The sequence below is a fragment of the Staurois parvus genome, unplaced genomic scaffold (assembly GCF_062004578.1).
Source record: "Staurois parvus isolate SC_StPar_1 unplaced genomic scaffold, SC_StPar_1.0 ptg001411l, whole genome shotgun sequence".
Lineage (NCBI taxonomy): Eukaryota > Metazoa > Chordata > Amphibia > Anura > Ranidae > Staurois > Staurois parvus.
Genome location: NW_028319207.1, coordinates 391 through 72,479, shown reverse-complemented (window position 1 = coordinate 72,479; position 72,089 = coordinate 391). Strand labels below are relative to the sequence as shown.

General features: G+C 49.1%; 1 pseudogene; it reads right to left on the bottom strand.

The window, feature by feature from the left end:
- Window positions 1–43,629: 43,629 nt before the first annotated feature.
- Window positions 43,630–66,462, bottom strand: LOC149436160 (olfactory receptor 2AP1-like; annotated as a pseudogene).
- Window positions 66,463–72,089: the final 5,627 nt, after the last annotated feature.

The window sequence follows — 72,089 nt, the reverse complement described above, 5'->3', positions numbered from 1 at the left end:
AGAATTGTTACTGAGTGCCAGAGAATTGTTACTTAGGGCCACAGAAACTTTAGTTAGGGCCACAGAATTGTTACTCAGGGACAGACACAGAATTGTTACTGAGGGCCACAGAACTGTTACTTAGGGCCACAGAATTGTTACTCGCACAGACACAGAATTGTTACTCGCACAGACACAGAATTGTTACTCAGGGCCACAGAACTGTTACTTAGGGCCACAGAATTGTTACTCGCACAGACACAGAATTGTTACTCAGGGACAGACAGAATTGTTACTGAGTGCCAGAGAATTGTTACTTAGGGCCACAGAAACGTTATTAGGGCCACAGAATTGTTACTCAGGGACAGACAGAATTGTTACTGAGTGCCAGAGAATTGTTACTTAGGGCCACAGAAACTTTAGTTAGGGCCACAGAATTGTTACTCAGGGACAGACACAGAATTTTTACTGAGGGCCACAGAACTGTTACTTAGGGCCACAGAATTGTTACTCGCACAGACACAGAATTGTTACTCGCACAGACACAGAATTGTTACTCGCACAGACACAGAATTGTTACTCAGGGACACAGAACTGTTACTGAGGGCCACAGAACTGTTACTTAGGGCCACAGAATTGTTACTCGCACAGACACAGAATTGTTACTCAGGGACAGACACAGAATTGTTACTGAGGGCTACAGAACTGTTACTTAGGGCCACAGAATTGTTACTCACACAGACACAGAATTGTTACTCGCACAGACACAGAATTGTTACTGAGGGCCACAGAACTGTTACTTAGGGCCACAGAATTGTTACTCGCACAGACACAGAATTGTTACACAGGGACACAGAACTGTTACTGAGGGCCACAGAACCGTTACTTAGGGCCACAGAATTGTTACTCGCACAGACACAGAATTGTTACTCGCACAGACACAGAATTGTTACTGAGGGCCACAGAACTGTTACTTGGGGACACAGAAACATTAATCAGGGACACAGAATTGTTACTGAGGGCCACAGAACTGTTACTTAGGGCCACAGAATTGTTACTCGCACAGACACAGAATTGTTACTCAGGGACACAGAATTGTTACTCAGGGACACATAATCGTTTAATTAAAGAGTATGTCAGACAACATGCAGAGGAGTGGCAGAGGAGGCAATGTTTTAGGAGCGAGCAGACGTGGCAGCAGAGGAAGGGGTCGAGGCAGCACTATTCGCAGCCAGAGGCCAGTGCTCCCGGTGTCATCCAGCGGTCGTGTCTCCACCGACAACCCTGCCGTCATCGATTGGTTGGCTCGGTCGTATTCCTCTTCCCAGGTCACCTCTGACACCTACAGCCAACGGTCGGTGGGTACGTCAGACACAACCGTTAGTTGGCATGGCCCGGGACCAAGCCCACTGAAATCACGTGTCCTCTACCTGCCCCTGTCCTTTGGTGTTCCCTCACCAAGCGAAGTATCGCATGCTGTGGGCTCAGCCCCACTGTACAGTGAGGAAGAGCTAACAGAGGGCGGTCAGGAACGGGGGGAGACATCCGCCTTTTCAGCAGCCAGGCGAAGAAGTAGTGGCGAGGAGAGTGGCCCGGTAGCCGGTCTAGAGACAGGTCTGTCTAATGACCCAGACGCAGCCGAGGGGGCTAGTAGTGAGGCGGAGACCCTACTTGATGATGAGGAGGTTGATCGCACTTGGCAGCCTCGTCGTCATCAGGCAATTTCTTCCGCATCATCAGGAGAAGAGGGTGGCAGCTTGGCAGTGAGCGAAACAGTCGGTGGGTTGCCCAGGAGACAGCAGCAGGGTCGCAGCAGTGTCAGTGGAAGCAGTGTCAGTGGAGCCAAACATCCACGGAGTAGAGCACCAGCTCCACTGCAGCCTACCACCACGGCCAGTAGTGGTGCCGGTGTGCACGGAGGAAGCAGCAGTCAGCCAGTGAGGAGTATCGGGGGCAAAGTTTCCTACTCGGCGGTGTGGCAATTTTTCGTCAAGCCGCCCGAGGAAGTAAACGTAGCCGTATGTCGACTATGTGGCCAGAAAGTCAAGCGTGGCCAGGGGGCCCATGTTGGGACTACAGCGTTGCGGCAGCATATGCAGCGTCGCCATTTGGTGGCCTGGGAAAACCGTGATAAAGATACGGCGGTTCTGCCCGCCCCAGCCCCCGCTCCATCACCCGCTCCGTTACTTGCTCCGTCACCCGACGTCAATCGCCCTCCATCAGCCAATCAAGGCTCCAACACCTCTGCTGAGGGGAGTTGTCGCTCGTTGGCATCTTCCGCTCGTTCAGATGCTCCTTCTCCTGCTACTCCTCTTCACGGATTCCGTCAGCAGTCTTTCTTGGAATCCGTTTCCAAGAGACAACAGTTTGCGAGCACGCACCCGACGGTGCAAAAGCTGAACGTCCTCCTGTCCAAGTTGCTGGTGCTGCAGTCCCTCCCTTTCCAAGTGGTGGACTCAGCACCTTTCAGAGAAATGATGGCTTGTGCCGCGCCGCGGTGGAGAGTGCCAAGCCGTCATTTCTTCGCCAAAAAGGCAGTGCCAGCCCTGCATTCACATGTAGAAGACATGGTGGGCCAGTCTTTGAGCATGTCGGTCTCTGCCAAAGTGCACGGCAGCGCCGACGTGTGGAGCTGTAACTACGGTCAGGGACAGTACATGTCATTTACGGCCCACTGGGTGAACGTGGTGCCGTCACAGCCGCACCAGCAACTTGGACAGGTCACGCCGCTTTTGCCTCCACGTTTGCACGTCCTTGGTCCGGCAAAGATGTCCGCCTCTACCACCTCTTCTTCCGCCGTGTCCTCAGCCGCCACCCCCGTGCCAAGTCCCATTACCCGACCGGCATATCACATGTGCAGGGCGCAACGGTGTCACGCTGTTCTGCACCTGGTATGCCTTGGCGAACGTAGTCACACAGGGGAGGAACTTCTCAGTGTAATGAACAGAGAAATCGACAGATGGCTGTCTCCGCGCAAACTGAAAATCGGAACCATGTTGACCGACAACGGAAAGAACATGGTGTCTGCTCTGCGTCAAGGAAGGTTGTGCCATGCGCCATGCATGGCTCACGTGTTCAATCTGGTTGTCAAGCGGTTCCTAAAATCCACCATCCCACTGCAAGACATCCTTAAAATGTCACGTAAACTTTGCATGCATTTCAGCCATTCCTACACCGCAAAGCACACCCTCCTTGAGCTGCAGCGGCAGAACGGAATTCCACATCATCGCCTGATCTGCGACGTTGCAACAAGGTGGAATTCAACCCTACACATGTTAGACCGCCTTTACGAGCAGCGAAAGGCCATCACCGATTTCCTGATGTTAAAAGCGGATAAAGGTACTCCCCTGTGTAACTTCGATGTCAGCCATTGGCAGCTCATGCGTGACACCTGCCGCTTGCTCAGGCCCTTTGAGGAGGCCACGCTATTCGTGAGTCGGCAGGACTATGGGATGAACGACGTCATTCCTCTGTTGCACGTCCTTGAACAAATGCTGTTAACAATGGCTGGTCAGGGTGCGGTAGACGTGGCGCACAGATCTCAACGCCACATGACCCCTGTGGCAGCAGGACAGGAAGAAGAGGAGGAGGTAGAGGAGGACATTTGTGCTCAGGAATTATTGAGTGAAATGGGTGGTTTTTCCACTCAGCGGACAGGAGTGGAGGAGCAGGAGCATCTGGTAGAGGAGGAGGAGGAGGAGACAGAGGACCCAGACGCACCGTGGCAGTATGCTGTGGAGATGGAGGCAGGGAGTCCCTCGCATTCCTTGGCACAAATGGCCCATAGCATGCTCGGTTGCTTGCGTAGCGACAGCCGAATAATAACCATCAGACAGAGGGATGACTTTTGGCTGTCCACCTTGTTGGACCCTCGCTACCGTTCCAAAATGGTGGCCTTTTTCACACCTGCTGAGAGGGAGGCCAAAATAACGTACTATAAAAACCACCTATGTAGTCAGTTGGTCTCTGCCTTTGTGCGCCAACGTCCATCCTCAGACACTGTGGGCCCTCTGCGCTCGCGTTCCGCTGCCATGGCAGCAGGGGAGGGGTGGGGTGGTAGGAGCAGTGGCAGCCTCCTCAGTCTGCAGTCGATGATGAGTAGCTTTCTTCACCAGCGCAGTGAGGAAACTACTAACCAGCCGCAGCAGCAGCAGCAGCAGCAGCAGCATCAGGTGGACCTGGAGCAGGACCTCAAACAACAGGCTTGGGCCTACTTGGACAGCACCCTGCCAACCGAGGTAGACAATCCCCTTGACTACTGGGCAACGAAACTTGACCTTTGGCCCCAACTAGCTGAATTTGCCCTTGAAAGGCTGTCATGCCCGGCCAGTAGCGTGGCATCGGAGCGCGTGTTTAGTGCGGCAGGAGGTATTGTAACTCCGCGGAGGACACGACTGTCCACCCAAAGTGTGGAGAGACTCACGTTTGTGAAAATGAATCAGGCGTGGATTAGTCTGGATTTCAAACCACCAGTTCCTGACACAACTGACTAAATCCGCCATGAATCATGCCTCAAACATGTGCCACTTTGAGGTCTCCTCACACACTGCTGGTGTGTTGAATTTTTTGACATAGGGTGCTGGCAGATTATGGGCCTCCTATAGCTGCTGCCAGGCCCCTAATCTGCCATGGGCCCCTATATACCACCTCCTCATGCTGCTGCCAGGTCCAGAGTCTCTCATGGGTCCCTGTACGGCCTCCCATTGCTGCTGTCTCCATCGCCACACTCTGCCATGTGCCACTTTCAGGTCTCCTCACACTGCTGGTGTGTAGAATTTTTTGACATAGGGTGCTGGCAGATTACGGGCCTCCTATAGCTGCTGCCAGGCCCCTAATCTGCCATAGGCCCCTATATACCGCCTCCTCATGCTGCTGCCAGGTCCAGAGTCTCTCATGGGTCCCTGTACGGCCTCCCATTGCTGCTGTCTCCATCGCCACACTCTGCCATGTGCCACATTCAGGTCTCTTCACACTGCTTGTGTTTTCAATTTTTTGACATAGGGTGCTGGCAGATTACGGGCCTCCCATAGCTGCTGCCAGGCCCCTAATCTGCCATGGGCCCCTATATACCGCCTCCTCATGCTGCTGCCAGGTCCAGAGTCTCTCATGGGTCCCTGTACGGCCTCCCATTGCTGCTGTCTCCATCGCCACACTCTGCCATGTGCCACTTTCAGGTCTCCTCACACTGCTGGTGTGTAGAATTTTTTGACATAGGGTGCTGGCAGATTACGGGCCTCCTATAGCTGCTGCCAGGCCCCTAATCTGCCATAGGCCCCTATATACCGCCTCCTCATGCTGCTGCCAGGTCCAGAGTCTCTCATGGGTCCCTGTACGGCCTCCCATTGCTGCTGTCTCCATCGCCACACTCTGCCATGTGCCACATTCAGGTCTCTTCACACTGCTTGTGTTTTCAATTTTTTGACATAGGGTGCTGGCAGATTACGGGCCTCCCATAGCTGCTGCCAGGCCCCTAATCTGCCATGGGCCCCTATATACCGCCTCCTCATGCTGCTGCCAGGTCCAGAGTCTCTCATGGGTCCCTGTACGGCCTCCCATTGCTGCTGTCTCCATCGCCACACTCTGCCATGTGCCACATTCAGGTCTCTTCACACTGCTTGTGTTTTCAATTTTTTGACATAGGGTGCTGGCAGATTACGGGCCTCCCATAGCTGCTGCCAGGCCCCTAATCTGCCATGGGCCCCTATATACCGCCTCCTCATGCTGCTGCCAAGTCCAGAGTCTCTCATGGGTCCCTATACGGCCTCCCATTGCTGCTGTCTCCATCGCCACACTCTGCCATGTGCCACTTTCAGGTCTCCTCACACACTGCTGGTGTGTTGAATTTTTTGACATAGGGTGCTGCCAGATTACGGGCCCCCTATAGCTGCTGCCAGGCCCCTAATCTGCCATGGGCCCCTATATACCGCCTCCTCATGCTGCTGCCAGGTCCAGAGTCTCTCATGGGTCCCTGTACGGCCTCCCATTGCTGCTGTCTCCATCGCCACACTCTGCCATGTGCCACTTTCAGGTCTCCTCACACTGCTGGTGTGTTGAATTTTTTGACATAGGGTGCTGGCAGATTACGGGCCTCCCATAGCTGCTGCCAGGCCCCTAATCTGCCATGGGCCCCTATATACCGCCTCCTCATGCTGCTGCCAGGTCCAGAGTCTCTCATGGGTCCCTGTATGGCCTCCCATTGCTGCTGTCTCCATCGCCACACTCTGCCATGTGCCACATTCAGGTCTCTTCACACTGCTTGTGTTTTCAATTTTTTGACATAGGGTGCTGGCAGATTACGGGCCTCCCATAGCTGCTGCCAGGCCCCTAATCTGCCATGGGCCCCTATATACCGCCTCCTCATGCTGCTGCCAGGTCCAGAGTCTCTCATGGGTCCCTGTACGGCCTCCCATTGCTGCTGTCTCCATCGCCACACTCTGCCATGTGCCACTTTCAGGTCTCCTCACACTGCTGGTGTGTAGAATTTTTTGACATAGGGTGCTGGCAGATTACGGGCCTCCTATAGCTGCTGCCAGGCCCCTAATCTGCCATAGGCCCCTATATACCGCCTCCTCATGCTGCTGCCAGGTCCAGAGTCTCTCATGGGTCCCTGTACGGCCTCCCATTGCTGCTGTCTCCATCGCCACACTCTGCCATGTGCCACTTTCAGGTCTCCTCACACTGCTGGTGTGTTGAATTTTTTGACATAGGGTGCTGGCAGATTACGGGCCTCCCATAGCTGCTGTCAGGCCCCTAATCTGCCATAGGCCCCATATACCGCCTCCTCATGCTGCTGCCAGGTCCAGAGTCTCTCATGGGTCCCTGTACGGCCTCCCATTGCTGCTGTCTCCATCGCCACACTCTGCCATGTGCCACTTTCAGGTCTCCTCACACTGCTGGTGTGTAGAATTTTTTGACATAGGGTGCTGGCAGATTACGGGCCTCCTATAGCTGCTGCCAGGCCCCTAATCTGCCATAGGCCCCTATATACCGCCTCCTCATGCTGCTGCCAGGTCCAGAGTCTCTCATGGGTCCCTGTACGGCCTCCCATTGCTGCTGTCTCCATCGCCACACTCTGCCATTTGCCACATTCAGGTCTCTTCACACTGCTTGTGTTTTCAATTTTTTGACATAGGGTGCTGGCAGATTACGGGCCTCCCATAGCTGCTGCCAGGCCCCTAATCTGCCATGGGCCCCTATATACCGCCTCCTCATGCTGCTGCCAGGTCCAGAGTCTCTCATGGGTCCCTGTACGGCCTCCCATTGCTGCTGTCTCCATCGCCACACTCTGCCATGTGCCACATTCAGGTCTCTTCACACTGCTTGTGTTTTCAATTTTTTGACATAGGGTGCTGGCAGATTACGGGCCTCCCATAGCTGCAGCCAGGCCCCTAATCTGCCATGGGCCCCTATATACCGCCTCCTCATGCTGCTGCCAAGTCCAGAGTCTCTCATGGGTCCCTATACGGCCTCCCATTGCTGCTGTCTCCATCGCCACACTCTGCCATGTGCCACTTTCAGGTCTCCTCACACACTGCTGGTGTGTTGAATTTTTTGACATAGGGTGCTGCCAGATTACGGGCCCCCTATAGCTGCTGCCAGGCCCCTAATCTGCCATGGGCCCCTATATACCGCCTCCTCATGCTGCTGCCAGGTCCAGAGTCTCTCATGGGTCCCTGTACGGCCTCCCATTGCTGCTGTCTCCATCGCCACACTCTGCCATGTGCCACTTTCAGGTCTCCTCACACTGCTGGTGTGTTACATTTTTTGTCATAGGGTGCTGGCAGATTACGGGCCTCACATAGCTGCAGCCAGGCCCCTAATCTGCCATGGGCCCCTATATACCGCCTCCTCATGCTGCTGCCAGGTCCAGAGTCTCTCATGGGTCCCTATACGGCCTCCCATTGCTGCTGTCTCCATCGCCACACTCTGCCATGTGCCACATTCAGGTCTCTTCACACTGCTTGTGTTTTCAATTTTTTGACATAGGGTGCTGGCAGATTACGGGCCTCCCATAGCTGCTGCCAGGCCCCTAATCTGCCATGGGCCCCTATATACCGCCTCCTCATGCTGCTGCCAGGTCCAGAGTCTCTCATGGGTCCCTGTACGGCCTCCCATTGCTGCTGTCTCCATCGCCACACTCTGCCATGTGCCACTTTCAGGTCTCCTCACACTGCTGGTGTGTAGAATTTTTTGACATAGGGTGCTGGCAGATTACGGGCCTCCTATAGCTGCTGCCAGGCCCCTAATCTGCCATAGGCCCCTATATACCGCCTCCTCATGCTGCTGCCAGGTCCAGAGTCTCTCATGGGTCCCTGTACGGCCTCCCATTGCTGCTGTCTCTATCGCCACACTCTGCCATGTGCCACATTCAGGTCTCTTCACACTGCTTGTGTTTTCAATTTTTTGACATAGGGTGCTGGCAGATTACGGGCCTCCCATAGCTGCTGCCAGGCCCCTAATCTGCCATGGGCCCCTATATACCGCCTCCTCATGCTGCTGCCAGGTCCAGAGTCTCTCATGGGTCCCTGTACGGCCTCCCATTGCTGCTGTCTCCATCGCCACACTCTGCCATGTGCCACATTCAGGTCTCTTCACACTGCTTGTGTTTTCAATTTTTTGACATAGGGTGCTGGCAGATTACGGGCCTCCCATAGCTGCTGCCAGGCCCCTAATCTGCCATGGGCCCCTATATACCGCCTCCTCATGCTGCTGCCAGGTCCAGAGTCTCTCATGGGTCCCTGTACGGCCTCCCATTGCTGCTGTCTCCATCGCCACACTCTGCCATGTGCCACTTTCAGGTCTCCTCACACTGCTGGTGTGTAGAATTTTTTGACATAGGGTGCTGGCAGATTACGGGCCTCCTATAGCTGCTGCCAGGCCCCTAATCTGCCATAGGCCCCTATATACCGCCTCCTCATGCTGCTGCCAGGTCCAGAGTCTCTCATGGGTCCCTGTACGGCCTCCCATTGCTGCTGTCTCCATCGCCACACTCTGCCATGTGCCACTTTCAGGTCTCCTCACACTGCTGGTGTGTTGAATTTTTTGACATAGGGTGCTGGCAGATTACGGGCCTCCCATAGCTGCTGTCAGGCCCCTAATCTGCCATAGGCCCCTATATACCGCCTCCTCATGCTGCTGCCAGGTCCAGAGTCTCTCATGGGTCCCTGTACGGCCTCCCATTGCTGCTGTCTCCATCGCCACACTCTGCCATGTGCCACTTTCAGGTCTCCTCACACTGCTGGTGTGTAGAATTTTTTGACATAGGGTGCTGGCAGATTACGGGCCTCCTATAGCTGCTGCCAGGCCCCTAATCTGCCATAGGCCCCTATATACCGCCTCCTCATGCTGCTGCCAGGTCCAGAGTCTCTCATGGGTCCCTGTACGGCCTCCCATTGCTGCTGTCTCCATCGCCACACTCTGCCATTTGCCACATTCAGGTCTCTTCACACTGCTTGTGTTTTCAATTTTTTGACATAGGGTGCTGGCAGATTACGGGCCTCCCATAGCTGCTGCCAGGCCCCTAATCTGCCATGGGCCCCTATATACCGCCTCCTCATGCTGCTGCCAGGTCCAGAGTCTCTCATGGGTCCCTGTACGGCCTCCCATTGCTGCTGTCTCCATCGCCACACTCTGCCATGTGCCACATTCAGGTCTCTTCACACTGCTTGTGTTTTCAATTTTTTGACATAGGGTGCTGGCAGATTACGGGCCTCCCATAGCTGCTGCCAGGCCCCTAATCTGCCATGGGCCCCTATATACCGCCTCCTCATGCTGCTGCCAAGTCCAGAGTCTCTCATGGGTCCCTATACGGCCTCCCATTGCTGCTGTCTCCATCGCCACACTCTGCCATGTGCCACTTTCAGGTCTCCTCACACACTGCTGGTGTGTTGAATTTTTTGACATAGGGTGCTGCCAGATTACGGGCCCCCTATAGCTGCTGCCAGGCCCCTAATCTGCCATGGGCCCCTATATACCGCCTCCTCATGCTGCTGCCAGGTCCAGAGTCTCTCATGGGTCCCTGTACGGCCTCCCATTGCTGCTGTCTCCATCGCCACACTCTGCCATGTGCCACTTTCAGGTCTCCTCACACTGCTGGTGTGTTACATTTTTTGTCATAGGGTGCTGGCAGATTACGGGCCTCCCATAGCTGCTGCCAGGCCCCTAATCTGCCATGGGCCCCTATATACCGCCTCCTCATGCTGCTGCCAGGTCCAGAGTCTCTCATTGGTCCCTGTACGGCCTCCCATTGCTGCTGTCTCCATCGCCACACTCTGCCATGTGCCACTTTCAGGTCTCCTCACACTGCTGGTGTGTAGAATTTTTTGACATAGGGTGCTGGCAGATTACGGGCCTCCTATAGCTGCTGCCAGGCCCCTAATCTGCCATAGGCCCCTATATACCGCCTCCTCATGCTGCTGCCAGGTCCAGAGTCTCTCATGGGTCCCTGTACGTCCTCCCATTGCTGCTGTCTCCATCGCCACACTCTGCCATGTGCCACTTTCAGGTCTCCTCACACTGCTGGTGTGTAGAATTTTTTGACATAGGGTGCTGGCAGATTACGGGCCTCCTATAGCTGCTGCCAGGCCCCTAATCTGCCATAGGCCCCTATATACCGCCTCCTCATGCTGCTGCCAGGTCCAGAGTCTCTCATGGGTCCCTGTACGGCCTCCCATTGCTGCTGTCTCCATCGCCACACTCTGCCATGTGCCACTTTCAGGTCTCCTCACACTGCTGGTGTGTAGAATTTTTTGACATAGGGTGCTGGCAGATTACGGGCCTCCTATAGCTGCTGCCAGGCCCCTAATCTGCCATAGGCCCCTATATACCGCCTCCTCATGCTGCTGCCAGGTCCAGAGTCTCTCATGGGTCCCTGTACGGCCTCCCATTGCTGCTGTCTCCATCGCCACACTCTGCCATGTGCCACATTCAGGTCTCTTCACACTGCTTGTGTTTTCAATTTTTTGACATAGGGTGCTGGCAGATTACAGGCCTCCCATAGCTGCTGCCAGGCCCCTAATCTGCCATGGGCCCCTATATACCGCCTCCTCATGCTGCTGCCAGGTCCAGAGTCTCTCATGGGTCCCTGTACGGCCTCCCATTGCTGCTGTCTCCATCGCCACACTCTGCCATGTGCCACATTCAGGTCTCTTCACACTGCTTGTGTTTTCAATTTTTTGACATAGGGTGCTGGCAGATTACGGGCCTCCCATAGCTGCTGCCAGGCCCCTAATCTGCCATGGGCCCCTATATACCGCCTCCTCATGCTGCTGCCAAGTCCTGAGTCTCTCATGGGACCCTATACGGCCTCCCATTGCTGCTGTCTCTATCGCCACACTCTGCCATGTGCCACTTTCAGGTCTCCTCACACACTTCTGGTGTGTTGAATTTTTTGACATAGGGTGCTGCCAGATTACGGGCCCCCTATAGCTGCTGCCAGGCCCCTAATCTGCCATGGGCCCCTATATACCGCCTCCTCATGCTGCTGCCAGGTCCAGAGTCTCTCATGGGTCCCTGTACGGCCTCCCATTGCTGCTGTCTCCATCGCCACACTCTGCCATGTGCCACATTCAGGTCTCTTCACACTGCTTGTTTTTTCAATTTTTTGACATAGGGTGCTGGCAGATTACGGGCCTCCCATAGCTGCTGCCTGGCCCCTAATCTGCCATGGGCCCCTATATACCGCCTCCTCATGCTGCTGCCAGGTCCAGAGTCTCTCATGGGTCCCTGTACGGCCTCCCATTGCTGCTGTCTCCATCGCCACACTCTGCCATGTGCCACATTCAGGTCTCTTCACACTGCTTGTGTTTTCAATTTTTTGACATAGGGTGCTGGCAGATTACGGGCCTCCCATAGCTGCTGCCAGGCCCCTAATCTGCCATGGGCCCCTATATACCGCCTCCTCATGCTGCTGCCAGGTCCAGAGTCTCTCATGGGTCCCTGTACGGCCTCCCATTGCTGCTGTCTCCATCGCCACATTCTGCCATGTGCCACTTTCAGGTCTCCTCACACACTGCTGGTGTGTTGATTTTTTTGACATAGGGTGCTGCCAGATTACGGGCCCCCTCTAGCTGCTGCCAGGCCCCTAATCTGCCATGGGCCCCTATATACCGCCTCCTCATGCTGCTGCCAGGTCCAGAGTCTCTCATGGGTCCCTGTACGGCCTCCCATTGCTGCTGTCTCCATCGCCACACTCTGCCATGTGCCACTTTCAGGTCTCCTCACACTGCTGGTGTGTTGAATTTTTTGACATAGGGTGCTGGCAGATTACGGGCCTCCCATAGCTGCTGCCAGGCCCCTAATCTGCCATGGGCCCCTATATACCGCCTCCTCATGCTGCTGCCAGGTCCAGAGTCTCTCATGGGTCCCTGTACGGCCTCCCATTGCTGCTGTCTCCATCGCCACACTCTGCCATGTGCCACATTCAGGTCTCTTCACACTGCTTGTGTTTTCAATTTTTTGACATAGGGTGCTGGCAGATTACGGGCCTCCCATAGCTTCTGCCAGGCCCCTAATCTGCCATGGGCCCCTATATACCGCCTCCTCATGCTGCTGCCAGGTCCAGAGTCTCTCATGGGTCCCTGTACGGCCTCCCATTGCTGCTGTCTCCATCGCCACACTCTGACTTGTGCCACTTTCAGGTCTCCTCACACTGCTGGTGTGTAGAATTTTTTTACATAGGGTGCTGGCAGATTACGGGCCTCCTATAGCTGCTGCCAGGCCCCTAATCTGCCATAGGCCCCTATATACCGCCTCCTCATGCTGCTGCCAGGTCCAGAGTCTCTCATGGGTCCCTGTACGGCCTCTCATTGCTGCTGTCTCCATCGCCACACTCTGCCATGTGCCACTTTCAGGTCTCCTCACACTGCTGGTGTGTAGAATTTTTTGACATAGGGTGCTGGCAGATTACGGGCCTCCTATAGCTGATGCCAGGCCCCTAATCTGCCATAGGCCCCTATATACTGCCTCCTCATGCTGCTGCCAGGTCCAGAGTCTCTCATGGGTCCCTGTACGGCCTCCCATTGCTGCTGTCTCCATCGCCACACTCTGCCATGTGCCACTTTCAGGTCTCCTCACACTGCTGGTGTGTAGAATTTTTTGACATAGGGTGCTGGCAGATTACGGGCCTCCTATAGCTGCTGCCAGGCCCCTAATCTGCCATAGGCCCCTATATACCGCCTCCTCATGCTGCTGCCAGGTCCAGAGTCTCTCATGGGTCCCTGTACGGCCTCCCATTGCTGCTGTCTCCATCCCCACACTCTGCCATGTGCCACATTCAGGTCTCTTCACACTGCTTGTGTTTTCAATTTTTTGACATAGGGTGCTGGCAGATTACAGGCCTCCCATAGCTGCTGCCAGGCCCCTAATCTGCCATGGGCCCCTATATACCGCCTCCTCATGCTGCTGCCAGGTCCAGAGTCTCTCATGGGTCCCTGTACGGCCTCCCATTGCTGCTGTCTCCATCGCCACACTCTGCCATGTGCCACATTCAGGTCTCTTCACACTGCTTGTGTTTTCAATTTTTTGACATAGGGTGCTGGCAGATTACGGGCCTCCCATAGCTGCTGCCAGGCCCCTAATCTGCCATGGGCCCCTATATACCGCCTCCTCATGCTGCTGCCAAGTCCAGAGTCTCTCATGGGTCCCTGTACGGCCTCCCATTGCTGCTGTCTCCATCGCCACACTCTGCCATGTGCCACTTTCAGGTCTCCTCACACACTGCTGGTGTGTTGAATTTTTTGACATAGGGTGCTGCCAGATTACGGGCCCCCTATAGCTGCTGCCAGGCCCCTAATCTGCCATGGGCCCCTATATACCGCCTCCTCATGCTGCTGCCAGGTCCAGAGTCTCTCATGGGTCCCTGTACGGCCTCCCATTGCTGCTGTCTCCATCGCCACACTCTGCCATGTGCCACTTTCAGGTCTCTTCACACTGCTTGTGTTTTCAATTTTTTGACATAGGGTGCTGGCAGATTACGGGCCTCCCATAGCTGCTGCCAGGCCCCTAATCTGCCATGGGCCCCTATATACCGCCTCCTCATGCTGCTGCCAGGTCCAGAGTCTCTCATGGGTCCCTGTACGGCCTCCCATTGCTGCTGTCTCCATCGCCACACTCTGCCATGTGCCACTTTCAGGTCTCCTCACACTGCTGGTGTGTAGAATTTTTTGACATAGGGTGCTGGCAGATTACGGGCCTCCTATAGCTGCTGCCAGGCCCCTAATCTGCCATAGGCCCCTATATACCGCCTCCTCATGCTGCTGCCAGGTCCAGAGTCTCTCATGGGTCCCTGTACGGCCTCCCATTGCTGCTGTCTCCATCCCCACACTCTGCCATGTGCCACATTCAGGTCTCTTCACACTGCTTGTGTTTTCAATTTTTTGACATAGGGTGCTGGCAGATTACAGGCCTCCCATAGCTGCTGCCAGGCCCCTAATCTGCCATGGGCCCCTATATACCGCCTCCTCATGCTGCTGCCAGGTCCAGAGTCTCTCATGGGTCCCTGTACGGCCTCCCATTGCTGCTGTCTCCATCGCCACACTCTGCCATGTGCCACATTCAGGTCTCTTCACACTGCTTGTGTTTTCAATTTTTTGACATAGGGTGCTGGCAGATTACGGGCCTCCCATAGCTGCTGCCAGGCCCCTAATCTGCCATGGGCCCCTATATACCGCCTCCTCATGCTGCTGCCAAGTCCAGAGTCTCTCATGAGTCCCTATATGGCCTCCCATTGCTGCTGTTTCTATCGCCACACTCTGCCATGTGCCACTTTCAGGTCTCCTCACACACTTCTGGTGTGTTGAATTTTTTGACATAGGGTGCTGCCAGATTACGGGCCCCCTATAGCTGCTGCCAGGCCCCTAATCTGCCATGGGCCCCTATATACCGCCTCCTCATGCTGCTGCCAGGTCCAGAGTCTCTCATGGGTCCCTGTACGGCCTCCCATTGCTGCTGTCTCCATCGCCACACTCTGCCATGTGCCACATTCAGGTCTCTTCACACTGCTTGTTTTTTCAATTTTTTGACATAGGGTGCTGGCAGATTACGGGCCTCCCATAGCTGCTGCCAGGCCCCTAATCTGCCATGGGCCCCTATATACCGCCTCCTCATGCTGCTGCCAGGTCCAGAGTCTCTCATGGGTCCCTGTACGGCCTCCCATTGCTTCTGTCTCCATCGCCACACTCTGCCATGTGCCACATTCAGGTCTCTTCACACTGCTTGTGTTTTCAATTTTTTGACATAGGGTGCTGGCAGATTACGGGCCTCCCATAGCTGCTGCCAGGCCCCTAATCTGCCATGGGCCCCTATATACCGCCTCCTCATGCTGCTGCCAGGTCCAGAGTCTCTCATGGGTCCCTGTACGGCCTCCCATTGCTGCTGTCTCCATCGCCACACTCTGCCATGTGCCACTTTCAGGTCTCCTCACACTGCTGGTGTGTAGAATTTTTTGACATAGGGTGCTGGCAGATTACGGGCCTCCTATAGCTGCTGCCAGGCCCCTAATCTGCCATAGGCCCCTATATACCGCCTCCTCATGCTGCTGCCAGGTCCAGAGTCTCTCATGGGTCCCTGTACGGCCTCCCATTGCTGCTGTCTCCATCGCCACACTCTGCCATGTGCCACATTCAGGTCTCTTCACACTGCTTGTGTTTTCAATTTTTTGACATAGGGTGCTGGCAGATTACGGGCCTCCCATAGCTGCTGCCAGGCCCCTAATCTGCCATGGGCCCCTATATACCGCCTCCTCATGCTGCTGCCAGGTCCAGAGTCTCTCATGGGTCCCTGTATGGCCTCCCATTGCTGCTGTCTCCATCGCCACACTCTGCCATGTGCCACATTCAGGTCTCTTCACACTGCTTGTGTTTTCAATTTTTTGACATAGGGTGCTGGCAGATTACGGGCCTCCCATAGCTGCTGCCAGGCCCCTAATCTGCCATGGGCCCCTATATACCGCCTCCTCATGCTGCTGCCAAGTCCAGAGTCTCTCATGGGTCCCTATACGGCCTCCCATTGCTGCTGTCTCCATCGCCACACTCTGCCATGTGCCACTTTCAGGTCTCCTCACACACTGCTGGTGTGTTGAATTTTTTGACATAGGGTGCTGCCAGATTACGGGCCCCCTATAGCTGCTGCCAGGCCCCTAATCTGCCATGGGCCCCTATATACCGCCTCCTCATGCTGCTGCCAGGTCCAGAGTCTCTCATGGGTCCCTGTACGGCCTCCCATTGCTGCTGTCTCCATCGCCACACTCTGCCATGTGCCACTTTCAGGTCTCTTCACACTGCTTGTGTTTTCAATTTTTTGACATAGGGTGCTGGCAGATTACGGGCCTCCCATAGCTGCTGCCAGGCCCCTAATCTGCCATGGGCCCCTATATACCGCCTCCTGATGCTGCTGCCAGGTCCAGAGTCTCTCATGGGTCCCTGTACGGCCTCCCATTGCTGCTGTCTCCATCGCCACACTCTGCCATGTGCCACTTTCAGGTCTCCTCACACTGCTGGTGTGTAGAATTTTTTGACATAGGGTGCTGGCAGATTACGGGCCTCCTATAGCTGCTGCCAGGCCCCTAATCTGCCATAGGCCCCTATATACCGCCTCCTCATGCTGCTGCCAGGTCCAGAGTCTCTCATGGGTCCCTGTACGGCCTCCCATTGCTGCTGTCTCCATCGCCACACTCTGCCATGTGCCACTTTCAGGTCTCCTCACACTGCTGGTGTGTTGAATTTTTTGACATAGGGTGCTGGCAGATTACGGGCCTCCCATAGCTGCTGTCAGGCCCCTAATCTGCCATAGGCCCCTATATACCACCTCCTCATGCTGCTGCCAGGTCCAGAGTCTCTCATGGGTCCCTGTACGGCCTCCCATTGCTGCTGTCTCCATCGCCACACTCTGCCATGTGCCACTTTCAGGTCTCCTCACACTGCTGGTGTGTAGAATTTTTTGACATAGGGTGCTGGCAGATTACGGGCCTCCTATAGCTGCTGCCAGGCCCCTAATCTGCCATAGGCCCCTATATACCGCCTCCTCATGCTGCTGCCAGGTCCAGAGTCTCTCATGGGTCCCTGTACGGCCTCCCATTGCTGCTGTCTCCATCGCCACACTCTGCCATGTGCCACATTCAGGTCTCTTCACACTGCTTGTGTTTTCAATTTTTTGACATAGGGTGCTGGCAGATTACGGGCCTCCCATAGCTGCTGCCAGGCCCCTAATCTGCCATGGGCCCCTATATACCGCCTCCTCATGCTGCTGCCAGGTCCAGAGTCTCTCATGGGTCCCTGTACGGCCTCCCATTGCTGCTGTCTCCATCGCCACACTCTGCCATGTGCCACATTCAGGTCTCTTCACACTGCTTGTGTTTTCAATTTTTTGACATAGGGTGCTGGCAGATTACGGGCCTCCCATAGCTGCTGCCAGGCCCCTAATCTGCCATGGGCCCCTATATACCGCCTCCTCATGCTGCTGCCAAGTCCAGAGTCTCTCATGGGTCCCTATACGGCCTCCCATTGCTGCTGTCTCCATCGCCACACTCTGCCATGTGCCACTTTCAGGTCTTCTCACACACTGCTGGTGTGTTGAATTTTTTGACATAGGGTGCTGCCAGATTACGGGCCCCCTATAGCTGCTGCCAGGCCCCTAATCTGCCATGGGCCCCTATATACCGCCTCCTCATGCTGCTGCCAGGTCCAGAGTCTCTTATGGGTCCCTGTACGGCCTCCCATTGCTGCTGTCTCCATCGCCACACTCTGCCATGTGCCACTTTCAGGTCTCCTCACACTGCTGGTGTGTTACATTTTTTGTCATAGGGTGCTGGCAGATTACGGGCCTCACATAGCTGCAGCCAGGCCCCTAATCTGCCATGGGCCCCTATATACCGCCTCCTCATGCTGCTGCCAGGTCCAGTGTCTCTCATGGGTCCCTATACGGCCTCCCATTGCTGCTGTCTCCATCGCCACACTCTGCCATGTGCCACATTCAGGTCTCTTCACACTGCTTGTGTTTTCAATTTTTTGACATAGGGTGCTGGCAGATTACGGGCCTCCCATAGCTGCTGCCAGGCCCCTAATCTGCCATGGGCCCCTATATACCGCCTCCTCATGCTGCTGCCAGGTCCAGAGTCTCTCATGGGTCCCTGTACGGCCTCCCATTGCTGCTGTCTCCATCGCCACACTCTGCCATGTGCCACTTTCAGGTCTCCTCACACTGCTGGTGTGTAGAATTTTTTGACATAGGGTGCTGGCAGATTACGGGCCTCCTATAGCTGCTGCCAGGCCCCTAATCTGCCATAGGCCCCTATATACCGCCTCCTCATGCTGCTGCCAGGTCCAGAGTCTCTCATGGGTCCCTGTACGGCCTCCCATTGCTGCTGTCTCCATCGCCACACTCTGCCATGTGCCACTTTCAGGTCTCCTCACACTGCTGGTGTGTTGAATTTTTTGACATAGGGTGCTGGCAGATTACGGGCCTCCTATAGCTGCTGCCAGGCCCCTAATCTGCCATAGGCCCCTATATACCGCCTCCTCATGCTGCTGCCAGGTCCAGAGTCTCTCATGGGTCCCTGTACGGTCTCCCATTGCTGCTGTCTCCATTGCCACACTCTGCCATGTGCCACATTCAGGTCTCTTCACACTGCTTGTGTTTTCAATTTTTTGACATAGGGTGCTGGCAGATTACGGGCCTCCCATAGCTGCTGCCAGGCCCCTAATCTGCCATGGGCCCCTATATACCGCCTCCTCATGCTGCTGCCAGGTCCAGAGTCTCTCATGGGTCCCTGTACGGCCTCCCATTGCTGCTGTCTCCATCGCCACACTCTGCCATGTGCCACATTCAGGTCTCTTCACACTGCTTGTGTTTTCAATTTTTTGACATAGGGTGCTGGCAGATTACGGGCCTCCCATAGCTGCTGCCAGGCCCCTAATCTGCCATGGGCCCCTATATACCGCCTCCTCATGCTGCTGCCAAGTCCAGAGTCTCTCATGGGTCCCTATACGGCCTCCCATTGCTGCTGTCTCCATCGCCACACTCTGCCATGTGCCACTTTCAGGTCTCCTCACACACTGCTGGTGTGTTGAATTTTTTGACATAGGTTGCTGCCAGATTACGGGCCCCCTATAGCTGCTGCCAGGCCCCTAATCTGCCATGGGCCCCTATATACCGCCTCCTCATGCTGCTGCCAGGTCCAGAGTCTCTCATGGGTCCCTGTACGGCCTCCCAATGCTGCTGTCTCCATCGCCACACTCTGCCATGTGCCACTTTCAGGTCTCCTCACACTGCTGGTGTGTTACATTTTTTGTCATAGGGTGCTGGCAGATTACGGGCCTCACATAGCTGCTGCCAGGCCCCTAATCTGCCATGGGCCCCTATATACCGCCTCCTCATGCTGCTGCCAGGTCCAGAGTCTCTCATGGGTCCCTGTACGGCCTCCCATTGCTGCTGTCTCCATCGCCACACTCTGCCATGTGCCACATTCAGGTCTCTTCACACTGCTTGTGTTTTCAATTTTTTGACATAGGGTGCTGGCAGATTACGGGCCTCCCATAGCTGCTGCCAGGCCCCTAATCTGCCATGGGCCCCTATATACCGCCTCCTCATGCTGCTGCCAGGTCCAGAGTCTCTCATGGGTCCCTGTACGGCCTCCCATTGCTGCTGTCTCCATCGCCACACTCTGCCATGTGCCACTTTCAGGTCTCCTCACACTGCTGGTGTGTAGAATTTTTTGACATAGGGTGCTGGCAGATTACGGGCCTCCTATAGCTGCTGCCAGGCCCCTAATCTGCCATAGGCCCCTATATACCGCCTCCTCATGCTGCTGCCAGGTCCAGAGTCTCTCATGGGTCCCTGTACGGCCTCCCATTGCTGCTGTCTCCATCGCCACACTCTGCCATGTGCCACTTTCAGGTCTCCTCACACTGCTGGTGTGTAGAATTTTTTGACATAGGGTGCTGGCAGATTACGGGCCTCCTATAGCTGCTGCCAGGCCCCTAATCTGCCATAGGCCCCTATATACCGCCTCCTCATGCTGCTGCCAGGTCCAGAGTCTCTCATGGGTCCCTGTACGGCCTCCCATTGCTGCTGTCTCCATCGCCACACTCTGCCATGTGCCACTTTCAGGTCTCCTCACACTGCTGGTGTGTAGAATTTTTTGACATAGGGTGCTGGCAGATTACGGGCCTCCTATAGCTGCTGCCAGGCCCCTAATCTGCCATAGGCCCCTATATAATGCCTCCTCATGCTGCTGCCAGGTCCAGAGTCTCTCATGGGTCCCTGTACGGCCTCCCATTGCTGCTGTCTCCATCGCCACACTCTGCCATGTGCCACATTCAGGTCTCTTCACACTGCTTGTGTTTTCAATTTTTTGACATAGGGTGCTGGCAGATTACGGGCCTCCCATAGCTGCTGCCAGGCCCCTAATCTGCCATGGGCCCCTATATACCGCCTCCTCATGCTGCTGCCAGGTCCAGAGTCTCTCATGGGTCCCTGTACGGCCTCCCATTGCTGCTGTCTCCATCGCCACACTCTGCCATGTGCCACATTCAGGTCTCTTCACACTGCTTGTGTTTTCAATTTTTTGACATAGGGTGCTGGCAGATTACGGGCCTCCCATAGCTGCTGCCAGGCCCCTAATCTGCCATGGGCCCCTATATACCGCCTCCTCATGCTGCTGCCAGGTCCAGAGTCTCTCATGGGTCCCTGTACGGCCTCCCATTGCTGCTGTCTCCATCGCCACACTCTGCCATGTGCCACTTTCAGGTCTCCTCACACTGCTGGTGTGTAGAATTTTTTGACATAGGGTGCTGGCAGATTACGGGCCTCCTATAGCTGCTGCCAGGCCCCTAATCTGCCATAGGCCCCTATATACCGCCTCCTCATGCTGCTGCCAGGTCCAGAGTCTCTCATGGGTCCCTGTACGGCCTCCCATTGCTGCTGTCTCCATCGCCACACTCTGCCATGTGCCACATTCAGGTCTCTTCACACTGCTTGTGTTTTCAATTTTTTGACATAGGGTGCTGGCAGATTACGGGCCTCCCATAGCTGCTGCCAGGCCCCTAATCTGCCATGGGCCCCTATATACCGCCTCCTCATGCTGCTGCCAGGTCCAGAGTCTCTCATGGGTCCCTGTACGGCCTCCCATTGCTGCTGTCTCCATCGCCACACTCTGCCATGTGCCACATTCAGGTCTCTTCACACTGCTTGTGTTTTCAATTTTTTGACATAGGGTGCTGGCAGATTACGGGCCTCCCATAGCTGCTGCCAGGCCCCTAATCTGCCATGGGCCCCTATATACCGCCTCCTCATGCTGCTGCCAAGTCCAGAGTCTCTCATGGGTCCCTATACGGCCTCCCATTGCTGCTGTCTCCATCGCCACACTCTGCCATGTGCCACTTTCAGGTCTCCTCACACACTGCTGGTGTGTTGAATTTTTTGACATAGGGTGCTGCCAGATTACGGGCCCCCTATAGCTGCTGCCAGGCCCCTAATCTGCCATGGGCCCCTATATACCGCCTCCTCATGCTGCTGCCAGGTCCAGAGTCTCTCATGGGTCCCTGTACGGCCTCCCATTGCTGCTGTCTCCATCGCCACACTCTGCCATGTGCCACTTTCAGGTCTCCTCACACTGCTGGTGTGTTACATTTTTTGTCATAGGGTGCTGGCAGATTACGGGCCTCACATAGCTGCAGCCAGGCCCCTAATCTGCCATGGGCCCCTATATACCGCCTCCTCATGCTGCTGCCAGGTCCAGAGTCTCTCATGGGTCCCTATACGGCCTCCCATTGCTGCTGTCTCCATCGCCACACTCTGCCATGTGCCACATTCAGGTCTCTTCACACTGCTTGTGTTTTCAATTTTTTGACATAGGGTGCTGGCAGATTACGGGCCTCCCATAGCTGCTGCCAGGCCCCTAATCTGCCATGGGCCCCTATATACCGCCTCCTCATGCTGCTGCCAGGTCCAGAGTCTCTCATGGGTCCCTGTATGGCCTCCCATTGCTGCTGTCTCCATCGCCACACTCTGCCATGTGCCACTTTCAGGTCTCCTCACACTGCTGGTGTGTAGAATTTTTTGACATAGGGTGCTGGCAGATTACGGGCCTCCTATAGCTGCTGCCAGGCCCCTAATCTGCCATAGGCCCCTATATACCGCCTCCTCATGCTGCTGCCAGGTCCAGAGTCTCTCATGGGTCCCTGTACGGCCTCCCATTGCTGCTGTCTCCATCGCCACACTGCCATGTGCCACTTTCAGGTCTCCTCACACTGCTGGTGTGTTGAATTTTTTGACATAGGGTGCTGGCAGATTACGGGCCTCCTATAGCTGCTGCCAGGCCCCTAATCTGCCATAGGCCCCTATATACCGCCTCCTCATGGTGCTGCCAGGTCCAGAGTCTCTCATGGGTCCCTGTACGGCCTCCCATTGCTGCTGTCTCCATTGCCACACTCTGCCATGTGCCACATTCAGGTCTCCTCACACACTGCTGGTGTGTTCCATTTTTTGTCATAGGGTGCTGGCAGATTACGGGCCTCCCATTGCTGCTGCCAGACCTGTAATTTGCCATGGGCCCCCGTACCGCCTGGTCACGCTGCTGCTGGGTCCACAGTGTGACATGGGTCCCTGTACCGCCTCCCATTGCTCCCACTCTGCCATGTGCCACTTTCAGGTCTCCTCACACTCCTGCTGGTTTCCATTTTGTCATAGGTTGCTGGCAGATTACAGGCCTCCCATAGGTGCTGCCAGGCCCCAAATCTGCTATGGGCCCCCGTACCGCCTGGTCACGCTGCTGCTGGGTCCACAGTGTGACATGGGTCCCTGTACCGCCTCCCATTGCTCCCACTCTGCCATGTGCCACTTTCAGGTCTCCTCACACTCCTGCTGGTTTCCATTTTGTCATAGGTTGCTGTATGGCCTCCCATTGCTGCTGCCTCCACCGCCACACTGTGGCTCCAAACACTGGTTTTGGCCCCGTGACTGGCCAAATGAGTGAAGTGTGCGGTGATTCTAAGATCGACGGCACTCATCTGCATGTCATACTGAGTGACAGTATTATTTCTCTTCCACAGCAGACTCCAAGGGCATTTAAATTAAAGGTACAGTGTTCTGCACTAATATTAAGTCTCTCTGAAGCCTAGAAACACCCTTTTTTAAGTTAAATTCACAGCGAATTTATTCGACTCGAATCGAATATTGTCCACGAATTCGCCGAATCAGTCGAATCGAATTTTTCATTTCTTCGCTCATCTCTAATCACAAGCTTAATAATGGCATGCAATGCCAAGCTGCGGGTTCTAAAGCGAGCAAAATGCTCTCTTGTATTAAAAGAGGTATAGACTCCAGAGAGAGAGATATCATATTACCCCGGTACAAATCATTAGTAAGACCTCAACTGGAATATGCAGTTTAGTTTTGGGCACCAATTCACAAAAAGAACATTGGGGAACTGGAGAAAGTACAGAGAAGGGCAACCAAACTGATAAGAGGCATGGAGGAGCTCAGCTATGAGGAAAGATCAGAGGAACTGAATTTATTCTCTCTTGAGGAGTTTAAGGGGGGATATGATCTCCATGTATAATACATAAGGGGGGATATAATCACCATGTATAATACATAAGGGGGATATGATCTCCATGGATAATACATAAGGGGGGATATGATCTCCATGTATAATACATAAGGGGGGATATGATCTCCATGTATAATACATAAGGGGGGATATGATCTCCATGTATAATACATAAGGGGGGATATGATCACCATGTATAATACATAAGGGGGGATACGATCTCCATGTATAATACATAAGGGGGGATACGATCTCCATGTATAATACATAAGGGGGATATGATCTCCATGTATAATACATAAGGGGGGATATGATCTCCATGTATAATACATAAGGGGGGATAGGATCTCCATGTATAATACATAAGGGGGGATATGATCTCCATGTATAATACATAAGGGGGGATATGATCTCCATGTATAATACATAAGGGGGGATATGATCTCCATGTATAATACATACGGGGGGATATGATCTCCATGTATAATACATAAGGCGGGATATGATCTCCACGTATAATACTGTCAGGGATCCCCTCGATCCCCGCCACGATGGTCCAGGCGCAGGCGCAGTGTGCCGCCCTGTGCAGGGACTCGAGCACTAGGTCCGGGCCGGCCGCGGCGTTAGAGTTCGCGCATGCGCAGTAGAAGCCGCGGCCGCCCGCTGGGCACCAATGGCAGCGCAGGGCGGGATATTTAAACGACCCTGAGCTGTCATTCAGTGCCTTCTGGTCTTACCTGTATCCTGTATCTGCGAACCTGTGAATTGTAAGTTGCTGACCCGGATTGTGCCTTGACCTTGCTGTATTTCTCCTGCCCTGACCTTTGCTTTGCCTGACCTCTCTCCTGGATGCCCCCTATTGGATTTGACCTGCTGTTGCTGACCTGGCGTGTGACCTGACCATTCTATGCCCGCTGCCTTGTACCTTACCGTCCTCTCTGTTACCGACCCGGCCCGTCTGACCTTGCTCATCCATCCATCCATCCCGTGCAGTGGGGTCTGCTGACCTCCTCATATCAGACTCTTCCCCGTGGGAGCCCTTGGCGCATACCACTACCACTGACGGACGCACCCAGTAGCCACGACCTGGTCTCAGGGGGCTCCAAGTCCATCCCCACCATCAGGGGCCCTGGTGAACAAGCACCCTGGGACTTAGACTCCGTGCGCTGGGGACGCCTATTCAGTGGAGAGCTAGTGGTACCGCCAGGCGGTCCCTGACAAATACATAAGGGGGATATGATCTACATGTATAATACATAAGGGGAGATATGATCTCCATGTATAATACATAAGGGGGGATATGATCTCCATGTATAATACATAAGGGGGATATGTTCTCCATGTATAATACATAAGGGGGATATGATCTCCATGTATAAATACATCAGTGGTTCATACAGTGAACTCGGTGCAGAGCTATTCACCCTGAGGTCATCACAGAGGACAAGGGGGCGCTCTTTACGTCTGGAGGAAAAGAAATTTAAGCTCCAAACACGGAAAGGTTTCTTCACAGTGAGAGCTGTGAAATTGTGGAATAGACTCCCTCAAGAGTTGGTTCTGGCCAGCTCAATAGATTGGATTGTTTCTTAGATACACAGAATATAACTGGATACTAACATTTATAGGTAAAGTCGATCCAGGGAATATTCGATTGCCTCTCAAGGGATCAGGAAGGAATTTATTTTCCCATCAGGAGCAAATTGGATCATGATTTGCTGGGAGTTTTTTTTACCTTCCTCTGGATCAACTGTGGGTATAGGATTATAACTTTTTTCTTCTCTTTCTATGGTTGAACTGGATTGACTTTTGTCTTTCAGCCAGACTAACTATGTAACTATGTGGAAGAAAGGGGGCAGAGGAAAGGGTTATCAATATAATGGTATTGAGTCAAGAAGGGGGGATAGTTTTGAATTTTGCAAAAGGTGTAGTTAGGCTGGATGACTGCAGAAAGGGTGGTAGAGGTAAGCAGTTGTGGACTAAAGTTTCAGTATCTGCTGATCAGTGTAAGGAATAGATTAACAACCCTCTAACCAACTCCTGCTCTTCTGCAGTAGGGCCTGGTGGTGGAGGGGCCCTGCATACGCTGATGTGATGGCCTCTGGCCAACCTGCTTAGCTTTTCTGCATGGCCAGGGCTGACTGTGCCTGGTTCTGTGTCTCTTGAACACAGGGAGATAGGCTGGTAATTCCTCACTGTGCCTCTGGAACAACAAAAGATGTCTCTGAGCCACTGAGGAACAAGCTGTGCAGGCACACAAGTGATGCAAACTAATGTACTAGTGGCTACTCTGTCCCCACTTCTGTCTCCTTCACCGGTCTGGTGTCAAGTGCCCCTAGTATTCCCAGGCATCTTTGTAAACGTTCTCTCCCCTTCTCTCCAGCTGCAGACTCCTGGGAGTTGTAGATTTTTTTTCCAACAAAGAGCAGACCCACCTGGGGATGATGGAACTACATATACCATGATCCTTCCCCTTAACACACTTTTCCCCAGTCTGGGCCAATCAGGAGTGGAGAATGAAAGTCAATGTGAACATAATATTCTGGCATGCTGAGACTTGCTTTCCCACAGTGACTGACAAACAGTTAGTTTTTACTTAAGAATCTGTATGCCTACACTGGAATTGGGCTTTAAAAATGCTAAACATTAAAAAGTCCAATTCCAGTAGTAGAGTTTACCTAAAAAGAATTAAAGAATATATAAAGCCTAAACATTTTTTTTTAGTTTTTGAATAGTGTGAAGAGTGTGCTTAGAACCCCTGTAAGCTTTTTTTTTTACCCCATTGGGAAATTTAAAAGAGTGTTCACAAAAACAAAATGATAAGAGGAAATCGTCTAATGCAGCCTTCACTAAATGGCTGACCATGGTCTGGATCCGGATCTACAGATAGTCCAATCTGAACCATCAGCCCACCACTTTGCTGTGTTGGATCCTCACTAAGCTGCAGTCATTGGTTTTTAGGATTGCCGGCATCATATCAAAGATGTCACGTGTGTGCTCCGCCCCCCTACAGCACGATTCTCCTTCCAGCTCCTGCTCCCACCAGGCTCTAATGGATTCTTCTGATCTACAGTGATATGGTACTCTCTGATGGGGGAAACCTGATGCATGGGGGCACTCAGGTGGGAACACCTGATGTAAGGGGGCACTGTGAATTTGGCAGCTGATATATGGAAGCAATATGATGGGGGAATCTGATATATGGGAGCACTCTGATGGGGACACCTGATATAAGGGGGCACCATGAGGAGGGCACCTGATATGATGGTACAGTATTTCCCCAAAATTTGCAGGGGCTACGTTCCAACAACACCTGCAAATTTAGAAAAAGCGCAAATTTTGGATGTTAAAAAAAAAAAGAGGGAGGTAAAATGTATGGGTACTCACCAATAGTGAATACTGTAGGATGGCAGCAGGATATTTACAGCTCCTCGGGTGGCGCCTCTTCTTCAGGTGCTTCAGGAGGAGTCGTATATTCTTCCAGGTCTTCTTCTGGTGGGGTTTCGGACTGGCATTTCTTGATAGGTCTGAAGAACATTGTAATGGGAAGTTGCTGTCGTTGTTTCTTCATGGACAGTTGTATATGTCTGAATGGCAGCATCAATGCCTTTGTTAACTTTGAGAGTTCGAACCATATGGGGATCCCATGCTTCAATCAACCCTTGCAACTCCTTCACTGTTTTCATTATCTGGGCCAGACGTTCCAATGTTAGGCCCTGCTCCTCCTCCTCTTGCTCTAGATCTGTCGCTTCCCTCTTTACTGGCAGACTTCGTTAACTCCAACAAATCCTCATCCGTCAGGGGTTCAGAGTGGACCTCATCCTGAGTGATGTCTTCAAAACTTTTGTCACTAAGTATATCTGCCAGTCTCACAGCCTTGTCAACATCTTCGTGCTGAATTTCTTCAGGTGAGAAGCTCTTGTAGTCAAAGACACACTCTGGACATAGCTTCTTCTAGCATGCATTAAGGATTTCCTTTTTCATCTCCTTAAGAGCAGTTTGGATCACTGAAAGGCACGTTGCGATAGTAAAGTTACGCCAGTAACCTTTTATGTATCCGTGTCCATTGCATCCACAAGGTATTGCAGAGAATTGTGGGTATAAAGAGCCTGAAAGGCACGGATCACGCCTTGGTCCATAGGTTGGATGAGGGAGATGGTGTTGGCAGATAGGAATTTAATCTGGACTCACTCATATTACAGATCCAAAGGGTGGCTGCCAGTATTATCCATAATGAGCAACAGCTTGAAGTCCTTGCCTGAGTCGTGGAGGTATTCCTTGGTTTGAGGGATGAAGCACTGGTGAAACCAGTTTGAAGCTAGGAGTTTGGTAATCCAGGCCTTAGGGTTGTGCATCCAGTAGACAGGCAGCAGGTTTTTATTTTTGTTTTTGAGGGCCCTAGGGTAGATGAGGCCTGGTTTCATCATGTAACCAGAAGCATTGCCACACATAATGAGCGTCACTCTGTCCTTTTGTGTCTTAAACTCTGGAGCTTTAGCTTCTTCCTTCATGATGTAAGTTCTGGACAACATCTTCTTCCAGGCAAGCCAGTCTCATCCATGTTGAAAACTTGTTGGGGTTTGTATCCCTTCTCTATGATGTGCATAAAGGTCTCTGGGTACTTCGGCACAGCTGCTTTGTTGACAGATGCTGCCTCACGATGTAGAGAAATACTTTTAATATTGATTAGTTTCTGAAAACGATCAAACCATCCCTTAATGGCTTGAAAATCTTTAGGCTCCAGTGCTGTTGATGGTCCTGGTTGCGGTTCTTCTGCATTGTCTCCTGTAGCGAACTGCTGGTACAATTTCCGTGCTCTCTCACAGATGATCTAACCATCCAAGGGGCTGTATTTCTTCCTGCAGTCAGTGATTCACAATGACCAGGCAAATTCCATCCTGACAATATTCTTATTTCTTACAGTTGTTACCTTTTTGGAACTATCACAGATGGTTACTGCTACAGTGCTCCTGATCGCTGCCTTGTTTTTCTTTATGTAGCTAACGGGGCTTTCGTTGATGCCATAATGGCACGCTACTGCGGCATTATTTTTCTGTTCATGAAGCAAATCCAGTAGTTCAGCCTTCTCCTGAAGTGTTTTAAACTTCTTCTGGCACCTAGGGTCATTGCCAGAAGTCTTAGAAGGTGCAGAACGTTTGGGCGGCATCTTAGGTCTATTGTTTTCACTCAGCAAAGCACTCACGATAGCTACCACATGGTAAGCAGGAAAACCCCGCAAACAACTTAGACCTCAAATACTGAACCGCAAATTTGCGGGGGTATACTGTACACTGATTGGGGAACACATGATATGGTGACACCTGATGTATGGTGAGACTCTTATGGGAACACCTGATTTAATGGTGTACTCTGATGGGCACACCTGATATAAGGCAGTACTCTGATGAGAGCAACTGAACTAAGAGGTACTCTGATGGGGACAACTTGTGTAAGGTGATTCTATTTTCTTTTGCATGAAAAGAGAGATTTGGACCTCGGTGGAAAAAAAGTTTAGTGACCGGACCTCCTTGAACTTTAATTCCTTACCCCTGCTCTAATGAGTATACCTGTTCTGGTGACAAATATCAAAGAGGGGATATCCCATCGCTATTAACCTCCCTGGCGGTATTCCCGAGTGTAGCTCGGGGTAACATTTCAGTACCAAAAGCGGTAACCCCGAGCTACACTCGGGCTTACCATGCGGCGCTGCATAGGCATGTGTTCTTCACTTACCTTACCCTGCGCTCCCACGATGTGTCCCCTGCAGCGTCCCCGGCCATCTCCTCCGGCCGATGCCGGCATCCGGCTTCTGTGTCCTGTCCCTGTGACGTCGGGACGCACGGGCGCCGCCGCCGGCGGCGGCGGGAAATTTAAAAATTTTAAAAAATGTCATTTTTTTTTTTACATAGTAAAACATTGCTGTCTCAACCAATTTCACATACATATTGTCCCTAGTGCTTTGTCCTGCGCCCTGCCTGCATTTTGTCTGTTCTTTCTGCCTGGAAACTGAGAAATGTCCATGGCGTCCAAAAAGCGTCCCTTTAGGTCAAAAGCGGTTTAGATCAGCTAGAGAACAGCGATAGTAAATCAGAACCACTTGCAGAATTGAGTGATAATGATTCGTGGGGGAAATTCGTCATCAGACACTGAAAACGATTTTGCGACTGAGCTCAGCAATGTGCCAACTTGGCGCTATATTTCAAATTTCAGTGTTTTTGGTTTGATTATATTATTGAATTACATTTTTTATTATTTTTATATTATTTTTATGATTATTTATTAAATTATAATTTATGATTTTGTGTTTCAAATTTTATCATACCCGGGATGTTTACTAGACTCTTGTTCGGACAGATTTCAGTGAGTTTTTCCTAAAAATTACAGCCTACAATAAAAAAAATACATATTTCCATGCAAAAAAATGGTACCGCTTTCAGCACCAAAAATCTGAAATAATCATACCGCCAGGGAGGTTAACCTAAACCTTTAGTTTATGATCTGAAAATAAAAAAGATATTTACTGAATCCTATCCAGAAAACTCACATTAAAAAAAGACTTAAAATTGGTAATAATACAATCCATAAATGTATGTAATTCCAAAATCTTTTTTTTTCATTACATTTGGCATTGTGTGTCACTCTACACTGTTTTCTTAAAGCGCAACTGTATTATTACCTTAACACTTGAAGAACGACATGTTAAACCCCCTTACTGCCCAGCCTATTTCTCAGAATTAATTTTATATCATTTTTTTAGATATTTAATCAATACTGTTTTTTGTTCTATTTTTTTTACTATATAAAGGAAAGAATTCAAATAAAAAAAAAAAAAACGGTTTCTCTTAGTTTCTGCTACACGTAAAGCTTTGCAAATATTTAATATTTCTTCATAATTTTGTGCCAAAATGTATTCTGCTACATTTCTTTAGTAAAAAACCCCATAAATAGGTGTATATTATTTAGTCTGTTTAAAAGTTATAGAGTCTACAAACTATGATATACATACTGGATGTTTAAAATTTGTCAACCCTGAAGTACTGACTGCCTATCCCAATTTTTGAGGCCCAGAAATGTCAGGACAGTGAAAATACCACCAAAATTACCAATTTTTGGGAAATAGATGCTCTGTGGTATTTAGTAAGAAGCATTGTAGGTTTTCTGAAGTTTTAAATTTTTTGCCACAATTTTTTGAAAATTGAAAAAAGTAAATAAAATTTTATTTTATTTCACAAAGTTGCAATTTTTAAAAAATGTTTCTCATAGGAATACTTAAAATTGCATCCTAAAAACACGTTCTTCTACTGCTCCCGAGTGTGGGGATACCACACATGTGAGACTCTTTTTTTCAGCCTAGGGGCCTAAAATCCAAGGATGACCTTCAAGCTTTCAATGAACATAAATTTGGCACCTAGTTTCCTGCCTACCTATCGCATGCTTGGAGGCCCTACAGTGCCAGGACAGCAAGAACACCCACAAAATTACCACATTTTGGAAAGCAACAGCATTGTTTAACCCCTTGACGCTGACATAACACAAATATGCGGCCTCACAGAACTGGGCTTTTTTCCATGGGGCTGCATATTTGGCACGCTCCCAGCACAAAGACTGCAGTGTTATTGAGAGCACCGGGTCCTGTTCTAACGATCAGGACTCGGGAATCCCGATTCTGGGTCACATGATCACTGTGATTGTCTCTGATTGGCCATCACAGTGATCAGTCACTGTACAGCCTGGCCCTTGTTTTTTCTCTCTCTCTATGAATGGAGGAGAGATATACATTGTACCTCTCCAACTCCTGGCATAGAGGGGTAAAAAAAGTTTGTAAAAAAAAAATAAAATAAATAAAAATAAAAAAAATATAATAACAAATAAAGAAAAAATACCCAGATCAACTTTGATCTAGTTCAGTGCCAGGGTTAGCGTTTGCGTTAAGGTCAGGGTCAAAGGTCAAGGTCAAAAGGTCAGGATTTAAACAAATTTGGGATTAGTGTCAATGTCAGTGTTATAGGTAAAAAAAAAAAGACAAAAACAAAATGCGCACTATTGTTTCTGGGCTGTACTACAGGTACAAACAACAAATAACATACACATATATGGTATTGCTGCAATTGTCAAGAGACGGAGAATTTATTTTGGGTTGTTCTTTGGTTGTAGGTTATGGTAGTAACAAGAAACACACAGCTAATAAATTTTTTTTTTTTTTTTTTTACTATTTTGCGACAGTTTTCCTTTGATAATAAAAAAATAAAAAGGAGATATCCATTACCATTTACCACCAAATGAAAGCCCAATTTCTCTTGAAAAAAACAAGGTATAATTCACCTGGATGTACAAAGTAGTTGTGATGATATGGACGGTTTTACTATCACATGTCAACGTTGCAAAATTGTGCTTAGGCATTTAGATTTGTTTTACCCTTAGGCGTAAAGGGGTTAAGAGGCGTAGTTGAGTCTTTTGAATATTTCATTTCTTGCCACACCTTTTTTGGGAAAATTAATAAAGTTGTCAATTATTAAGATATTTCTAACACACAATATTGTATGGGCATACTTAGAATTACACCCCAAATCACATTCTGCTTCTCCTCCTGAGTATGGGAATACCATATATCTGAGACATTTCTGCAGCCTATCCTCATAGAGGGGCCCAAAAATCAAGAAGGAACTTTCAAGAGGCATAAATTTGAAGATATAATTTTTGCCACAACATTTTAGAAAAGGCAGAGAGAAAATGGAATTGTATTTTTTTTATACACAGTTGTCAATTTTTTTTCCTTTTTTATTACTTTTCCATTATAAATACAACAATTTTTCAAAACACACCAAACACAATTTCCATAACATATTTAACATTCTACCTTCCCCTCTCCCCCACCCCCCTGCTCACCTCACCCATCACCTCCTCACATTTCTTTTCCTTTATGTTTCATATCGGTTCCATTTTTTACTCCTACTGTATTACTTCTTTACTCCTTCCTCCTTCACTACTTTCCAGCTACAATTAGGGAGCTTGTTTCTTTCCTTACCAGTCCCTTTCTTGCTCACTAATTAATTCCCAGTGTCTATTAGAAGTTTTAAAGTCCTCCTATCTGCCCCAGGCTTTCTTATATTTTTCAATTTTATCCACTCCAGCAGGGGCGGACTGACCATTTGGAAACTCGGGCACTGCCCTAGGGCCGGGGGTCAGTAGGGGGGCCCATGAGGTGTCCCTGGTACCTTTTTCATAGGCTTTTTTGAGTTTGGGCAAGGACACAGGGGCCCCATGTGCCCTATTGCCCGGGGGCCCCATGAGTTGTCAGTCCACCCCTGCACTCCAGTATGATATAATTCCTCCACTCTATGCATATACTCCACTCGAATTATCCAGTCTTTTAATGTTGGGGTTTCCTGTGTCTGCCACAATCTAGGGATTAGTCCTTTAGCCGCATTCAATAAGTGAAATATCATCATGCTCTTATATTGTTTCACTGTATACTCTGAATTGTGAAATAAACATAGTCAGGGTCCTTCAATACACCAATACCTGTTATCGCCTGTATTTGTTGTATCAGTCCTCGCCAAAATTCCTGTATTTTAGGACATTCCCACCAAATATGTGCCATTGTCCCCTTCATCCCACATTCCCTCCAGCATAAAAGTGAACCTTGATAAACATTTGTAGTTAATTTCTACTATTTTCATATCTACCTCACTGTGTACTAATGTAAATATTTTCTTTTTATCTTGTTCGTTTAGTTTTGTTCCAAGCTCCTTTTCCCAATTTTCAATGAACGGTGGGGCAGTTGATCCAGATAAATCTGTAAGAATCTTATACAGTATATCTGAGAAGTAACATGTTTCCGTATTGTATCATTACTAAGTAGTTTTTCAAATGGATACATATCCTCCCCCATCCTCAGTGATCTCGGGAGCACTGTTACAAAACTTCTTAGTTGGTGGTAACGTCACTCATCTAACCTAAAAAATACTTCTGTCTTATCTTTTAAATATACAAAAGAACATAAATCCCCTTTATCTGTGATATCACAAAGTTGCCAATTTAATAAGATATTTCTCACACTCAGCATGGGTATACTTATAACTACACCCCAAAACACATTCTGCTACTCCTACCATCGGTGTGAGACTTTTTCAATGTTTGGACTGATAATTATGTACCCGACATTGTATTTAGTGTAGCACAAATATCAGCCACCACTGTATCAAAAACAATGCACTGTAAAGCTCACCTCTATTCAAGTGGTCTGGGAATATAGCTTAGTGTAGCATCACCTACATTCACCAGCCCTTTATTAGGTACACTTTGCTAGTGCCAAGAAAATCTCCCCCACACCATTACACCACCACCACCAGCCTGAACATTTGATACAAGGCAGGATGGATCCATGCTTTCATGTGGTTTATGCCAAATTCTGACCCCACCATCTGAATGTTGCAGCAACCAGTCTGCCATTTCTCCTCTGACCTCTGACATCAACAAGGCATTTTCGTCCACACAACTGCTGCTCACTGGATATTTTCTCATTTTTGGAGCATTCTCTGTAAACTCTAGAGATGGATGTGCGTGAAAATCCCAGTAGATCAGCAGTTTCTGAAACACTAAGACCAGCCCGTTTGGCACCAACAACCATTCCACGTTCAGTCACTTAGATCCCCTTTCTTCCCCATTCTGATGCTCGGTTTGAACTTCAGCAAGTCGTCTTCACTACTTCTACATACCTAAATGCATTGAGTTGCTGCCATGTGATTGGCTGATTAGCAATTTGTGTTACCAAGCAATTGAACAGGTGTACCTAATAAAGTGGCTGGTGAGTGTATAGCAGCCACTATTCCTAGTCTACTGGTACAGAACACTGTTACTGGTTTATACTGCTCTGGTGACACTGTACTGGTGTGGGGGTGATCTGGAACACTGTTGCTGGCTTACACTGCTCTGGTGACACTGTACTGGTGTGGGGGTCATCCGGAACACTGTTACTGGCTTACACTGCTCTGGTGACACTGTACTGGTGTGGGGGTCATCCGGAACACTATTACTGGCTTACACTGGTCTGATGACACTGTACTGGTGTGGGGGTGATCCGGAACAATGTTACTGGCTTACACTGGTCTGATGACACTGTACTGGTATGGGGGTGATCCGGAACAATGTTACTGGCTTACACTGGATTGATGACACTGTACTGGTGTGGGGGTGATCCGGAACAATGTTACTGGCTTACACTGGTCTGATGACACTGTACTGGTGTGGGGGTGATCCGGAACAATGTTACTTGCTTACACTGGTCTGATGACACTGTACTGGTGTGGGGGTGATCCGGAACAATGTTACTGGCTTACACTGGTCTGATGACACTGTACTGGTGTGGGGGTGATCCGGAACACTGTTACTGGTTTACACAGGTCTGGTGGCACTGTACTGGTGTGGGGGTGATCTGGAACACTGTTTCTGGCTTACACTGGTCTGATGACACTGTACTGGAGAACAAAAGGGCTTTCTGCTTTTCATGTGAAAGCTTCAAGACACGGCTTACTTGCCTGTTACTGGTGAGAGTTTACCTTAGATGTCACTATGTGTAATTTATTGTTCATTAGTATGTGAGCGTCAGCATCCAAGCATAGCACTGTCTGCCCCTTCATCATGGGAAGAACAAGATTCCAAATGATTTCTCTACCATCTTTCTTTATAGACAGCACAGAATCCCAGAGAGGCTAATTTTTGGAACAATCATACACCTTGCTTGCCAGGTATACAGGAAAACATAATCACATTTTTATTAGGTCCTAAGTTATTGCAATTATTTTTTTGTTCGTAATCTAACACATTTGATATTTACCAGGAATAAAAGCCAGAAAAAAAGCATCATTGGGGAGATTTAAAGGGTCAGTGCAATTCATGGGCTCTCTGGGATCAGGCAGTGATTATATGCTGCACTGTCTCTGGCCGTCTTCCATCCACATTATATATTAATGTTCACAGAAACAAACTGGTAAGGTAATTTTAGGTGCAATACTTTGGGCTCTCCGTGTAATTTATCATCTGAAAATTAATTAAACTACCTGGAAAAAAAAAATTAACATCACCGTCAAGAAAAAATTAATTTATTGCAACCTAACCTAATGTTGGCCCCTTTTCACAACCGTTTTCTAACAATCTTTTATATCTTATGGAATGGCAACCTACTTCTCAGCATTCTATAGATTTATAAATGCAGATATGTTTTATATATATATATATATATATATATATTGTGATACGGGGTAGCTTGGGAATGACCGCCAGCCAGTATGGTAAAAGCAAAAATAGTTCATTTATTTGGTTCATGAAAAACAAAAGACAGCTTACTTCAGCAAAAGTCTATAAACAGTCCCAAAAGCTGGTTTCAGAAGCTAAATCATAAGATCACCACAATCTTATGTCCCATAGGAGGGGGCTTAGGCTCCTCCATAACAAGGGTGCCAGGTAGGCCACATTGGGGTATCAAAAGCTATTGTCTCACTTTGTTCGAGAGCTTCCACTTGCCTCACAGCCTGTGTGTCTCTCTCTCTCCACTTCCTTGACACACCTGCCAATCTCCCTCTGCTGCTATTTAAGCCTCCCTCATCTGGGATTTAACCCTCTTGGGACCAAAGTCCTGGTAGTCTCTTGCAATGGTCTCCCTTAAAGGGACCACACCGCAAATATCAGGGAAATGTATCTACCATCCAGGACAAACTCCCAATGTCCTGTACTATATATATATATATATATATATATATGTATATATAATTAGAGACGTGCACAACAGAAAAATTTGCTTTGTTTCATATATTTGGATTCATTTTGTATATTCGTTGTTCTGAATTGGTATTTTTGGAAGTTATTTCGGAAGATTGGCTATATTTGTTTTAACATGTTCAGGAGATTACTTATGCACTCTGAGTCATCCCTGCTAGTCCAACCCACAAAGAGAAACAGAGCCGAATGGACAACATAGACTGGAGTCATGTGCATCCAAAAGAACGAATGGAGCAAAACACATTTCTGATTCATTCATTAACCCTTTTGCTGCCAGAGCCGTTTTTGTAATTTTTGCACACGTTTAAAACATCATTTTAAGGCCTGAAGATTACACAAAACCCCCAAAACATTATATATTTTCTGAAAGTAGACACCCTAGAGAATAAAATAGTGGTAGTTCCAATTTTTTATGTCACACAATAATACCGCAAAGGTCTAGGAAATGTAAAATGCTAAATTTCAGTAAAAAACACACTAAAGTGGATTTTAGGGCAAACAAACACACACAAGGTCCCCTATGTGATGATGTTTAGGTGACAGGTTGTCCTCATTGAGACATGCAGACCACATTACAATACATTGTTTCTTAGCTGTGCAAGCCAAGAAATTGACAGCCGTGACCCAGAAGTGATGTCACACGCATTGCCTTCCGGGTCACAGCAAGAAGAGGAGGAAAGCAAAAGTTTGCCCACTCTCCTCTCTCCACTCCATACACCGGCACCTGCCATGGTGCTACCCAGGCCCGCAGATGAGCAAGCGGAGCCTGGATACATGGAGCGCGTGTGGGGGGGTGCGGTACTGGGGGCTGTGAAAGCGCAGTCGCCAAACTGCTTCCACTTGACTGGCAGGAGCCTGTCTATCAGTTTTAGACACAATCCCGGTGGCTGCAGCCTCTGGATTGTGAGTAACCCCCCCTCCCCGGTGTCAGGTACGTACAATGTACGGACCTGGCAGCAAAAGTGTTAAGTTAACATTCAGAGTTTATTTAGACCTTATTGCAATATGTTTCCATTTCATATATAGGGTATTTTTTATAATAATGAAAGATGTTAATTCAAAATAACAATGAAATTGATCCAAATCAATTTTGGATCATTTGTTATGTTGTTCTGTTATTTTGGATGCCTGTTATTTTGGATTTCTGTATAAACCCATTATCTCTTCCCTCCCTCCCGGGGACAAATACCACTTGGTCCAAATGAATCCACTGTGGCATTAGATCTTTCAATCTGGTTGCTGGGACCTTTGCAAATAATTTAGTATCTGTATTTAACAGTGAGGCCGATAACTAGCACATTGGGTCCCATCTTTCCCCTCTTTTAATATGAGTGTAATATATGCTTGCAATGACTCCTCCCTCATCTCCATCCCTTCTTCTAATGCATTCGTGTATACCCTCAATTTGGGGACTAATTGTTCTTGTAATGTTTTGTAATTTTTCGCTGTGTACCCATCAGGCCCCAGGCTCTTCCCAGCAACTGTCTCCTTCAATGTCCTTTGGATTTCCTCCTGCGTTATCGGGTTTTCTAGATGTTTTAATCGTTCTTCTCCTAAAATAGGTACATTTGCCTCCCTTAAATACTTTTGCCTCTGTCTTGTTCTTTCCTCTTCCCCCCCTTTTAACTGTTTCTGGTTTATGTCATATAATTTACTATAATATTTTTTGAATACCTTAGCAATATCAGTGGTTGAATATGCCAGATCTCCATTGTTGTCCTTAATTTTCTCTATGTAATTCCTAGATTTCTTCTTTCTTTGTAGTCTCATCAAGTATTTACCCGGTTTATTCCCCCACTGATATCTCTCTCTTGCCATCATATTAAAAGTTTTTCTCACTTATTCCTCCATTAAATCGCCTAATTCCTCTCTCTTTTTAATTATTTGCTACTGTATGTCAACTGCTATTCTCTTTTTATGAGACTGTTCCAGCTTGTAAAATTCCCTTAATAGCGTATTCATTTTTGCCGTTCCTTTTTTTTTTACTCCAGTCGCTATCAGAATTCCCCTGATATATGCCTTATGGTCTTTCCAGACCGTGGCCACTGACATTCTTTCGGCCTCATTTCTTTCAAAGTACTGCTCTATTTCTTTTTTTATTCTCTTTTGCATGTCCTGGTCCTGAAGGAGTGTCTCATTTAACTTCCACGTATTTATTTTTTCCTGCTCCCTACCCCATAATTTTGTTGGAACTGGTGCATGATCTGATATTATTGTGACTTCTATATTGACTTTAACCAATGACTCCAGTAGTCTATGTTCCATCAAAATATAATCTATTCTTGAATACGTCGTATGGGCCGGAGAGTAGAACGTATAGTCTCTATCTCTGGGATGTTTAATCCTCCAGATATCTACTAGTTGACACTGATATAGCATTCTTCATATTGCTTTCTTACTTCTGCTTCCCTCTCTCTGCACATGCGACGTTGTGTCAATTTGAGTATCCATGCAAAAGTTAAAATCCCCTGCCACAATCAATCTACCCATTTTAAAATCCAGAAGTCTTCCCAATATATTCTTGAGGTAGGTCTCCGGATTTCTGTTGGGGCAGTAAATATTTGCCAATGTACTTTCTTGTAATCTCCCCTTCAGAAACAAAAACCGCCCCTCGGGATCCTCCAGCCTCTCCTTCAACTTAAATCTTAAATTTTTAGCTATAGCAATTGCCACTCCTTTAGCCCACTTAGTATGTGAATCAGCACAATACCAGGTTGGGTAATATCTAGAATATAATTTTACATTTGTTTGCTGTAATTAATGTGTTTCTTGTAAAAATGCTATTCCAATAGATCTTTGTTGTAATTCTCTGAGGATCTTATGCCTTTTTCCCAGTATATTCAATCCCTTAGCATTATAAGTCATAAAATTGACCTCCTCCATCTCTCTTGTATATGTTTTTTTTTTACTTTCTTACTCTCTGTCATCCTCCTACCCAGGGTGCCATCGACTTTTGAAAGGAGCGAGGAGCAATCTCCTGTATAATTCTCCCTCCCCTTCCTCTTTTTGTAGCAAAGGGATATTTACTAGAAGATCTATTCCCCTCCATTCCCCCCTCAAGAATCCTCCCTCCCCAATACCATTGGGCCTAAGTTTTGCCCTAGAATCTGTTGTGGGAAATTCCCACTAGCGATTCCTATAATGGAGTGGGGCTTTAAACACGCATGCCCACTCTGTCCCCCTTCTTGCAACATAGGGGATCTAGAGTTTGGCAGCGCATTTGGCTTCCAAATAACCCGCCTATACCTTCTCGTCATCTGCCTGATTCCTACTGCTCATCTAACCCTCCTAATTTTTCAATACATAGAAATTACAGTCCCAATGTGGGAAGAGAGAGTGGGGGGAGAGAGAAAAAAAATGGGGGTGTCACCCCCCTCTCCCCACTCATCCCCTCTCCTCATTCTACACCGGTTTACCATCTCCTTTTATTTACCATCTGCCACTTTTCTTTTCCCAGCCCTGCGCGCTCAGTAGAGCCCCTGACCACCCCACAATGTCCATTTCCTGTAAATCTAATTTTCCACAAAAATCACTTAATTCTTCTGGGAATCTCAGTCTTGCCGATTTCCCATCTTTCCACCCAATCAGACAGGCTGGGAAACCCCAGTTATATCTGATTGTTTTCTCCCTCATCTGTTCCAGCAACGGTTTTAGGGATCTTCTCCTGGCTAGCGTCTCTGATGCAATGTCAGCAAATATTTGCAGCTTTATCTCTCCATAGTTTATTTCAGTGATCTCTCTGAGCTTTTTCCATATTTTTTCTCTGTCCTCGTAGTGATGGAATCAAACAATCACATCTCTGGGCATATCTCTTGACACTCCTTGAGGTCGCCTTATCCTGTGTACTCTCTCCATTTTTAAGTGTTCTGTTATGGGTCTGCCCATCAATGGATTAAGCACATTCTTTATTTTGTCCCACAAGTCTTCCCCTTGGGACTCTTCTGGTAAACCGCGAATCCTTAAATTCTTTCTTCTTTCTCTGTTCTCTTGATCTTCTAATTCGAATGTGAGCTTTCTCTGTTCTCTTTGCATCTCTTCGACCTGAGTCTATAGTTTAGCGATCAAAAGCGCCTGTGTCTCCACTTTTCCCTCTACTTCTTCCACTCATGTCAGTATTCAGCCCAGATCATTACGTATTGCCACCATTTAATTTTTCATAGACATCTCCAATTTTGCGCATATATATATATATTGTAGGTATTTGTGATGTAGCTCCCTGTTGTTCTGTAACACTTTGGTCTGTTGTACTATCCACATTTATCAAATCATTAGTCAGCTTGGCTTCTTGTGTCCCTAGTGACATTCTTGATTGGTCTCCCACCCCTTTTCTAGTTCTCTCCTGTTATTTATCAGGGGTTAAATTCTCTGGGCTTTTCTCCCACAGAGGCAGATATTTCCTTATTGTGCTTGTATTCACACTAGTTTGGAGGTTTTTTACCCCCCGCCCCTTTGGCTGATCTGCTCTTCATCTCTTTAAACTTTGCCACTGAGTTTGCTATCGATGCACAACTGCTGTATTATCCGTCCCTAAAGAAGACATTTTCCTCTGATGACTTTAACCTCTCCTATTATGTTATTTCAGGAGCAGGAGTGATCTAACCAAATCCACCAACCACTGAAAACCACTAAGAACCCCAGCAAATATAGTCCTCCATCCCCCCAACACTCAGGAGTGCGTTTAGACTGTGCAATAACATCAGATGTATTACTAACGACAACTCACCACCACCTTACGTGCCGACCAATTAGGATCTTTCCATCTGAGAGCGTATTAAGTCCCAGCCGTTGCCTCCGAGCCCGATTCCAAATAAGATCGGATGAATTAGTGAGAATCTCTGTGTATCAGTCAACCTGGGGTGTCTCAGGGTCTCCCAAGAATGCTGTTTCAGTGCAGAGTAAATCGACTTTAACACACTGCCTTTTCTTAAGCCATGAAGCCACACCGCTTTCCTTTGGGGAAGCTTGTCAGTTTCAAAATTGTCCCCCCCGTAACATGGGCTGTCACCTGGGTAGTAATATGGGTAGTCAAATGAGTGGTCACAGGGACGCTCTCACTATCCCCCTCTCCTCCGATGCTCCCACCCCAGGGATCCGGTGCACCTCACCGACCCACCGCCTCTCCCAACGGTACAGATCCAGGCTCCAACACCCCCGGCCACCAGCAGGACCACCACCAGGATGCCCGGACTCGGAGCCAGCCCGGCGTCCAGTGTCACACCCGCCCCGGCCCCACGCGGTCAGTAGAGCAGATTAGGACAGGGCTACACTCATGGATGGTGGGTGCCTGGAGCTCACGCTGCTCATGGCGCCTTGTTCAGGCCCCTCTCCCCATCTCTTCTCCTTCTTTTTATTTTTTGCGCTATAAAAAAAGACCAACAATTTTAAGAAAAAAACAATATTTTTTACTTTTTGCTATTAAATTTAAGCCAAAATGTATTCTGCTCCATGTCTTTGCTAAAATAAAATCCCAATATGTGTAAACTAATTGGTTTACGTGAAAGTTATAGAATTTACAAATGACAGTATATATACTGAGATTTTTTTTATTACTAGTAATGGCGGCGATCAGGCAGGCATTCTGACACTGGGGGGAAACGACTTGATGTCACTGACATCCCCAGTGACACCAATGCAGTGATCAGTGCTAATAAAAAGCACTGACACTGTAATAATGGCACTGGGCAGGAAGGGGTTAACATCTGGGGAGAACAAAGGGTTAACTGTGTGCTGTTTTACTGTGTGCTGTATTAGTGCGTTCCACTGTAAGCACACTGCTATGTAGAGCCATGCAAACCATTGTGCAGGAGCTGACAGGGGAGAGAACTGTATTGTTTACTTACAGTTCTCTCCCTCCATCAGCAATGCTCCATGATCACGGGTGCCAGAGAGTAATCACCGGCCGGGTCCTGGTTATTGACAGCCAATAGCAGCGTTGGTAGGGCGTGCATGCGGCTTGCGCGTGTCCCCTACCCGTAAATGCGAAATCACACACACATATATATATATATATATATATGTGTGTGTGTGATTTTGCACACCCATGCCGCCCTGTAGCAGTATTACTGCTATAGGGCGGACGGGAATATTGTGTCTTTCTCTCCATAGTAACTAACTTACCAACCCTCAAGCCTCAGATGCCCGCAGAACCGCCTGTGCAAATGTGCAAAAAAAAGAAAACATGCAAAAGATGTTTAGCTCAAGCATGGTGCAGTCTCAGGCATCTTGGGCATCTTTTTTATAAACATTTATAAAGTTGTAAAAAAAACCTCATACTATCATTCTACACATGTGAGAGATTGGATACAACTGCATTACCATCTGTATACATCATACAACACCATAGAAATAACTGACCTGCTAAAGTATGACCAAAGGTAAGTATTTTCTACAATTTTGGATAGAGTAGGAAATAGATAACCTGTTTTAAGGCTTTTATTGCTATATGTGCCCCATCTAAGAGATTTCTCTTTACCCCCTGTCCTGTACACACAAATGGAAGTGAGAAAAATGTTTCAAAAGTGAGAGAAATTTCCTCCAAGAGAGTCATCACCAAAACATCTTTCCCCATTGGATGATTTCTCCCCTATTCTTGTTCCGGTGACAAAGAAAGTTTGGATTTCCCTGACTTTCAGTCCCGTGTCAATGGTCACCAAGAGAATTAAAAAGGGAAAAAAATCTCCCCTTTCAGACAGCTATAAAAACCCCATGTGCTATTGTATCCAAAAACTGAAAAGGTTTTGCATTTAGTTACATTTTAAAAAAAGTAGTTGTTGAATAATGCAATGGTAGGCATTTGGCAGCAGTAGCTTCAAAGCTATGGTGGTCAATGGAACACTGTTCAATGACCAACTGTAAATATTTCTTACAGGGCACTTCTCTAGTGCATCTCCAGTCCTCTGGAACTCCCTGCTCCAGTATATCCGGTCAGCTCCTACCCTGTCTATCTTTAGGTGATTATTAAAAACTAATTTATGTAGGGAAGCCTACCACTCCTCCACCTAAGAACTGTACTTGAGTCACCTTAATCAGATCACCCCCTGCAGCATTACCTTTTGTATCACCTCCCCCTCCCTTTAGATTGTAAGCTCCATGAGCAAGGTCCTCCTATTCCTTCTGTATTGAACTGTATTGTAATTGTACGCCCCGCTTATGTTGTAAAGCTCTGCGTAAACTGTTGGCGCTGTATAAATCCTGTATAATAATAATAATAATGATAGATACTTCAATAGCAAAAACGTTTTATTGGATCAAGACTGATAAAATCTACTAATTACAAATTTCAGTTTTTATTTGCTATAAAGGGGTAGTTTGGCTTTAAACTGTAACAATGTCTATCCTATAATTTTTTTTATAGAGCTTTTGACATCGTTATTTCTCAGGCTGTAAATAAATGGGTTGATAGTCGGGTTAATGATGGTGAAGACTATACTGATTGTTCGGTCATAAGTTGGTGAGTAGATGGACCTTGGCCGAAAGTACATGAATATTACTACGCTGTAGTAGAGGATGACCATGGTGAGATGAGATGAACAAGTGGTGAAGGTCTTTCTACTTCCTTGGGTTGACTTTAGGGTCAACACTGCTTTGATGATGAATACATAGGACCCAATGATTAAAAGCAGTGGAGTAAAGATGACAATGGAAGTTGCAATTAAGTCAGCTGTTTGCAAAGTGACTGGCAAGTCAGAACAGGATAGAATCATTATGACGGGATAGTCACAGTAGAAGTGTTGGATTACCCAACCACAGAAGAGCTGAGAAGAAGCCAGCCAAATGGTGAATGTAGAGTGGAGGCAAGCAATAATCAAAGAAAAAGCCATCAAACAGATATATGTTCTCTTGTTCATCATCAAAGTGTACTGTAGGGGAAAACAAACTGCACAGTAACGATCAAAGGCCATGATGGTCAACAAAAAACTATCCATGTTGGCCACTAATGTGAAGAGAAAAAGCTGGAAAAAACAGCTTTGGACAGAGATGTGGGTGTCTCCAGACAGGAGACCATACAAGGCCCTGGGGATGATAATGGAGGTAAAACATACATCCAAAAAGGCAAGGTTCCTCATCAAGACATACTTTGGGGTGTGAAGTTGGTGCTGTGACATAAAAAGCACAAAGATGAACAGATTTCCTGTAATGCAGAGGATATACGCAGTCAAAAAGAAGCAGAGGGCAGGCAAAAGAAGATGAGGCAAATCGTTAAATCCCAACAGGACAAAACCAGAAAAAGTCTTATTTTCATGAAGCTCCATATGTATATTAACCAGTTATGTATATGATAAAAACACGTAGATTACTGGATGCAGCACATCTGAAGAAAGTGAAAATTTGTTTTAAAAAAAAAAAGTCAAATAGAAATAACACACAACTAACAAAATAAAGGACGGTCTGGATAAAAGCGCACAGATGTGTCCCAAAGGAAATAAGTGAATGGTATATGTCAACTGTGATTGGTGGGGAAAAAACTCACTGCTGCCATGGTAAAACACATCAGTTTGTGGGAAGTATGAACAGGAGCCAGGCGCTGTGTAGTTCTGTGATAAAAGTAATACACCTTACATGGAGGTGTGCCTTTAATAATTCATATGGTAAAAAATAGATAACCAGCCTGTGGCTTTAAGAAGCCAGGTTCCAAGATGGACGGCCCATCTGCTCAGAGGGAAACAGTGGAGTAGAATGCCTGTCAGTGCAGGGACCACGTGTATCCGATGTCCCAGCGTCCTGGATGACATCACCACGATGTGGAGAGACGGAGGGGGGGAACTCTTGCTGGAGCCGCAGCTTTAGAAGGAAGAGGCCGGTTGCTGGGACAACATGTTTCGCGCAAGAGTTCCCCCCCTCCGTCTCTCCACATCGTGGTGACGTCATCCAGGACGTCATCAAGGACGCTGGGACGTCTAGTACATGTGGTCCCTGCACAGACAGGCATTCTACTCCACTGCTTCCTCTGAGCGGACAGGCCGTCCATCTTGGAACCTGGCTTCTTAAAGCCACAGGCTGGTTATCTATTTTTTACCATATGAATTATTAAAGGCACACCTCCATATAAGGTGTATTACTTTTATCACAAAACTACACAGCGCCTGGCTCCTGTTCATACTTCTAACAAAATAAAGGGACTATGCAGACCAAAGCCGAATACACTGAAGGACAAGTCACACATATGCAATACTTATTGGGCGACCCAATGGAGATAGCTATGTAAGCTTTTGCGAGTGGAGTCACAATAGCCATAGCAATCCACATAGCTTCTATGGGGTCTGGGGGTGGATATGAGTCCCATTAAGGGAGCTGTAGGGAACAATTAAACATAGAAAATGTTTACAAATTACAAATCCAGTACTGTATTTTTAAGATTTGAAAAAGTTGCTGTTGACGCTGACTCTGTACCTCTGGTGACTTTTCCAAACAAGGAGATCTGACATCAGACTTACAGGAGGAAACCGCAGAATCGTTGTCTCTAGTCACAAGTCCCCTTTATAGGCTATGCAGTAAGGGCAATGTGTTCAGCTGCCACTGTAGTGTAGATTTATTGCCCTCTGGTCAACTCGGTCAGCACTGAAATTAACCGCATATGTCTAAAGCAATCTTCTTCAGACTGTGAAAAGCCCAGTGACAAGATAGTTGTTTGCAGTTCTACAAAAAAAGAATTTTAGGAAGTTTTAATTATGTAATAAAATAAAGTATTTAAAAAAATGAACTGCGCTAACAAAAAGTGAAGCAAATGTGGAAACATTTTTTAAAAAATGTGCTTTAATAGTTTTTCAAAAGAAAATATTAATCAAATATTGTATCCATAAATCCAGACAGATTACTAAAAAGTCCACGTGTTAATGTCCTGTATAATGTGTATAAGTGTAATATCACAAGTCAGTTCTCCACCACCAAGATGTAGAGAGTCTAGGATGGAACCACCACCAATGGAAAAGCCCTAACAACTATACATGACCTTCTAAAAAGTAATTTATGGAGCGCATAGGGAGGAGTTACATGCTGACGTCATTGCGTTCCAGTGATCCTGGAAGTGAGGGTGGATTTGCAGTATATGCTGACCGGATAAGGTTTTATTTTATTGTGCAGCTATTCATGTGAATGTAATACTCAGTTTAATGTTTTTAAGATTTTACACTATGTGGGTTGTTTGCTTTCATATCTTCTCATGAGTGCTGCTGGTATGGTGATGGGAGGAGGATTTCTTTGAGGATACCTGATGTTTCAGAAGAGTACCAACAGGAGTGATGTGTCCCTGGTGTTGTCTTTATCCATGAGCTCTATTGTATATGACTTTTAATCTTGGTGGTGGAGAACTGACTTTGGATTGTGTTTTTACGTTTATGCACATTACAGAGGACTTTATCACATGGACCTTTTGGTGATTTATCTGGATTTTGGATACATTATTTTATTAACGTTTGTCTACTCTTGAAACACTATTAGAGCGCATTTGGAAAAAAACATTTCCATACTTGCTTCACTTTGTTTTAGAGCAGCTCATTTACTAAAACACATATTCTCTATGACAAATATCTCATTTTTATTTTAATATTATTATTAATATTATACAGGATTTATATAACACCAACAGTTTGCTCAGCGCTTTACAATATAAAGGGAGACAATACAGCAACAATACAGTTCAATACAAGAGGGTTAGGAGGACCCTGCTCCTTGGAGCTTACAATCTAAGAGGGAGGGACTAGTGGTACAAAAGGTAATAACTGTGGGGGATCGACTGGTAGAAGGAATAGTAGATTCTGTTATTATCTGAAGGCAGGAAAGGCTTCCCTGAAGAGACAGGTTTTCAGAGATCACCTAAAAGTGGGCAGAGTAGGCGATAATCTGATAGATTATGGTAGAAAGTTTTAGAGGATGGGGGAGCCTCTGAAGAAGTCCTGGAGATGAGCTTGTAGGGAGGAGACAAGGGAGCAAGAGAGCAGGAGGTCATGGGAGGAGCGGAGAGGACATTTGGATGATATTTGGAGACAAGGTTGGTGATGTTATTTGGGGCACAGTTATAAATGGTTTTATATGTGATTGTTAATGTTTTGAATTGTATTCGTTGGGCATTGGGAAGCCAGTGGAGGGATTGGCAGAGAAGGGTGAAGGACACTGAGTGGAAGCCAATGGAGGAATAGGGAGAGAGGGGTGGAGGACACTGAGTGGAGGCCAGTGGAGGAATTGGCAGAGAGGGATGGAGGACACTGAATGGAGACCAGTGGAGGGATTGGCAGAGAGGGATGGAGGACACTGAGTGGAAGCCAGTGGAGGGATTGGCAGAGAGGGATGGAGGACACTGAGTGGAGGCCAGTGGAGGGATTGGCAGAGAAGGATGGAGGACACTGAGCGGAGGCCAGTGGAGGGATTGGCAGAGAGGGGTGGAGGACACTGAGCGGAGGCCAGTGGAGGGATTGGCAGAGAGGGGTGGAGGACACTGAGTGGAGGCCAGTGGAGGGATTGGCAGAGAGGGGTGGAGGACACTGAGTGGAAGCCAATGGAGGGATTGGCAGAGAGGGGTGGAGGACACTGAGTGGAAGCCAATGGAGGGATTGGCAGAGAGGGGTGGCAGATATGGAACGGTTAGTGAGGTGGATGAGTCTGGCTGCAGCATTCATGATAGACTGAAGAAGGGATAACCTGCAATGAGGTCTGCCAATGAGGAGGGAGTTACAGTAGTCAAGGTGAGATATAACCAGGGAGGGAAGAAGTTGCTTAGTGGTTTCAGAGGTTTGTATTTTATACAGAAATGCAATGTTTTTGTTTTGTTCTGAATAAAATAAAATATTGTGATGATCATTATGATTATTGCTACTATGACACTTACTGCTAGACGAGTAGTTATCTGGAAAATAGCATTTATGATAAGATCATCACAGCAGGGAGGTTGCCTAGGAGGACCCCATCAAAACGTAGCCATTAGGCCCCATCAGCTGTAGTCCCACCCCTGGCTTCTACATCTTATAAAGAACACTATGCAGCAATGGTTGAATACGGTATAGCATCTATTTACAGTGATGTAAAAAAGTATGTGCCCCTTCTTGAATTTTTATTTTTTTTGCATATTTGTCGCACTTAAAAGATTCTGTGCAATGTAGATGTAATGTGCAATTTAAAACATTCAGAAATTTTGAAAAAATTATTTAAAAAAAGCATCAGGAAGTGTCAGTAGCACCTCCTAAAGGCCTGTCAGCCAACGCTATACCACCCTCTGAAGAGCAACTCACTATGGATTGCTTTTCAGAGGGCACTAAGCATTATTGTCTGTCTGAAAGAGATATTTATGTTTTCATGTGGAAGCTTCATAATTCAGATGATTACCTGTCATTGGCCTGGACACAGTTCATATTGTCTGTAGCACTCTGTAATGCCAGTTTCCGTCCTCCAAGGACTGTACTGCAGTCTTATATGCAACATGTGGGAATGGGAACTGCTCATAGCAATGTGTGACCCTCCACTGGTTTTATAGAACAGACGGGACACAGAGCTTCTTGTCACATCTGACAGTTGGAATCCTCAGAGATCTCAGCATCTCCCACATGGCACAATTATAGCTCCGAGCTGTCAGCTATGCAGGGAAGCTAAATCATTATTTGATTAGGAGAAGAGTGAGTCCTTGTTCTAATACTGACATATAAATCCTAGATTTAGGGATGAGGGTGGGACTTATTGCTATCATGGGTCAAAATTAGTTTGACCTAAAAGTTTCAAGGTTTGCTGCTAGAAGTAATGAATAACCTATGATGCAGCATATTGCCTTTGCCCCAGGTCATCTGAGTTTCAAGAGACAATAATATAAAGGAGTGGATAACTCAGCCCCTTTTCTATAATATTTGGGCTCAGCATCCTTATTGTCACGTACATTGAAACTATGAAGGGGGAACTGGCAATTCTGTTTAAGGAGAATTTTTTGCAATTTGAAATTGGTTCATGTCCCACATGGCAGTGCCCAGCTACCCATGCCTTTAATTGACAATAGCTGGATTAATAGCCCTATAAATGGCCAGAATTGCATAACAAGATTAGTCCCACATCGACTTCAATGGGGTTCACAAATCTCGAACTTCGAGCAAAATTATTTGCAATTTGAACCCCAGCAGCTTCACTCATCTCTATTCATAATAACTAAGTGTAGCACTACCCCTGGAAGAGACACTTGTATTTTTGCCCAGGTTTCCCCTTATTTCACCCCACAGCCAAGCACAGTGTATTTCTTCAACCAAATGCACACACACAATTGCTCGTTGGCCGTGGATAAGGGGGTACCACCAGTCCTCCTGTATGGGGCCCAGGCCAGCAGGCGGTGGCCCAGGCAGCTGGGTGAAGTGGATATGAGCAGGGGAGGTGATGGACACGGCGGGGGCAATTTCTGGATCCGATCCCCTGTATGGCTCTCTCTGCAGCAGCTAAAAGCTGGCTTCTTCTCCTCTCCCTCCCACTGGCTTTCAGCTGCTGCAGAGAAGAGCCATATAGGGAATTGGTTTCAGTAATTGCCCCCCTGCTGCACCTATTGCCCTTCCTGTGCACCATACATTTCCCCCTGCTGCCCAGGGGGGAGGAGCAGCTTTCAGGTTACCCCCCGGAGGAGCCACTTGTATTTTTGCCCAGGTTTTTCCTTACTTCACCCTGCAGCCAGGCACATTGGAACAGTGTATTTCTTCAACCAAATGCACACACACACTTGCTCGTTGTCTTCAATGACCAGTCTAGGGGATATTTGTTTTTGGAGTTTTATTGTAAAACTGGAGATAGGGATGGGGGATTCAGAAGGATACTCCAAAATTAGAACTATTCACACTGAAGTAATTTGGCTGATCTCTTAGTTGGGCATTTTGAAGTCCTGGCTGAAAGCAGATAGCAGACTTCTCTTAGAATTGTAGCAGCAAGTAGTTTAGGAGTGAGCAAAGCCCCTTTCTGCAGTAGTAGTACTTACAGGGCTGAGCTCTTCGGGTACAAGCCAGTTACGACAGACTATGACAGCCCAATGGTAATGTAGCTGAGCAAATTCCTTTTCAGTAGCAACAGTTGGACAAACTCTTCAGTGTTCAGCCAGTGTTCCCTTTTCTCAAACTCACATTGACTATCTAGCACCAGAGGGGCAGCAAAGCACACAAATTCCTCAATGTCAGTACTCACAAGGCCCAAGGACAGAATGGTTGCCTCCTTCCAATCTTCCAAACACATGTTTGCCAAACAGCTCCCCTCAGTCAGCTTACTGTAGAACCAGGGTCACTCTCTCAAACTTTAGGCCCTCAAGTCAACCCACCTGAGGCCGCATGGCAGCAGGTGACAGGTGAGGAAAGTCTGCTTCCAGCGTGGCTTGGTGCAAGCTACTCCCAGGAAAGATGCTGATCATAAATACCACTCCCAGCATGCAATGCGGCCACCCTCCCCTGCAATTGGATGGGACATTATCCATATTCATGTTGTTCATTTGCCCAGCCCCTAGCCATGTTCTGGAAGCCTCTCATAGCTTCCTGAATGCAGGAAGAACTCAAACAAACATCACCAGACCATCATGAGTAAACCTGGCTAGTCAATCACAACACTCTGCTAAGCAGAGAGCCCAATTAGATTTTCCCAACAGCCTCTCTGTTAAGCAGAGAAACACGGTGTCATGGTGTGCCAGGCTTGCTCCTCTCCCTCACTGTAACTTCTCCCCCCTCTCATCCCGTCACGGCTTTTTGAAGCTGAGCCACCCAGGATGAGAGGTGTGACTCTCATCACCCTCCGTCCCCTATCTCTCCCAGCCTGAGGGGGAGAGATAGTCTCCCACTGGGAAGTTCACACCTCCCCAGCCACTCGGCAAGGGAAGGGGTGGGCCCCCCCACCGAGATGTCCGGGCGCAGCAGTCAACCTGAGGCCGCACAGCCCCGACGAGTACAGCGCAGGCAGAAGAGCTTCCCGCGCCTGCACTTGCCAACTGACAAAGGACGTGCTCTTGAGAACGCAGCCCATGTCAAGGGGGTGTGCCTTATTGCCTGGCAACGTGACGCAGGGCCGGCTGTTGCCGGGGCAACCGGGAAGCATCCTGTGTGGCTTTAAAAGGCCGGCACGGGACCAGGCCAGTCTCTTCCTCCTGTGCTGTCCACCGCAGCTGTTCTGTTGGGAGATCCGGGTGGGGACCACACCTCCGCAGCCATCCCCGCTGAGCACTCTGCAGGAGACCCTACTCCTCAAAGGTCAGATTCCACAGCCAGGACTCCGGCTGAGCTGTGCTGAGGTCAGACCCCACAGCCAAAGTCCCGCTGAGTCCCTGTGAGCATGTTGTTGTCCCTAGAAAGCTGTGTGGGAGCTGTGCTGAGGCCAGGCCCCACAGCCAAAGTCCCATTGAGTCCCCGTGAGGCTGATGTTGTCCTTAGAAAGCTGTGTGGGAGCTGTGCTGAGGTCAGGCCCCACAGCCAAAGTCCCACTGAGGCCCCGTGAGCATGACGTTGTCCCTATAAAGCTGTGTGGGAGCTGTTGTCAAGGTCCTACCTTTTCCCTGTGGTTATGTTACTTCATGTGCTGGTGTCCATCTTGGATTCTGCTGTGCATGATGGGAGCCCTTTTATGCCTTCAGGTTTCTGTGGTCCATCCTCCAGAGGGGTGTGGCTGATGACATATAAGCCTGTGGCCCGCACATGCTCTTTGCACTTGTGTCTTGTGTCTTTGTGTCGCTGTTACTCTGTTCTGACTCTCGTGACTCTCCTGGTATCTGATTCGGCTTGTCTTGACTATTCTTTGAATTCTCCTTTGATCTGACCCTCTGTTGCTGAACCCGGCTCGTGACCTGTGATTCTCGTCTGCTGTCCTGTACTGTCCTGTCCTGTTGTTGTTGACCCCGGCTTGTCTGACTACTCTTTTGTCTCTTCCACCAGCTACACGCCATTGGCGGCGGCCATTACCGCAGCTGAGGTGTCTCGGGGGCCGCGACCTGGTTCCTGGCTGCGTCAAGTCCATCCCCACCATCAGGGGCCCTGGTGAAGGGCAGCCTGGGACTTAGACTCCGCGCCCTGAGGGACTTCGGTCTGTGGGTGGTGGTTGTCGTCAGCCAGTGCGTTACATTGTTAGGCCTGCCTGTCCGTTCCTCAGCTCCTGCCCTGACATTACACAAGTGCCATGAACCCTGACGGTGCAGGTACGCCTTCGCTCCCAATGCTAGTCGCCAGACTCGATCAACAGGATCACCTGTTGGATCAGTTCGCTCAGGCGTTGCAAACTCTGCTTGCACGCACCGCGCACCTTACTCCTGGTGTTATTAGGCCGGTTGTCGCTCCGGTGGTCGCTTCCGCTGTTCCGCTTGCTGTGCCTACCGCCGCGGCTGATGCGGCACCCGCGGTGTCCAGAGGTATGACCGGTTCAGCCCCTCTTCCACAGCGCTTTGGGGGTGAGCCGAGTCAGTGTCGTGGGTTCCTCAACCAGGTGGGTATTTATTTTGAATTAATACCCCACGCCTTTCCGTCTGAGAGGTCAAAGGTGGGGTTCCTCATCTCACTACTCTCAGACAAGGCCTTGGCCTGGGCAAATCCCTTATGGGAGAGGAACGACCCGGTGATTCAAGATTTTTCTGGTTTTGTCGATGCCTTCCGTAGGGTATTCGACGTACCGGCTCGTTCCGCCTCGGCGGCCAAGCTGCTCATGACCATGCATCAGGGTTCACGGACCGTGGCCGAGTACGCTATAGAGTTTCGTACCCTGGCGGCAGAGGTTGGTTGGAACAATGAGGCTCTGGTGGCTGCGTTTTCTCAGGGTCTTTCTGACTCATTGAAGGACGAGATTGCAGCTAAGGAACTGCCTGTGGTGTTGGAGGAGCTCATCTCTTTCCTGATCCTGATTGACACCAGGCTCAGGGAGAGGCCTTCACTCAAGGAACGCCTGCGGAGGCCTTCCAATCGACTGGCACCTGCGTTTTCTGTCCCACCCGTTCCTCCCTCTCCTCCCACGCCTCCTGGGGATAGCTTGTCTGGTGGGGAACCCATGCAGCTGGGGTTTGCTCGCCTTTCCGAGGGGGAGCGGGCCGCTCGGCGTCGGGAGGGTCGCTGCCTGTACTGTGGCCTCGGTGGGCACTTTCGGCAGTCTTGTCCGGTCCGTCCGGGAAACGCTCGCACCTGAGATCATGTCGGGGACAGATCTTGGGTGGAGTTTCCTCGTCCCCGGCGTTCCGCAAGGATAAGCCACTGATCACCGTGGTCCTTTCTTGGACAGGGAGCTCGGTGACGGCCCAGGCGTTGGTGGACTCTGGGGCCGGTGGGTTGTTCTTGGACAGCTCGTTTGCTGCGCAGCACTCCATTCCCCTGCAGGCTCGTGCTGCCCCATTGGTTCTCGAAGCAATAGATGGCAGGCCCCTGCAGCCGCCGCAGGTTACCCACGAGACCGTGCCAATAGAGGTAGCCATTGGGGCTGTTCACAGGGAGTTGGCCTGTTTTCAGGTGATTTCTTCCCCACACTATTCGGTGGTTTTGGGGTATCCCTGGCTCCAGAGGCACAATCCTACCTTCAATTGGCAAACAGCCGAGATTCTCTCATGGTCTCCACAGTGTGGGGCCGGGTGCATACGGGGGCCGGTTAAGGTATTGTGTGCCTCCTCAGACTCTGCGTTGCCCACCGACTATGGGGAATACCGGGACGTGTTCGATAAGGTACGCGCTGGTACCTTACCACCGCATCGTCCTTACGACTGCGCCATATCCCTGCAACCCGGGGCCACTCCTCCACGTGGCAGGGTGTACCCTCTATCGGTTGCGGAGAATAAGGTCATGGAGGAGTACGTGGTGGATGCGCTTTCCCGGGGGCACATTCGTAAGTCTACTTCCCCAGCAGGAGCGGGGTTTTTTTTCGTAAAGAAGAAAGGTGGGGAATTGAGGCCCTGCATCGATTATAGGGGTCTCAATCGGATTACCATTAAAAATGCATATCCAATTCCTTTGATTTCTGAGTTATTCGACCGCCTTAAGGGAGCAACGGTCTTTACCAAACTCGACCTTAGGGCGGCGTACAACCTCGTACGGATCAGACAGGGGGATGAGTGGAAGACCGCGTTTAACACCAGAACTGGGCACTACGAATACCTGGTGATGCCCTTCGGATTGTGTAACGCGCCCGCGGTCTTTCAGGAATTCATAAACGATGTCCTTCGTGATTTGTTGCAGCAATGCGTAGTGGTTTACCTGGATGACATCTTGGTTTACTCTACCTCCATGGAGTCCCATGTCCAGGATGTTAAGCAGGTGCTGCAACGATTGCGTGAGAACGGACTCTTTTGTAAACTCGAGAAGTGCGAGTTCCATCGATCCCAGGTTGCCTTTTTGGGCTACATAATTTCCGCGGAGGGATTTTCCATGGACCCTCAGAAGGTTGCGGCAGTTCTGCAGTGGCCTCGTCCCAATGGTCTTCGGCCCATTCAGCGCTTTCTGGGTTTTGCCAACTACTATCGGAAGTTCATCAGGAACTTCTCCACATTGGCAAAGCCTCTCTCTGACCTAACCAAGAAGGGGAGTAACCCTCACGAGTGGCCATCCGAGGCCATCAGAGCTTTCGAGGCTCTGAAAGCTGCCTTTGCTTCGGCTCCGATTCTTTCGCATCCCAATCCTGGGTTGCCCTTCGTCCTCGAAGTTGATGCTTCCGAGACGGGAGTAGGGGCTCTCCTGTCTCAGCGTCGGTCACCCGATGGACCCCTACTTCCCTGCGGGTTCTACTCCAGGAAGCTTTCCTCGGCTGAGTGCAACTACCAGATTGGAGATCGGGAGTTGTTGGTCATCATTCTGGCTCTCAAGGAATGGAGGCACCTGCTTGAGGGTTCCGCGGTTCCGGTCCTCATTCTTACCGATCACAAGAACCTGACTTATCTTTCGGAGGCCAAGAGATTGACACCCCGCCAGGCCAGATGGGCTTTGTTCTTGTCACGCTTCAACTATGTGGTTTCATATTTGCCTGGTTCCAAGAATGTCAGGGCTGATGCGTTATCACGGCAATACTCTGAATTGTCCAGGGAGGACTCTGAGCCAATCTCACTTATACCTCCAGATCAGATCCTGGCTGCCATTCGCACCAGTCTGACCTCTCCCCTTGGGGAGCAGATTTTGGCGGCTCAAACTGATGCTCCTCCCAGGAGGCCGGAGGGTAGATGTTTCGTACCCGAGGGATTGCGCACCCGCCTGCTGCGTACCTACCATAACGCCAAAACTGCCGGGCATCCAGGGAAGAACCAGCTGTGTTGGGTCGTCTCTCGCTTATTCTGGTGGCCAACCCTCCGTGCCGACATTGCCTCTTATGTAGCGGCATGTTCGATCTGTGCCCAGAATAAGTCTCCACGGCATCTCCCTTTGGGTCTTCTGCAACCCATTCCCAATGGGGAGCGTCCTTGGTCACATCTAGGGATGGACTTTATTGTAGACCTCCCGGTGTCTCGGGGTCATACGGTCATCCTCATGATCGTCGATCGGTTTTCCAAGATGTGCCATTGCATTCCACTCAGGAAATTACCCACAGCGCAGGAACTGGCCACGGTCTTTTCCAGGGAGATTTTTCGCCTGCATGGGTTACCTAAGGTGATTGTCTCAGACCGCGGGAGTCAGTTCGTGTCCAGATTCTGGCGTGCCTTCTGCTCCCAGTTGGGTATTAGTCTCTCCTTTTCATCAGCCTACCACCCGCAGTCCAATGGGGCTGCGGAGCGTTCCAATCAGGCCTTAGAACAATTCCTTCGGTGTTATATTTCAGACCATCAGGACGATTGGACCGATCTCCTGCCGTGGGCAGAGTTTGCCAGGAACTCGGCGGTCAACTCCTCCACCGGGATGTCTCCCTTCATGGCCAACTATGGGTTTCAACCCGCGGTATTACCTGAGAGGTTCTCACCACAGGACATTCCGGCTGTGGAGAACCATCTTGCTGCCCTGCGTTCTTCTTGGGGGCAGATCCAGAGGGCCTTGAGGGACTCAGCTCAGCGCCAGAAGTTCCAGGCTGATCGCAGACGGTTGCCCGCTCCTTCATACCAGGTCGGCGATCGGGTGTGGTTGTCTACTCGCAACCTCAATCTTCGGGTGCCCACACCCAAACTGGCTCCCCGTTTTGTCGGTCCTTTCCGCATTCTCCGCAAAGTGAATCCGGTGGCCTATGCACTTGCCCTTCCGTCTGGGATGCGGATCTCCAATATCTTTCATGTTTCCCTGTTGAAACCTCTGATCTGCAATCGCTTCACTACCTCTCTTCCTCGGCCCCGTCCTGTCCGGGTTGACGGTCATGAGGAGTATGAGGTGAGCCGGATCCTGGACTCTCGATTGGTGCGCGGTCAATTACAGTTCCTGGTTCATTGGCGTGGTTATGGTCCCGAGGAGCGTTCCTGGGTTCCTTCCGCGGATGTCCATGCTCCTGCCCTCCTCCGCGCTTTTCATACCCGCTTTCCTCAGAAACCTTTTGTTGAGCCGCGGAGGGGGAGGGGCCCTTGAGGGGGAGGTACTGTCAAGGTCCTACCTTTTCCCTGTGGTTATGTTACTTCATGTGCTGGTGTCCATCTTGGATTCTGCTGTGCATGATGGGAGCCCTTTTATGCCTTCAGGTTTCTGTGGTCCATCCTCCAGAGGGGTGTGGCTGATGACATATAAGCCTGTGGCCCGCACATGCTCTTTGCACTTGTGTCTTGTGTCTTTGTGTCGCTGTTACTCTGTTCTGACTCTCGTGACTCTCCTGGTATCTGATTCGGCTTGTCTTGACTATTCTAAGTATTCTCCTTTGATCTGACCCTCTGTTGCTGAACCCGGCTCGTGACCTGTGATTCTCGTCTGCTGTCCTGTACTGTCCTGTCCTGTTGTTGTTGACCCCGGCTTGTCTGACTACTCTTTTGTCTCTTCCACCAGCTACACGCCATTGGCGGCGGCCATTACCGCAGCTGAGGTGTCTCGGGGGCCGCGACCTGGTTCCTGGCTGCGTCAAGTCCATCCCCACCATCAGGGGCCCTGGTGAAGGGCAGCCTGGGACTTAGACTCCGCGCCCTGAGGGACTTCGGTCTGTGGGTGGTGGTTGTCGTCAGCCAGTGCGTTACATTGTTAGGCCTGCCTGTCCGTTCCTCAGCTCCTGCCCTGACAGCTGTGCTGAGGTCAGACCCCCATCCAAGGTCTAGCTGAGTCCCCGTGAGCCCGCTTACTGGGAGTGTCCCTACAAGCCGTATGTTGCGGAGTGCCATGAACTGTCCTGATTGAGTGTTTTTCATAGCTCAATAAAGCTTTGTGTGTTTCCCATCTTCTTTGTGTGTTCTGTCCTGCCTACGCTTCCGTTACATTGGTGGCAGCGGTGGGATGACTAGAATGCAGAAGAAGATGATAGAGAACGACAACACCCCACAAGTGCCTCCAAGGAGACTCGTTGAGGTCCCCTTGCCGGCACTTGTAAAATGAAGGGGGGAGGAGTTGTCACGGTGTGCCAGGCTTGCTCTTCTCCCTCACTGCAGCTCCCCCCACCTCTCCCCCCCTCTCATCCTGTCATGGCTCTTTGAAGCTGAGCCACCCAGGATGAGAGGTGTGACTCTCGTCACCCTCCATCCCCTATCTCTCCCAGCCTGAGGGGGAGAGATAGTCTCCCGTTGGGAAGTTCACACCTCCCCAGCCACTCAGCCAAGGAAGGGGCAGGCCCCCCCATCGAGATGTCCGGGCCGCAGCAGTCAACCTGACGCCGCACGGCCCTGACGAGTACAGCGCAGGCACAAGGGCTTCCCGCGCCAGCACTCGCCAACAGACAAAGGTCGCGCTCTTGAGAGCACGGCCCGTGTCAAGGGGGCGTGCCTCATTGCCTGACAACGCGGCGCAGGGCCGACTGTTGCCGGGCAACCGGGAAGCGTCCTGTGTGGCTTTAAAAGGCCGGCACGGGACCAGGCCGGTCTCTTCCTACTGTGCTATTCGCCGCAGCTGTTCCGTTGGGAGGTCTGGGTGGGGACCGGGCCTCTGCAGCATCCCCGCTGAGCACTCTGCAGGAGACCCCCCTTCCTCAAAGGTCAGATCCCACAGCCAGGACTCCCGCTGCTGTCCCTGGCAAGCTGGCCGCTGCGAGGGCCCTGTCTACTGATCGCTGCTGTCCCTGGAAAGCTGACCACTGTGAGGATCTCGGTCCACTGACCGCTGCTGTCCCTGGAAAGCTGACCGCTATGAGGGCCCCTGCCTGCTAATCTCTGCTGTCCCTGGAAGGCTGACCGCTGTGAGGGCCGCTGTCCGTTGCTGAGTGTCCCTGGAAGCTGACTGCTGTGAGTGTCCCTGCACACTGCCTGCTACTGAGTGTCTCTGCATGCTGACTGCTGCTGCATGTCCCTGGAAGCTGTCCGTTGCTGAGTGTCCCTGGAAGCTGTCCATTGCCGAGTGTCCCTGGAAGCTGACCGCTGGGAGTGTCCCTGGAAGCTGTCCATTGCTGAGTGCCCCTACAAGCCGCCTGCTGCTGAGTGTCTGCAAGCCACCTACCGTGACTGTCCCTACAAGCCGCATGTTGCGGAGTGCCCTGGACTGTCCCTATTGTGTGCCCAGACTACCCTTGCCATGAATTGCCCCTATCGTGCGCTCAGACTACCCTTACCATGAACTGCCCCTATTGTGCGCTCAGACCACCCTTGTCATGAACTGCCCCTATTGTGCGCTTAGACTACCCTTGTTTAAACTGCCTCATGGCGTGCCCGGAGTATACCTTCCTGGACTGCCCCCCTGAGTGCTTGAGCCCTTGCTACCCGTTAAGTCCCCGCGAGCATGATGTTGCCCCTAGAGAGCTGTGTGGAAGCTGTGCTGGGGTCAGGCCCCACAGCCAAAGTCCCGCTGTGTTCCCGTGAGCAGGTTGTTGTCCCTAGAAAGCTGTGTGGGAGCTGTACTGAGGCCAGGCCCCACAGTCAAAGTCTCGCTGAGGCCCCGTACGCATGACGTTGTCCCTATAAAGCTGTGTGGGAGCTGTGCTGAGGTCAGGCCCCACAGCCAAATTCCTGCTGAGTCCCTTTGAGCATGATGTTGTCCCTTTAAAGCTGTGTGGGAGCTGTGCTGAGGTCAGGCCCCACAGCCAAAATCCCGCTGAGTCCCTGTGAGCATGACGTTGTCCCTATAAAGCTGTGTAGGAGCTGTGCTGAGATCAGGCCCCACAGCCAAAGTCCAGCTGAGTCCCCCATGAGCATGTTGTTGTCCATAGAAAGCTGCGTGGGAGCTGTGCTGAGGCCAGGCCCCACAACCAAAGTCCCGCTGAGTCCCTGTGAGCATGTTGTTGTCCCTAGAAAGCTGTGTGGGAGCTGTACTGAGGCCAGGCCTCACAGCCAAAGTCCCGTTGAGTTCCCGTGAGGCTGATGCTGTCCCTAGAAAGCTGTGTGGGAGCTGTGCTGAGGCCAGGCCCCACAGCCAAAGTCCCATTCAGTCCCCGTGAGGCTGATGTTGTCCCTAGAAAGCTGTGTGGGAGCTGTGCTGAGGTCAGGCCCCACAGCCAAAGTCCCGCTGAGGCCCCGTGAGCATGACGTTGTCCCTATAAAGCTGTGTGGGAGCTGTGCTGAGGTCAGACCCCCATCCAAGGTCTAGCTGAGTCCCCGTGAGCCCGCTTACCATGAGTGTCCCTACAAGCCGTATGTTGCAGAATGCCATGAACTGTCCTGATTGAGTGTCTTTCATGGCTCAATAAAGCTTTGTGTGTTTCCCATCTTCTTTGTGTGTTCTGTCCTGCCTACGCTTCCGTTACACACGGCTATACCTAACCTATACAAATCAGAGCAACTACCTTGGAGGGCGCTACATAGGAATAAGGGCACATTCACACTTTTGTGCGCTTTGCTCATGTAGGATTTTGTTGGAATACAATGTTCATGTATTTTGTACAACAACTACATCAGTATTCAGTAGAGCTATATTCTTCAGCCAGTAGATGGCAGTGTTTATAGGTTTGTAGCGCATCTATGGTATACTCTATGTCTTTTCTCTGAATAAAGTTTCCTGTTTCCTTCTTGCAGTGAAGCAGAAAAGAACATGTGAACTGTGCACTGTCTGTTCTGTAGGGGTATATATAGAATTTCTTGTTCAAATATTTTATTGTAAGGTAACAGGCCAAAGTTACAGTTTCAGTTCAGTAACACTGAGAAAATGCAACAAGGATTACATAATAGTGGGACAGGGTATGAGATCAACAGGGGGAGACCATATAGCAGTATTCGTATCACATACATGTACAATCAGGAGGGATGCAGGAAATCCTGCATCCAGCATAAACCAATACATTGAAATACATACAGTGCTCAACATGCAGATGGGAGTTCTGAGTAACAGATATTGAGAAATGTGCAGTGAAAAATGAGGAATTGGGAAGGTGGGTTTAAGGGGGGAGGAAATGCTAAAGGGGGCAAGAGGGGGTGTCAAGGCTTTGTCCACAGCAGAGGTACTCAGAGACCTGGCTTTCCTGCCAGTACCTTTCATGGCCGCAGAAATGCACACTGGCGAAAATCTCTGTGTATTGGTGCACGGATGCGAGCCAGAACATGCATGCGCACTGGAGCATAGTTACGCACACATTAGCTCAGTTTGGCGCCAGATGGCCTTGATAAGGAAGCCCATCACTCCCTCAAATTGCTGGTTGATCTCTGGCTCCCCAGTACCTTTGTCTGTTTTCCTTTGCTACTGTGATCTGCTGTTACCGACTTGGCTTGTTCCTGGATCTGTCTTCTCTGCCTGACTCCTGAACTGACCCTGGCTTGACTAACGGATATTCGCACCTGCTCTCCTGATCTGACCCAGCTTGGCTAATAGATACTCTCACTTGCTCTTGACCCTGGCTAACCTGTTGACTGTGTCTGCTCCAATCTCCACCCGGCATCTGGCCTTGGCTTTGAAACAACTACTCTGTGGTCCTCTGCTACCCTGAAGGCCTGCATACCTCTCATGGGCGCCCCCTACCTGCAGACACCATTCCATTGCATGAGCTGTGCTCCTGGGTATACCTCTAACAAGCACTCCTACAGGCGACCCATGCTACTTTGGGCCTGACTCCTTCTGTCCCACATCTAGGGGAGTCTTGAACTTAGCTGCAAGGGAAGCCCTCTCTCCATTGGCCTCTAACAACAAGTATGTGATAGGGGGTGAGGAAGAACGAGGGGGACAGGGGGGTACAAAAACTGAGGGGTGGGGGGCATGAAAGAGAATCATGGAGGGATAGAACAAATAGGTAGGGAGGAAAAACATAGGTTGGTAGTGCACAGGAAAGAATCGGGGAAATAGAGATGAATAATGAATAGGCAGAGAAAAGAAAAGAGGGCTGGTAAAGAAAAGTAATATGAGAAGGGGGGATAAAAGTGTAGCCCAGAGGGTAGCCAGGGTTCCATGGTAGAGGAGGGACCTAAGATCATGGTTGATCGTAACATGGAAAAAGTAAGTAAACATCAAAATCGGGTGGCAAGCAGTGCTCCACCTATACAGAATTTCTAACAGTTTTGCATGTCAGCATATTGAACAGTGTGCCGTATGCACTATGAGGTGTGCACCCTAGTGTGCATAGACAATCAGAATATACACAACCACAACACATGCAATAAGAAATGTATGCCTAAAGTAAAAAAAATTATATTGTAGGTTGCAGATGTGTATCAATGGACCATAGAGAATACACTGCTCAAAAAATTGAAGGAAGACTTTGAATACACATCGGATCTCAATGGGGAAAACTCTCCTGTTGAATCTTTATACTGATATGGACTGGGTAATGCATTAGGAACGTAAGGATGCCCCATCATTTGATGGAAATGAAAATGATCAACCTACAGTGGACTGGATTCAAAGACACCCCAAAAATCAAAGTGAAAAAATGATGCAGCAGACTAGTCCATTTTGCTGAAATTTCATTGCAGCAACTCAGAATGGTCCTCAGTAGTTTGTATGGCCCCCATGTGCTTGTATACATGCCTGACAATGTCGGACCATTCTCCTAATGAGACGACCGATGTTGTCCTGGGGTATTTCCTCCCAGATCTGGACCAGGGCATCACTGAGCTCCCGGACAGGCTGAGGTGCAACCTGGTGGTGTCAGATGGACCGAAACATGACAATCCAGAGGTGTTCTATTGGATTTAGATCAGGTGTGCATGGGGGCCATTCAGCCTGGCTGTGCCACGAAGCTTTTGGAGAAGACATAGACAGCATTCCTGCAGCTCCTACAGGAGTAGTGCTGCAACTACATGATCTTCTTCTGATCTTCTAGCTTTAGGTCTTAAGCATTTTTGACCCCAGTAAACTCCTTAAAAATGAGCAAACATGCATAAAAAAATTAGGTGAAAATGCACATATTGTATGTTTCTTTCCCTGGAAATTAGCTTTCCATTTCCTAAAAATAAATTAAAAACCCTCAAGCCTCAGACACCCACAAAATTGCATGTGCAAACCCTAAAATAATAAAAGCCTGTAAAACAGCCAAGGACGCTCAGCTCAAGTGTAATGCGGGCTCTGGTATTTTGGGCATCTATTTATGAAGCTTTATAAAGCTGTAACAAAACTCATACTACTAATCTACACATGTGATAGAGTGGATGCAACTATATTAGTATCTGTTTACAGTACATCATAGAACACTGCAGAAATAACTCACCTGCTAAAGTATGTGAAAAAGGTAAATAGCTTTTACAATTTTGGATAGAGTAGTAAATATCTAAAGCATATTAAGGCTTTTATTGATATATATGTCCCATCAAAGAGATTTCTTTTTACCCCCTGTCTTGTACACACAAAAGAAGGTGAGAAGAAACCTTTCCAAAGTGAAAGCTGTCACCAGAACAATTCTCCACTTTGAATGATTTCTGCTCTATTCCTGTTCTGGTGACAAAAAATAAATAAAATAAAACCTCATACATGGTTATAACCCTCAACAGACATGCTCAAAAAAAATGTGTTTTGTTTTGGATCTATTCATTAGTTTATTAATTTTGTTTTGTTTTCCAATGGATTTGAAGTATTCTGATTTAATTTGACTCAAATTTGAATTGAAAATATCAAATTGACCAGAATTCATTGTGAAGAATAGCTGGTTCCATTCTATGCAAAATTAAGAATATCTTGTTTAGTTTTACTCTGTTCTTTTCTATTCTGTTCTGTTTTACTCTCTTCTTTTCTATTCTGTTCTGTTTTGCTCTCTTCTTTTCTATCCTATTCTTTGTGGAATTTGAATTTCAGAAGACAGCTACACTCAATTTTTTTATTCTTTTCTATTCTATCAAGAGGAAATAAGCAATAGTTAGCAATATGTTTATATTTCAAATTTGTTTTCAAATTTGATTCAAATTTTGGCAGAAATTTTGTTTCCTTATTCAGTATTCATTTAAATTTGTTAAAATTGTAATTCGTCTGAATAATAAAAATTTCATCTGAATTTCTATTCAGAACTAAATGAACTGCACGTCTAGTATTCAAAACTGAAAAAGGTTTTACCTTTAGATACATTTTAAATAATGCAAGTAGTTTTTTAATAATGCAATGGTAGGCATCAGCAACATTAGTTGGAAATCTGTGATGGACGATGGAACACCGCTCACATAACCAAATGTAAAAATTCCTTACAAGACACAATGGACACTTCAAAGGTAATAAATGTTTAATAAATCAAGACAGATAAAACATGCTTATTACAAATTATTTGCCAGAAAGGTATAATTTAGCCTTAAACTGTAACAATGTTTATCCTAGAATTTTTTCATAGCATTTTTGACCTCCTTATTTCTCAGGCTGTAAATAAATGGGTTAAGTGTCGGGTTAATGATGCTAAAGACTATACTGATGGCTCGATCGTAGGTCGGTGAGTAGATGGAGCTTGGTCGGAAGTACATGAATATTACTGTGCTATAGAGGAGGATAACCATGGTGAGATGAGATGAGCAAGTGGGGAAGGCCTTCTTACTTCCTTGGGATGACTTTAGAATCAACACTGCTCTGATGATGAGTACATAGGACCCAAGGATTAAAAGCACTGGTGCAAAGATGATGATAGAACTTTCAATGTAGTCAACTTTCTGCCAGGTGTCTGATAAGCCAGAGCAAGATAGCATGAGTATGACGGGATAGTCACAGAAGAAGTGTTGGATTACCCAATTACAGAAGAGCTGAGAAGAAGTCAGCCAAGTATAGAAAGTAGAGTGGAGGCAAACAATAATCCAATAAAAAGCCACCAGACAGATACAGTTGTGTCCAAAATTATTCAACCCCCAATGCTGTAAAGGGGTTTAGGGACTATAGTGTACATTTGGAATTGTATTCAGAATCAAATCCTACAAGGACGTTGTAACTACCCAAATGCAACTAAAATGACATCAATTGTTTATGTAATACAGTAGTAAATGGTTCTTATGTGGTTTCTTCATTGCCACAATTATTCAACCCCTTAAAGACTACCACTCTGAAGAACAGAGGTTCATACAGGTGCTTTCCATCAGGTATTGAAAACACCTGTGGATGTCACCGAGCAGCAATCAAGCATAATAAGCACCAATTAGGCAGCTTTAAAATGACTGTGATACTCAGCTCCTTCTAGACATTTACTGGTGTGGTTACAAACATGGTGAAGGCAAGAGAATGGTCCAGGAAGACAAGAGAAGAGGTGATTTCTCTTCACAGGAAGGGCAATGGCTATAAGAAGATTGCAAAGATGTTAAACATACCAAGAGACACCTTAGGAAGCATCATTCGCAAATTCAAGGCAAAGGGCACTGTTGAAACGCTACCTGGTCGTGGCAGAAAGAAGATGCTGACTTCGACTGCTGTGCGCTACCTGAAGCGTAGAGTGGAGAGAAGTCCCCGTGTGACTGCTGAGGAACTGAGAAAAGATTTGTCAGATGTGGGTACAGAAGTTTCAGCCCAGACAATAAGACGCACACTGCGTAATGAAGGCCTCCGTGCCAGAACTCCCAGGCGTACCCCCTTGCTGTCTCCAAAGAATAAGAAGAGTCGACTGCAGTATGCCAAAAGCCATGTGGACAAACCACAAAAGTTGTGGGATAGTGTTCTGTGGACTGATGAAACAAAATTAGAACTGTTTGGGCCCATGGATCAACGCTATGTTTGGAGGAGGAAGAACAAGGCCTATGATGAAAAGAACACCTTGCCTACTGTGAAGCATGGTGGAGGGTCAATCATGCTTTGGGGCTGTTTTGCTTCTGCAGGTACAGGGAAGCTTCAGCGTGTGCAAGGTACCATGAATTCTCTTCAGTACCAGGAGATATTGGATGGAAACGTGATGCAGTCCGTCACACACCTGAGGCTTGGGAGACGTTGGACCTTTCAACAGGACAATGATCCCAAGCATACCTCCAAGTCCACTAGAGCATGGTTGCAGAGGAAAGGCTGGAACATTTTGGAGTGGCCATCGCAGTCACCAGACTTAAATCCGATTGAGAACCTCTGGTGGGACTTAAAGAAAGCAGTTGCAGTGCGCAAGCCTAAGAATGTGACTGAACTGGAGGCCTTTGCCCATGAAGAATGGGCGAAGATACCCGTAGATCGCTGCAAGACACTTGTGTCAAGCTATGCTTCACGTTTAAAAGCTGTTATAACTGTAAAAGGATGCTGTACTAAGTACTAAGATTGAATGTCACTTGGGGGTTGAATAAAACTGATAATGCTGTGAGCACAGAAAAGACATTTGTGGTTATTTCATTATAACTGTTATGTTATATTTGTCTGACCTACAAGTGCCTCTTTAATGTAAATGTAAGCAAGATGACTGAATGATCAAAAGCAATGTCAAACTGGCCAAAACACTCAATTTCAGTGGGGGTTGAATAATTTTGGACACAACTGTACAAGTTCTCCTGTTCATAATTAAAAGGTACCGTAGGGGAAAACAAACTGCACAGCAGCGATCAATGGCCATGATAGTCAACAAGAAGCCATCCATGTTACCTGCTACCATCAAGAGAAAAAGCTGGAAAAGCAGTCATGGGTGGAGATGTGGGTTTCTCCAGACTATACAAGGCTATACAAACCCCTGGGGCTGATAATGGAGGTAAACCTTACATCCACAAAGGCAAGGTTCTCCATCAAGATGTACATTGGAGTGTGAAGCTGGCTCTATAAAACATTAAGCATGAAGATGAACAGGTTTCCTGCAATACAGATTACATACGCAGAGAAGAAGAAGCAGAGGAGAAGAATAAGAAGATGAGGTGTATCGGAAAATCCCAACAGGACAAAGCCAGAGAAAGTCTTATTTTCATGCAGCTCCATATGAATACTAGCCAGTTATGTATGTGATGAAAACAAGAAGATTACTGGATGCAGAACATCTAAAAAAAAGTGAAAATGTGTTTTGAAAAAAATTAAGGCAAATGGGCATAACACACAACTAACAAAATAAAGGGACTATACAGACCAAGATCAATACAAGCAAGGACAAGTCATACATATGTTTATTGAGCGACCCAATAGCGACTTTTTCAAGTTGCTTAACAACAGTCATAGCAAATCCCAAAGCTTCTAGGGGGGCCTGGAGATGGAAGCAGGCCCATTAAGGAAGCTGTTAACCCTTTGAGGACCAAGGGACGTATTTGTCCCATGTTTGTAATTGCGTGTATCATCTGATTAAGAACTTAAAACTCTTTTTTTTTTTTGGTTTGAGTCAAAATATTAGTTCTTATCAAAAAACAACAAATGGATCTAGCTTTTTGCCAATTATTTCATGAAATGGCTTAGTTACAGCAACTGAAGTGTACGAACTTTAAAAACAAGAAAACTGATTCTTTTGGCGTTCCAAAACCTTACGGTCCTCAAAGGGTTAAGGCTAAATAAACAGAATATTTGCCTGCATGTGAAAATAGCATAAATCCATTACTGTATTCCTGAGGTTTGAAGAAGTTGCTGTTGACATTGACCCTGTACCTATTTTAACATTTCCAAACAAGAAGAGCTGACATCAGGCACATAGGAGGAAACTTCAGAACTGTTGTCACTTGTTACAGATCACCTTTGCAGACTTTGTAGTAAGAGCAAATTGCTAAACTGCCTTTGTAGTGTAGCTTCCAGCTGCTTCATTGAAAGCCATACAGGGAGATTGGTGCTTGTGACTGCTCCCACCCCAATCATCCATTGGACTTCCCTTTCTATCTGGGCCCCTCTGTGTGCTCCTCAGTGCCCAGCCCCTCCCCCCATCCTCTGCACCAATAGGAGATTCCTTCCTTCCTCTCTTCACTTCCCTTCCTCTCCCTTCCTTCCTCCCTTCCTTCCCCTCCCTTCCTTCCTCCCTTCCATTCTTTCCCTTCCTCCCTCTCCTTCCTTCTTTCCCTCCTTCCTCTCCTTCCTTCATCCCCTTCCTTCCCCCCTCCCCCCTCCTTCCTTCCTTCCTTCCTTCCTTCCTCTCATTCCTTTCCTCCTTCCTTCCTCCACTTCTTTCCCCCCTTCCTTCCTCCCTTCCTTCCTTCCTTCCTTCCTTGCTTCCTTCCTCCCTTGCTTCCTTCCTTCCTCTCCTTCCTCCCCTCCTTTCTTCCCCCCCTTCTGTCCCTTCCTTCCTCCCCTTCCTTCCATCCTCCCCTCCTTTCTCCCCCCCCTTCCTTCCATCTCTTCCTTCTATCCTTCCTTCCTTCATTCCTCCCCTCCTTCCTCCCCCCTTCCTTCCTTCCATCCTTTCCTTCTAGCCTTCCTTCCTCCTCTTCCTTCCACTCCTCTTCCCCCCCTTCCTTCTATCTCTTCCTTCTATCATTTCTTCCTCCCCTTCCTTCCTCCCCACCTTCCTCCACCCCTTCCTTCTTTCCGTCCCTCCTTCTATCCTTCCTTCCTCCCCTTCCTTCCTTCCTTCCTTCCTTCCTTCCTTCCTTCCTTCCTTCCTTCCTTCCTTCCTTCCTTCCTTCCTTCTTTCCTTCCTTCCTCCCCTTCCTTCCCTCCTCTCCCCTCCTTCCTTCTTTCCCTCCTTCATCCCCTTCCTTCCCTTTCTTCCTCCTCCCTCCTTCCTTTCTTCTGTCCCTTCCTTCAACCCCTTCCTTCCCCCCTTCCTTCCTCCCCTTCCTTCCTCCCTCGCTTCCTTCCTTCCTCTCCTTCCTCCCCCCCTTCCTTCCTCCCTTGCTTCCTTCCTTCCTCTCCTTCTTCCCCTCCTTTCTTCCTCCCCTTTCTTCTATCCTTCCTTCCCTTACTTCCTTCCTTCCTCCCCTCCTTCCTCCCCCCTTCCTTCCGTACTTTCCTTCTAGCCTTCCTTCCTCCCCTTCCTTCAACTCCCCCCCCCCCCTTCCTTCCATCTCTTCCTTCTATCATTTCTTCCTCCACTTCCTTCCTTCCTCCACCCCTTCCTTCTTTCCGTCCCTCCTTCTATCCTTCCTTCCTCCCTTCCTTCCTTCCTTCCTTCCTTCCTTCCTTCCTCCCTTGCTTCCTTCCTTCCTCTTCTTCCTCCCCTCCTTTCTCCCCCCACTTCCTTCCACCTCTTCCTTCTATCCTTTCTTCCTCCCCTTCCTTCCTTCCTTCCTTCCTTCCTTCCTTCCTTCCTTCCTCCCCTCCTGCCTCCCCTTCCTTCCCTCCTCCCCCCTCCTTCCTTCTTTCCCTCCTTCCTCTCCTTCCTTCATCCCCTTCCTTCCCTTTCTTTCTCCCCCTCCTTCCTTCCTTCCGTCCCTTCCTTCATCCCCTTCCTTCCCTCCTTCCTTCCTCCCATTCCTTCCCTCCTTCCTTCCTCCATTTCTTTCCCCCCTTCCTTCCCTCATTCCTTCCTCCCTCGCTTCCTTCCTTCCGTCCCTTCCTTTCTCCCCCCCCTTCCTTCCGTCCCTTCCTTCCTTCCTTCCTCCCTCGCTTCCTTCCTTCCTCTACTTCCTCCCCCTCCCTTTCTCCCTTGCTTCCTTCCTTCCTCTCCTTCCTCCGCTCCCCCCCCTTCAGTCCCTTCCTTCCTCCCCTTCCTTCGTTCCTTCCTCCCCTTCCTTCCTCCCCTCCTTTCTCCCCCCTTCCTTCCATCTCTTCCTTCTATCCTTTCTTCCTCCCCTTCCTTCCCTTCCTTCCTTCCTTCCTCCCCCCTTCCTTCCATCCTTTCCTTCTAGCCTTCCTTCCTCCCCTTCCTTCCACTCCTCTCCCCCCCCCTTCCTTCCATCTCTTCCTTCTATCATTTCTTCCTCCCCTTCCTTCCTTCCTTCCTTCCTTCCTTCCTTCCTCCCCACCTTCCTTCTTTCCGTCCCTCCTTCTATCCTTCCTTCCTCCCCTTCCTTCCTTCCTTCCTTCCTTCCTCCCCTTCCTTCCCCCTTCTTCCTTCTTTCCCTCCTTCCTTCATCCCCTTCCTTCCCTTTCTTCCTCCCCCCTCCTTCCTTTCTTCTGTCCCTTCCTTCATCCCCTTCCTTCCTCCCCTTCCTTCCTCCCTCCCTCACTTCCTTCCTCCCCTTCCTTCCTCCCCTCCTTATGTCCCTTCCTTCCTCCCCTTCCTTCCTTCCTCCCTTGCTTCCTTCCTCCCCTTCCTTCCTCCCCGCCTTTCTCCCCCCCTCCCTTCCATCTCTTCCTTCTATCCTTTATTCCTCCCCACCTTCCTCCTCTTCCTTCCCTCCTCCCCCCTCCTTCCTTCTTTACCTCCTTCCTTCATCCCCTTCCTTCCCTCTCCTTCCTTCATCCCCTTCCTTCCTTCCCTCCTTCCTTCCTCCCATCCTTCCCTCCTTCCTTCCTTCACTTCTTTCCCCCCTTCCTTCCTCCCCTTCCTTCCCTCTCATTCCTTCCTCCCTCGCTTCCTCTCCTTCCTCCCCTTCCTTTCCCCCCCCTTCCTTCCTCCCTCGCTTCCTTCCTCTCCTTCCTTCCTCCCCTCCTTTCTCCCCCCCTTCCTTCCATCTCTTCCTTCTATCCTTTCTTCCTTCCCTTCCTTCCTTCCTTCCTTTCTTCATTCCTCCCCTCCTTCCTCCCCCCTTCCTTCCTTCCGTCCTTTCCTTCTAGCCTTCCTTCCTCCCCTTCCTTCCTCTCCTCCCCCCCCCCCCCCTCCTTCCATCTCTTCCTTCTATCATTTCTTCGACCCATTCCTTCCTTCCTCCCCACCTTCCTCCACCCCTTCCTTCTTTCCTTCCTTCCTTCCTCCCTTGCTTCCTTCCTTCCTCTCCTTTCTCCCCCCCCTTCCGTCCCTTCCTTCCTCCCCCCTTTCATTCCATCTCTTCCTTCTATCCTTTCTTCCTCCCCTTCCTTCCTTCCTCCCCCCTTCCGTCCTTTCCTTCTAGCCTTCCTTCCTGCCCTTCCTTCCACTCCTCTTCCCCCCCCCTTCCTTCCATCTCTTCCTTCTATCATTTCTTCCTCCCCTTCCTTCCTTCCTTCCTTCCTTCCTCCCCACCTTCCTCCACCCCTTCCTTCTTTCCGTCCCTCCTTCTATCCTTCCTTCCTCCCCTTCTTTCCCCCTTCCTTCCTTCCTCCCCTTCCTTCCCTCCTCCCCCCTCATTCCTTCTTTCCCTCCTTCATCCTCTTCCTTCCCTTTCTTTCTCCCCCCTCCTTCCTTCCTTCCGTCCCTTCCTTCATCCCCTTCCTTCCCTCCTTCCTTCCTCCCATTCCTTCCCTCCTTCCTTCCTCCACTTCTTTCCCCCCTTCCTTCCCTCATTCCTTCCTCCCTCGCTTCCTTCCTTCCGTCCCTTCCTTTCTCCCCCCCCTTCCTTCCGTCCCTTCCTTCCTTCCTTCCTCCCTCGCTTCCTTCCTTCCTCTACTTCCTCCCTTCCTTTCTCCCTTGCTTCCTTCCTTCCTCTCCTTCCTCCGCTCCTTTCTCCCCCCCCTTCAGTCCCTTCCTTCCTCCCCTTCCTTCGTTCCTTCCTCCCCTTCCTTCCTCCCCTCCTTTCTCCCCCCCTTCCTTCCATCTCTTCCTTCTATCCTTTCTTCCTCCCCTTCCTTCCCTTCCTTCCTTCCTTCCTCCCCCCTTCCTTCCATCCTTTCCTTCTAGCCTTCCTTCCTCCCCTTCCTTCCACTCCTCTCCCCCCCCCTTCCTTCCATCTCTTCCTTCTATCATTTCTTCCTCCCCTTCCTTCCTTCCTTCCTTCCTTCCATCCTTCCTTCCTTCCTCCCCACCTTCCTTCTTTCCGTCCCTCCTTCTATCCTTCCTTCCTCCCCTTCCTTCCTTCCTTCCTCCCCTTCCTTCCCCCTTCTTCCTTCTTTCCCTCCTTCCTTCATCCCCTTCCTTCCCTTTCTTCCTCCCCCCTCCTTCCTTTCTTCTGTCCCTTCCTTCATCCCCTTCCTTCCTCCCCTCCTTATGTCCCTTCCTTCCTCCCTCCCTCACTTCCTTTCTTTCTCCCTTGCTTCCTTCCTCCCCTTCCTTCCTCCCCGCCTTTCTCCCCCCCTCCCTTCCATCTCTTCCTTCTATCCTTTATTCCTCCCCACCTTCCTCCTCTTCCTTCCCTCCTCCCCCCTCCTTCCTTCTTTACCTCCTTCCTTCATCCCCTTCCTTCCCTCTCCTTCCTTCATCCCCTTCCTTCCTTCCCTCCTTCCTTCCTCCCATCCTTCCCTCCTTCCTTCCTTCACTTCTTTCCCCCCTTCCTTCCTCCCCTTCCTTCCCTCATTCCTTCCTCCCTCGCTTCCTCTCCTTCCTCCCCTTCCTTTCCCCCCCCCTTCCTTCCTCCCTCGCTTCCTTCCTCTCCTTCCTTCCTCCCCTCCTTTCTCCCCCCCTTCCTTCCATCTCTTCCTTCTATCCTTTCTTCCTTCCCTTCCTTCCTTCCTTCCTTTCTTCATTCCTCCCCTCCTTCCTCCCCCCTTCCTTCCTTCCGTCCTTTCCTTCTAGCCTTCCTTCCTCCCCTTCCTTCCTCTCCTCTCCCCCCCCCCTCCTTCCATCTCTTCCTTCTATCATTTCTTCGTCCCATTCCTTCCTTCCTCCCCACCTTCCTCCACCCCTTCCTTCTTTCCTTCCTTCCTTCCTCCCTTGCTTCCTTCCTTCCTCTCCTTTCTCC